At 39.5% G+C, this 72,089-nt stretch overlaps 4 protein-coding genes across 4 annotated transcripts in view; 1 reads left to right on the top strand and 3 right to left on the bottom strand.

The window, feature by feature from the left end:
* LOC121381808 overlaps window positions 1-5,644 on the bottom strand; it is a 20,125-nt gene extending 14,481 nt beyond the window's left edge. The window contains exons 1-2 of the mRNA XM_041511165.1: window positions 5,613-5,644; window positions 4,800-4,878 (exon numbers count right to left, since the gene is read on the bottom strand). Of these exons, the coding sequence (XP_041367099.1) occupies window positions 4,800-4,878; window positions 5,613-5,644 (111 nt within the window). The remainder of the gene's footprint in view (window positions 1-4,799; window positions 4,879-5,612) is intronic.
* Window positions 5,645-12,210: 6,566 nt separating this feature from the next.
* LOC121381807 lies at window positions 12,211-17,352 on the bottom strand. Its single transcript, XM_041511164.1, has 4 exons — window positions 17,329-17,352; window positions 16,530-16,709; window positions 15,146-15,290; window positions 12,211-13,487 (listed from the first exon to the last, which is right to left on the bottom strand). The coding sequence occupies exons 1-4, from the start codon at window positions 17,350-17,352 to the stop codon at window positions 13,450-13,452; spliced, it is 387 nt and encodes a 128-aa protein (XP_041367098.1). The 3' UTR covers window positions 12,211-13,449.
* Window positions 17,353-17,566: 214 nt separating this feature from the next.
* LOC121381806 (serine-rich adhesin for platelets-like) lies at window positions 17,567-24,768 on the top strand. Its single transcript, XM_041511163.1, has 8 exons — window positions 17,567-17,587; window positions 19,011-19,364; window positions 20,550-20,720; window positions 21,421-21,585; window positions 22,009-22,525; window positions 23,160-23,309; window positions 23,764-24,007; window positions 24,696-24,768. Exons 1-8 carry the CDS (start codon window positions 17,567-17,569, stop codon window positions 24,766-24,768), a joined length of 1,695 nt encoding a protein of 564 aa, XP_041367097.1.
* A 74-nt stretch (window positions 24,769-24,842) lies between these two features.
* On the bottom strand, window positions 24,843-44,795 carry LOC121381805. Its single transcript, XM_041511161.1, has 4 exons — window positions 44,718-44,795; window positions 38,065-38,426; window positions 25,872-26,039; window positions 24,843-25,144 (listed from the first exon to the last, which is right to left on the bottom strand). The coding sequence occupies exons 2-4, from the start codon at window positions 38,417-38,419 to the stop codon at window positions 24,843-24,845; spliced, it is 825 nt and encodes a 274-aa protein (XP_041367095.1). The 5' UTR covers window positions 38,420-38,426; window positions 44,718-44,795.
* Between the last annotated feature and the right edge of the window lie 27,294 nt (window positions 44,796-72,089).

Raw genomic sequence — 72,089 nt, 5'->3', positions numbered from 1 at the left:
CAAATGTACAGCCGTAGTAGTTAATTAATAACAACAATAATAACAACCCAGAACTGATCACTTAATTAGTTAATCTCTAGGTGTCTAGTTACACAATATGCGAATCACTTCACCGTGACACAACACCCACACGTGTGATAATTGAGAAACGCTTCCAGGGGAACTTAATTAATAAAGGAATTACAGCTCTATTCCTAACGGGTTAATTTTTAATTAACCCTAACTACTCATTCAGTAACCTTGTAACACAGAATTAATACTGGTACCTATCACAATAAAGACAATAACCTACAGTTTACCTAGGTCTTCTAGGATGACTGGCTAAGCTTTATATTACCAAATACTCGTATAATGTTAGAACAAAAAGTCTACGATTTACTTCGTCAGATGACCGAAGACACTGTCTAAAGAATATTGGTATAATACAGTATTAAAATATTTAAAGTCACATCAATCACATCAAGGTTATACACAGAGCAGAAAATATATAATTACCAAAGTCCCGTCTGAACTAATATAGATCGTTCAGTGGACGACGTCCGTGATCCCCTGGAGCCTTCCTAGTTCGTTCTCGCCCATATCTCTAAAAACTAGCTATTTATTATAAAATCAGAAATCGCCTGGGGGTAAATCGCGGCACCGAATCTCATCATCTGATATTCCACCTCTACTAGAGTAGGTATATTTCTCTCTGATCGTCAGTCTGGCTGTCGCCAACCGCGAGCAATCTCCTGGCCATAAACAGCACTACCGGAGATATTACGTAACTACTAGCCACATGGCCTCCGCACCTCGCTAAGTGTGTACGTTCGCGCGGAGGTATTACGTAACAAGTTGCCCATCTGGGCTTAAAGGAAACATGACACGTGACCATATTATAGCTCATTTTAAAAGAAAAATGATATAAAAATAATATACAAATAACTTTATAACAATAAAATACGTGTAGTTAACTTAAAATGAAGAAATTACGCTAATCAGTATCAAAGTACGATTTATACATATTTCTTCGTGAGCGTTCGGAAAAAAAGGGAAGTGACGTCAGAGCCGCTGTACTCTTCCATTGTTGTTAACTGTTTATATATGGAGTAAGGGGCTTCCGATCTTTTCAGTCCAATAGTGCCGTACTGTGCGGCCTTTGGGTGTAAAAATAAACAGTTTAAACGATCGGGATTGTCTTTTTATGGTTTTCCAAAGGATTGTATCCGAAGAAAGACGCGTGTATTTTATCGCAAAAGAAATGATTGGACACCAACACCGCATAGTACTTTGGTGTCAGCCTATTTACAGCCCGGAGCCCGAACGTTACCCGGAGACAAAAAAACAGTACTCTGTTGCGAATGCCGAGGTGTACATTGTACATATTTGGCACAAAGATACACCTCAGCATGATGTATTTATATATGTTAAAAACAAAAATGTAGAATTTTTTATTTATTTATTTTTTTGGAAAAAAAAAAGATTTTTCATGTATGGGCTGTAGGCCTACATAACAAAATCTGTATTCGCCGTCCGAAGAAGGAAACGTCAATAAGTAATTAAATATGGCATATACAAACATGGGATTTGGCATGAGGATACATCTCAGTACGATGTATTTAAATATGTTTTTAAAAAATGTGTAGAAAACAATAATAATTTTAAATAATGTTTTTAATCTTCGGGCGGAATACGTCACAAAAACGTTCCTCATCGCCCGAAGCCCCAAAGCAACACGAAGTTCAATACAAAATAAACCACTACTGTCGGTGTCGAAATAACTATTATGTTTCATCCACGGGCTGACTTGAGAATCGGAGTGTTGTTTTAGTTAATTGGTCCTTTCTTTCCGTGGCCTGCACATGTGATTCCTGATTGGCAGGTGTAAATTGCAGGGTATCGACCAGGTAAGTGATTACCACGGTCTAGACATACGCACAAAATACGTGCCAGTTTTTTTTAAAGATCACAGGGTATTGTGGCGTAACCTGTCGCGACTACAGTACAATGTTAATGGACATTATCAGCCGCCCTGCTTCATTACTGTAAATAATGCTGTAAAACCCTTGATTAAGTAGACTTTCCCATCTAAAATTACAAAACTGACCAATTACGTAGTACCAAAGAAAAGAAAATTATCACTTGGGTATCGTGAGTGGTCGTTTTTACTCTAACGCACCCTACCAATAGGCCTAATAATATGCTACTTTTTTTTTATGAGAGAAAAATACTATAACCCCATTTCGTTCTATTGATGCAAATAGAAATATATTTAGTTTAAAAGTTGATTATACTCTCAAGTCATTTATGTTGTTTTACAAGCCAGGTTAATGAAAGTGAAGCGCCTTGTCGTAAATTAGAGCGTTTGTTTACACTGTGCATACAGATTTCATTATGTACAGCCCGAACATAAAAAAAATGCGATATTTTCTAAAAAAAAACAAACAATTTTTTTTTGTCCTACATTTATATTTTTTTTACATATTTAAATACATCATATCGAGGTGTATCTTTATGCTAAATATGAACAGTATACACCTCGGCATTAGCATCCGAGTTTTGGTTTTGTCTCCGGGTTACTTTCGGGCTCCGGGCTGTAAATTGGTCGACCGGTCTGGTCTGGCACCATCAGTTTCTCCACCCTCCGACTCGCTATCCGTTTTTTTCTTCAGTATCACTGTTGTAAGTAAATGTGTGTCTTTCTTCATTTACTAACAGCTCATATTGATACGGCAAAACGTTTTTGCGAACGAACACTCATTGTTTTGGTAAGCTGTGCAAGTCTTAGATTCTTTATGAGTGGTACGGACTAATGCTTTTAAGTGTAAGGCGTCAGATCAAGCGACGCGTCTCTGACGTCACGGACCTCGTGATTGCCCTGCTCATTAAAGATCGGCAATTTCCGCTAAGAGCTCGTATCTGGGGTTCTTTTATGGAGATATTTTAAGTAATTAATTTTTTATAATTTTTTTTTTTAGGTGGTTCAATTTATAATTAATTGTACATGGTTGGTGCCAAATATGGTTTACGTGACATGTTTCCTTTAAGTGCTTATTGGACTGCACACGGCCCTCTAACACAATTAATAACGCCACAGGCGAAAAGAAATTAAGAGCATGTACCGTCACAGTCGTGTGCTGCAATTTGTAAAAAAGTAACATTTGTTGCCAACAATCGTTAGAGAGATCGAACATGTTCAATTTTGTTGGCGACAAAATCACCATCTACAACAAAAATCGTCCGTGTGCGGCAAACTCCGATAATGTTGGCAACAAAACTGCTGCACTGACCAATCAGTGTGAAGCCTGTTGTCATGTGATAGGCCTAATATAATGGCGGAATGTATGAAAGAGTGCCATATAAACTGAATGGCGTATATCGCCCACCCACAATTGCACTGCACCCAGGGGAAGCTGGACAAAAGAATACCAGCCTACCCTATCCCACCCCCAAATACTGGCTGCTGGTGGTCTACTTGGTACTTGGTGACACCCAAGAGGAGGACGTCGTTAACTGCAACAACAACAAGATTTGGAAAACCCCCGGAACGACAGCGCCTTGCCTACCGGTGTTTACACAATTGGACGAGTCTCCCCTGGCTTGTTATGCAACGACCAGAAGCGGGCAAGCCCTTTTTAAGGGCCCTATGGGCAACCTAGGGAGACACCACAGCACCATAGAGGTCTAATTAACGAGCTACTCTCGATTCACTAATGTCAAAACCTATATTAGCTCCGGAACTTTCTTTTTGACCGACCGTTCAAAATTGCGCCCAAATTCCTCAATCAAACTTGCGCACCTTTTGTCTTTTGGCATAATTCTTGCTCCATTCAAAATTCCATAGCACCATTACCCCTCCGCCTGCTACCGACCACGGTCGGGCTGCTGGTGCTCACAGTTCCCCCCCCCCCCCCCCCGCCCCAACACCTTTCCTGTCCCGGACGGAGGAGCCGGCCGAGGCCGGCTCTTGTGCCCAAGACAGGCGTGCGCTACAACAGCTTACTCTGAATGTGCACGTAAAGCCCTATGACCTGACCTATCGCCCACCTTGTTAACAAGATGATCGAAGCCAACAGTATTTTTAAAAGCGAAACACCTGGGGCTTAGGCGTACGGGCTCCCATTTTTGTAGCGGGGCAGACGAGCTTTTTTCCCCGAAACGAAATTGCCCGAATCTGGATAACAACATTCATTCATATTAACATTACTGCCAAACATCCATATTGGGTTGCAAACGATTCACTACGCACTTTTAGGCCTACGTGGATTGCAACTAATTTTGAATGTAGAATGATGGAAAACCATTGTAAAAAGGTATCACATTTTGCCCAAATATCTCTGTCAGTTTTGCCCGAATTTGAGGTTTTACTCCCTCCGTCTCGTACGCTTATGATCGAGGTGTGTGTTTGTGTGTGTGTGTGGGGGGGGGGGGGGGGGGGGGGGGGGTCTTGGTGTGTTGTCAGGGGGTCTGAACATGCAAGGCATGAAGTATCTTACGCATAGGCGCGAATCACCCGAGCTCCTTAGGGGGATCCGTGTGTATGTTCTCCGGGAAATGTTGAATATAGATTAATACAATGGTACTTTTTGAGTGGTGATTTTTAAATCTAGATGGCTTGAAACGCAATTTCCTCACAGCTGAATAACAAAATTACCATTTTTAATTTAGTTTTGGACTACTTTAAGGTGGATATTTTTCTTGGTATCACTTTATAAACAAATCTTTACAATATTTAAAATTTCATATACTTTTTAAGCTCCACTGTGACGTTCGTGAGCGGAGATTTTCTAATGCCGGTCTCTGCGGCGTCCGTCCGTCACCTTTTCCTTTGAAGTGTAACCTTCGTACAGTTTTGATTTAATATTTCTGTAACTTGGTACAGTTGTCAGTTCAAACAAACTGTTCAGTAAAAACACTTTTCACGTTTAGCAATCTAATTAAAATTAGCTCCACTATTACATGTGGATCTAACAGCAGCCCGTTGGAGCTCATGTCCAGTTGACCTTTCATTCGACCAATCAAAACCTTACTTGCAAAATCATGCCAGTAATTTGAAAAGAATTTGAAAACATTCGGGATTATGCCGAGGGTATACGAAATGATTCGGGTGAATTATGAAGTATGCCGGAAACTAATTTCAATATAACATTTTATATAAAATTCGTTTCAAGACGGAAAAAAACCCCGTGATGGTATAGCCATAAAATCTGTTTATACTAGTATACAATCTAGAGTTTATTACTGCACTTTTCCCCGTGTTTTCAATGTTGAAATAGACCAACAAGTTCGCCTATTGCATAAATAGTCTCGACCGATATTTTTTGAATTTGTATGCTCCCGAATAACGTTATAAAAGGCGAAGTGTAATTGGTCGATATTTAAATTGTTATTTATAGATGAAATGTCACCTGGACATGGGAGTCCACACAATGCTGTTAAATCTACTGGCGAGACCAGTAGAGCTAATTTTAATCAGACTGCACGTTTAGTTTTGATTTCTACAAAAAACTTTGATCATGTTTGTTTTGGCCGTCAAAATAACGAGGATAGAGTATTCATTCTAGAGCCGTATCGCAATATTATTTTAATCAGAAAGGTATTTAGCATGCAGCTGTAAGACAAAAAGTACTCACCGTCGTGTGTCGAAGCGAGCTTTATCCGCCATTTTGGTAGAGGTATACGAAGTTCAAGCACGTGTCATACGGTTTAGGTTGGACCCCTTGTATACACTCAAAATTATTAACACTTGTTTTGAATAGACTAGGTCTATTATTCAATACAGTAGGGACACACAAATGCAGGATACCTTTTGAAAATAGTTTATAATAATTAAAAACAAATTCTAACAACAGGGGGACATGGGAATCATACCTTTTAAAAAGAGTTAGTCTTTTTGATGCGACATGCTTGAAGTCATGTGACAGGCACTGAATGTTCATCCATCTTCCTCCATTTTAACTCAGTTGCTACGAGTCAAGAAGACCCGATATTGGCAATTTTAAGGAATTAACAAAAACGACGATATGTTAACTGTTTTGTCAGATTTAAGTTTTGACATAAATATTGAAATATCAGTATTATTTTTATTGGTAAACAGAGACTTTTAATTATTTGATATATTCCGAAATATCCATTATATTTTATATGCTTGCGATATTTGTTAGTACTTTCAGGATAACAATGTGACCTCGGATACTAAAATGCAAGAAAAGGGGTACGTATGTGTAATTCTTTCACTTCCATTTTGATAGATTAGTAGTTGTCATATGACACCATGTTTTGTCCCAATGGTTAACACTTGATACAATGAATGGGATTTGAATAGTATTAACAGTAAGACATGTATTGTGTTTACTTGGCTAGTTATTCCTTGTTTGGTGTCTTACAGCCTTTACCCTCGTCAAACTTGGTAGGGGCGGGACGTAGCCCAGTGGTAAAGTGCTCGCTTGATGCGCTGCTGGTTTGGGATCGATTCCCGTCGGTGGGCCCATTGGGCTATTAGTCGTTCCAGCCAGTGCACTGCGACTGGTGTATCAAAGGCCGTGGTATGTGCTAAACTGTCTGTGGTATAGTGCATATAAAAGATGCCTTGCTACTATTGGAAAAATGTAGCGGGTTTCCTCTCTAAGACTGTAAAAAATTACTGAATGTTTGACATCCAATAACCGATGATTAATAAATCAATGTGCTCTAGTGGTGTCGTTAAACAAAACAAACTTTAGAACGTTTACTCTTCAAACTTGATGTCGTCTTGTCTTGAATTTCTAAAAGCTTAGGGTTATCTATATATCTGTATGTTTATTAAAAAAAATGGTTTCTCTAAAAATAACATTTTCGTCTTTTGGTGACTTTTGACTGAACCCAGTTTTTAGAAGCCTAATAACTGAGAATTTTACTCTTTTTTTGGGTGTAAAATTCCAGTTAGTTCGACAAAGAGGTTTCATGGGAAGGAAGGAAATGATTTATTTAACAACGCACTCAACACATTTTATTTACGATTATATGGCGTCGGACATATGGTTAAGGACCACACAGATATATACAGAGGAAACCCACTGTCGCCACTTCATGTGCTACTCTTTTCGATTTGCAGCAAGGTATTTTTTATATGCACCATCCCTCAGACAGGATAGTACATGCCACGGCTTTGTTACCAACTGTGCATCAAGCGAGCGTTTTACCACTGGGCTACGTCCCGCCCCGGGTTTCGTGGCAACTTGTTGACTACATCGGAATTTCAGGAGATTTTTTAACACAAGGAATTAAACAGATTTTTAAAACGTTTACATTTTCAGAAAGACCATCGGACTGCCTTTTTTACCCGCTTGACGACACAAATGTTGCTGAAAGGCTAGGGTCAGCCAGGAAAGGTTCCTAAGTTTATTGCTACATCCTTTCAGCCAAAACTTCCCCGATCAATTGTTCTACTCATCCATTAATTAGAAAGGAATCTATGCCAAGCCTTTAAAAACTACACAAAATACAAAACGTCTAAAGGTGATTCCATTGCAGAACACTACCAAATGGTTTTTAGTTAAAAGTAATAAGTGTTCATTTTGAACAAGTGAGCCTAAAACAGTTTTACATTTATTTACATATAATCTACAAGGAAGGAAATGTTTTATTTTACGTCGCACTCAACACATTTTATTTACGGGTATATGGCGTCGGACACATGGTTAAGGACCACACATATATTGAGAGAGGAAACCCGCTGTCGCCGCTTCATGGGTTACTCTTTTCGATTAACAGCAAGGGATCTTTTATATGCACCATCCCACAGACAGGATAGTACATACCACGGCCTTTGTTACAACAGTTGTGGAGCATTGGCTGGAACGAGAAAGAGCCCAATGGGCCCTCCGACGGGAATCGATCCTAGACCTACTGTGCATCGAGCCAGCGCTTTACCACTGGGATACGTCTCGCCCCTGTATTTTGGTGAAGACAATTGTTCATTGGCAAATGTTTTCACGTCCATAATTTGTGCTTGGATCGAAAATTAATTAATTTTGGTCAAAAAATAATAATATAAGAACAGATGATGTTTTTGAATCGTTTTTATTTCTAGCAATATTCTTTACTTACAAATATAAGATATTAAATTCAAAACATTGCAGTTTAAAATGTTTATTAAATTAAATGTAATAGCGTATATTTGTAAATAAAGAATATAGGTTGATCGTCAATTAGTACATCAATGAGAAGTTGACATTTTAATCAACAAAATTCTGTAACGATTTAAATTATAGACACCACATCCTGAACCAAAACGTAGCGAGCAAAACAAATTCCGTGTTGTATTAAGTCGTACTAAGTCGTTACTGCGAATCACAGCGTCATACTCTCACACCCCTCACAGCGTCATACTCTCACACCCCTCACGGCGTCATACTCTCACACCCCTCACGGCGTCATACTCTCACACCCCTCACAGCGTCATACTCTCACACCCCTCACAGCGTCATACTCTCACACCCCTCACAACGTCATACTCTCACACCCCTCACAACGTCATACTCTCACACCCCTCACAGCGTCATACTCTCACACCCCTCACAACCCCTCACAACGTCATACTCTCACACCCCTCACAGCGTCATACTCTCACACACCCCACGGCGTCATACTCTCACACCCCTCACAACCCCTCACAGCGTCATACTCTCACACCCCTCACAGCGTCATACTCTCACACCCCTCACAGCGTCATACTCGTCATACCTCACAACCCCTCACAGCGTCATACTCTCACACCCCTCACAACCCCTCACAGCGTCATACTCTCACACCCCTCACAACGTCATACTCTCACACCCCTCACAGCGTCATACTCTCACACCCCTCACAACCCCTCACAGCGTCATACTCTCACACCCCTCACAGCGTCATACTCTCACACCCCTCACAGCGTCATACTCTCACACCCCTCACAACCCCTCACAGCGTCATACTCTCACACCCCTCACAACGTCATACTCTCACACCCCTCACAACGTCATACTCTCACACCCCTCACAGCGTCATACTCTCACACACCCCACGGCGTCATACTCTCACACCCCTCACAACCCCTCACAGCGTCATACTCTCACACCCCTCACAGCGTCATACTCTCACACCCCTCACAGCGTCATACTCTCACACCCCTCACAACCCCTCACAGCGTCATACTCTCACACCCCTCACAACCCCTCACAGCGTCATACTCTCACACCCCTCACAGCGTCATACTCTCACACCCCTCACAGCGTCATACTCTCACACACCCCACGGCGTCATACTCTCACACCCCTCACAGCGTCATACTCTCCACACCCTCACAACCCCTCACAGCGTCATACTCTCACACCCCTCACAACCCCTCACAGCGTCATACTCTCACACCCCTCACAGCGTCATACTCTCACACCCCTCACAGCGTCATACTCTCACACACCCCACGGCGTCATACTCTCACACCCCTCACAACCCCTCACAGCGTCATACTCTCACACCCCTCACAGCGTCATACTCTCACACCCCTCACAGCGTCATACTCTCACACCCCTCACAACCCCTCACAGCGTCATACTCTCACACCCCTCACAAACGTCATACTCTCACACCCCTCACAGCGTCATACTCTCACACCCCTCACAACCCCTCACAGCGTCATACTCTCACACCCCTCACAACGTCATACTCTCACACCCCTCACAGCGTCATACTCTCACACCCCTCACAGCGTCATACTCTCACACACCCCACGGCGTCATACTCTCACACCCCTCACAACCCCTCACAGCGTCATACTCTCACACCCCTCACAGCGTCATACTCTCACACCCCTCACAACCCCTCACAGCGTCATACTCTCACACACCCCACGGCGTCATACTCTCACACCCCTCACAGCGTCATACTCTCACACCCCTCACAGCGTCATACTCTCACACCCCTCACAACCCCTCACAGCGTCATACTCTCACACCCCTCACAACCCCTCACAGCGTCATACTCTCACACCCCTCACAACCCCTCACAGCGTCATACTCTCACACCCCTCACAACCCCTCACAGCGTCATACTCTCACACACCCCACGGCGTCATACTCTCACACCCCTTACAACCCCTCACAGCGTCATACTCTCACACCCCTCACAACCCCTCACAGCGTCATACTCTCACACACCCCACGGCGTCATACTCTCACACCCCTCACAGCGTCATACTCTCACACCCCTCACAGCGTCATACTCTCACACCCCTCACAACCCCTCACAGCGTCATACTCTCACAACCCCTCACGGCGTCATACTCTCACACCCCTCACAGCGTCATACTCTCACACCCCCTCACAGCGTCATACTCTCACACCCCTCACAACGTCATACTCTCACACCCCCTCACAGCGTCATACTCTCACACCCCTCACAGCGTCATACTCTCACACCCCTCACAACGTCATACTCTCACACCCCTCACAGCGTCATACTCTCACACCCCTCACAGCGTCATACTCTCACACCCCTCACAGCGTCATACTCTCACACCCCTCACAACGTCATACTCTCACACACCCTCACAGCGTCATACTCTCACACCCCTCACAGCGTCATACTCTCACACCCCTCACAGCGTCATACTCTCACCCCCTCACAGCGTCATACTCTCACACCCCTCACGGCGTCATACTCTCACACCCCTCACAGCGTCATACTCTCACACCCCTCACAGCGTCATACTCTCACACCCCTCACGGCGTCATACTCTCACACCCCTCACAACCCCTCACAGCGTCATACTCTCACACCCCTCACAGCGTCATACTCTCACACCCCTCACAGCGTCATACTCTCACACCCCTCACAGCGTCATACTCTCACACACCCCACCGCGTCATACTCTCACACCCCTCACAGCGTCATACTCTCACACCCCTCACAGCGTCATACTCTCACACCCCTCACAGCGTCATACTCTCACAACCCCTCACAGCGTCATACTCTCACACCCCTCACAGCGTCATACTCTCACACCCCTCACAGCGTCATACTCTCACACCCCTCACAGCGTCATACTCTCACACCCCTCACGGCGTCATACTCTCACACCCCTCACAACCCCTCACAGCGTCATACTCTCACACCCCTAACAGCGTCATACTCTCACACCCCTCACAGCGTCATATTCTCACACCCCTCACAAGAATTAGCATCGATGTCACAAACAATAACAAACTCCAATTCTGTTAACAGTCGGCATCGACCGTCATCTAACTTATAACACACGCTAGGTTAGATTGTGGCTGGATGCAGTCATGTCGGTGTCACTGGTTGAGACGAATTTAAGCAATAACGGCCATTTTGTCGTAAGACTGGGCCATTTTGGCGTAAGACTGGGGCATTTTCAGTGAATAAATATCTGTATTTAACAGAGATACCGTATTAGTATGTTAACAGTTTTGTTTAACGACACCATGAGAGCACATTGGTTTATGAACCATCAACAACTCTGACATGACGTCATCAGAGGATAGAACCACATCAGTAGAGCCATTCTCTGGTTGTATGTTTATACCCTAACCAGTGACCGTGGTATACATGACAAACTCAGAGGAAACTCACTGCATTTCTCCATTTGCTGGAAAGGACTCTTTATATGCCCTTTCTCACAGAGAGCACAGCACACACCATGACCTTTGGTAAACCAGTCGTGGATCATTGGTTGAGAAGGGAATAATCCCAGTGGCCCGTACGACCCAGATACTCCAGGGAGTACTCTATCCACTGAGCTAGATGCCGACCCCTTACCAGTATGAGACTGGATTGGCCCTGCGGATCGCCGGGTCCACAGACGACGACACAGGATCCGGAGTGACAAGGAGACCAATCTAATTAAAATTAGCTCCACTATTACATGTGGATCTAACAACAGCCCGTTGGAGCTCATGTTCAGTTGACCTTTCATTCGACCAATCAAAACCTTACTTGCAAAATCATGCCAGTGACTTGAAAAGAATTTGAAAACCTTCGGGATTATGCCGAAGGTATACGAAATGATTCGGGTGAATTACGAAGTATGCCGGAAACTAATTGCAATATAAAAGTTTACATAAAATTCATTTCAAGACGAAAAAACCCCCCCAAAACGCGATGGTATAGCCATAAAATCTATTTATACTAGTATACAATCCAGAGTTTATTTCTGCACTTTTCCCCCTGTTTTTTCAATATTCAATAGACCAACAAGTTCGCGTATTACATAAATAGTCTCGCCCGATATTTTCAGAATTTGTATGCTCCCGAATAACGCTATAAAAGGCGAAGTGTAATTGGTTGATATCCGATAAACCAACTACCCAGACAACCAGACAAGACCCCAAGTAAGCTTACTTAATAAGATATTAATAAGATATTATTGTCTGATACCAATAAGAAATCACGTAGTAATAATAATTCTTTTTTTCTAGTTCAGGTACCACTCCCTCCTACTAACAATTGAAAAATTGGTGTGCAAGTGTACGATTGTTGATGAATGCTATTTGTAACTACTAACAGTTGACTCCTGAGAGTAATCATTGTTTCATTCATTGGTAATAAAATTAAGTATGCCAAGCAATAGGCTTTTTAACCAATACCTACACTATAAGGGTAAAGCCCTTCAAATTAGATAGCTAGGCTAGTATAACTCCCCTTCTGTCATTGTATTCAATGCTATACAAAAACAGAGGGGGAGGGGGTGGTCCTGATTGGCCGTTGAGATTCACTAGAATAGGGACTTAGGACAATAGGTACAACCTTAACACGAAACTAGGATTCACAAACACACCGCATCAGTACACAGGGTGCATTGACTAATGATAACAATGCACCCGCCCCCATTTAATGGCCCAGCATCTACTCTAATAAGGAACCGGACAAAGGAATACCGGCCATGACAGGCGTGCGCTACAACAGCTTGTTCTGAATGTGCACGTAAAACCCTATGACCTGACCTGACCTGGTTGATATTAAAATTGTTATTTATAGATGTAATGTCACCTGACATGGGGTCCACGCAATGTTGTTAGATCTACTGGTAGACCCAGTGGAGCTAATTTTAATTAGATTGCAAGGAGACGAGAAGATCTGCTCGGTAATACGCAGGCTGTAATATCAGCGTCAAATAGTCCCCTCATAGTAACGTTAACTTTACATCCCTGTCAAATAAACACTCAAACACTACAGTGGACTGCGTTTTGTGTGGCTATATGTCGACAAGCGCATGTGTGTACATAGGTGTATCATATAACGTATCTTACGTTACACGCGTCAGAACAAATAATTTCCATACCAGCAGTGAAATGTCTTTCTGTACAACGCACGTGCAAGAGGCGTGAGTATGCGTTTACAAGTGTGTGTAGTTCAGCTACAACCAGCCAATGATCGAGATGACGATCTCTATGAATACTATTACAACCAATCCGATATAAACATGCTTAGACGTCAGCACTTGGCATACGATGCGCTCTCCTCTGGTAAATCTGCAAAGAGAGGAAAACAAAGCGTGAATGAGTCACGTGATGCTGTATAATAGATCTCCATGGTTACAAGTATACATGACGATGCTATATAGCAGTTTATTGTTGTCACTGTTATAAATTCACTTGATGATACTGTATGTTTTCATTGTTATAAATACACGTGACAGTCCAACTACGATTGAAGACCATTATCTCGAAGTAATACCTACGTAGTCGACCTAGTGACATAGTGACCTTCGTAGTCGACCTAGTGACCAGGGAGGCAAGGTGAGAGGAGGCTAAAACAATCAGCCATCGGCCAGCCACAAACACAGACATCCTAGAATGCAGATAGTCATCGACCAGCCACAAACACAGACATCCTAACATGCAGACAGCCATCGGCCAGCCACAAACACAGACATCCTAACAGGCAGACAGCCATCGGCCAGCCACAAACACAGACATCCTAACAGGCAGACAACCATCGACCAGCCACAAACACAGACATCCTAACATGCAGACAGCCATCGGCCAGCCACAAACACAGACATCCTAACAGGCAGACAGCCATCGGCCAGCCACAAACACAGACATCCTAACAGGCAGACAACCATCGACCAGCCACAAACACAGATATCCTAACATGCTGCCAGCAATTGGCCAACCACAAACACAGACATCCTAACATGCAGACAGCCATCGAGCAGCCACAAACACAGACATCCTAACATACATCCTAACAGACAGACAGCCATCGGCCAGCCACAAACACAGAGATCCTAACATGCAGACAGCCATCGGCCAGCCACAAACACAGACATCCTAACAAGCAGACAGCCATCGGCCAGCCACAAACACAGACATCCTAACAGGCAGACAACCATCGACCAGCCACAAACACAGATATCCTAACATGCTGCCAGCAATTGGCCAACCACAAACACAGACATCCTAACATGCAGACAGCCATCGAGCAGCCACAAACACAGACATCCTAACATACATCCTAACAGACAGACAGCCATCGGCCAGCCACAAACACAGAGATCCTAACATGCAGACAGCCATCGGCCAGCCACAAACACAGACATCCTAACATGCAGTCATCGGCCAGCCACAAACACAGACATCCTAACATGCAGACAGCCATCGGCCAGCCACAAACACAGACGTCCTAACATGCAGACAGCCATCGACCACCCACACACAAAGAAATCCTAATATGCAGACAGCTATCGGCCAGTCACAAACACAGACATCCTAACATGCAGACAGCCATCGGCCAGCCACAAACACAGACATCCTAACATGCAGACAGCCATCGGCCAGCCACAAACACAGACATTCTAACATGCAGCCAGCCATCGACCAGCCACAAACACAGACGTCCTAACATGCAGACAGCCATCGACCACCCAGAAACAAAGAAATCCTAACATGCAGACAGCTATCGACCAGTCACAAACACAGAGATCCTAACATGCAGACAGCCATCGACCAGCCACAAACACAGACATCCTAACATGCTGCCAGCCATCGACCAGCCACAAACACAGACATCCTAACATGCAGGCAACCATCGGCCAGCCACAGACACTGACATCCTAATATTCAAACAACCATCAGCCAGCCACAAACACAGATATCCTAACAAACACGCAGACAAGCGGACAAACCTTCGTTTGGGTTGAGTTCTAGCAGTAGAGGTCCGCCTGGCGCACAGCCTCCAGGCCAGCCTCCACAGTTCAGGTTGATGACCGAATCACCAGGCATGCGATCAATGATCTGATAGGATTTCCAACCAAATATTTTCCAGGTCACCTGATGAAAGAAAACCAAACAATACTGTGGTACGCTAATTTCACCCGATGTTTGTGTGTCCCAAGGAAATAATAAAAACCCAACAATACTGTGGTTCGTTTGTTTCAACTGATGTTTATGTCTCCCAGGGAAATGGATAGGCTCTGTAGAGCAGGGCAGCCAGATATACACATTTAACGTACGAGAAAATAACAAAATCCAGTTCACTCATTTCTTGCTGAATAATCCTTGACACAAAATAATGGAGAAGAAGAAGACTGAAATATTAAATAGCTGAAATATCAAATAGCTGAAATATAAAACAGCTGAAATACCTTTATTGTCACTAGGACGCAATTGTTGAATCGGGATGGGACGGAGCCCAGTCGAAAAGTATTCGTAGAATCGGGATCGGACGGAGCCCAGTCGAAAAGTATTCGTAGAATCGGGATGGGACGGAGCCCAGTCGAAAAGTATTCACTTGATGCGCGGTCTGTCTCGGACTGATTCCTGTCCGTGGGTCAATTGCGTTTAAAATTCGTTTTGTTTAACGACACCACTAGAGCACATTGATTTATAAATCATCGGCTATCGGATGTCTATTGAGATATTTCTCGTTCTAGCCAATGCACCATGACAAGTGTATCAAAGATTGCGGTATATTGTATCCTGTCTGTGGGATGGTGTATATAACAGATCTCTAGCTACTAATGGACAAACATGTGGCGGGTTTCCTATTTCTAACACTATATGTCAGAATTACCAAATTTTTGACATCCGATAGCCGAAATCGCTACTGGTTTTGTTAAACATAACGTTTTAATCTTAGCATCCGATTAAATCTATCATGTTCACGTTTTAATCTTAGAATCCGATTAAATCTATCGTGTTCACGTTTTAGTTTTAGAATCCGATTAAATCTATCGTGTTCACATTTTCTCTTTGAAGAGTCATTGAAACCTGACCAACATGTTTTCTCTGTCACATTTGTTGGGGGTGGGGTGGGTGTGGGTGTGTGGGTGTGGGAAGAGAGACGTGAACATGGTTATACATTCACTTCCATTAATGAATTAGTGTGTGTGTGATGGACATAATTCAAAATGGCCCCAGTACGCTTCTTTATATCGAATTTCGTTTTGATTAGATACAGAAGTCGACGGATTAAAAACAACAAACGCAAAGAAAAGCACTCGACCCACAAGAACAACGTACCGTCGACCCACAAGAACAACGTACCGTCGACCCACAAGAACAACGTACCGTCGACTTGACAACAAGACCTGTGTTTGTTGTATTGACCGTGAACGTTCCCCTAGGCCCGCCACAGTAGGGGTTTCCGTTATAGTGAATTGCATAGCAATCCCTGGCTATTGCATACGGCCAGTCATCCGTACTCGTGATGTTTGCGAACGTGGCGTCGTCAATATCCACTTCCATCGTCTGGAAATAAAACAAAAATCAAGCACAACTTTAACTGAAAATTAGTGTTCGGTATTCGATCTGAAAATAGTGTTCGATTATTCGATGGAAATGACGAGAGAATATTCGACTACAACTTAACGAGTTTGACTCGACAAACTAACGGTTGTTTGTTAATAGTTTGAACTGTGTAATGAGTTTTGAATAACCTCCAAAACGAAGATACGACAGAAACCAAACAAAAATCATAATACAGTAGTGACTGGTAGCTAACCTAGCTATATATTTTGACTTTTCGCGTAGTATTACTGAATTATCAATATCAAATTATGAAAAAAACTCAGTTCAGGTTTTTTTTAATTATTATAATTTTTTAAGCCATAAAATGTAGCAATCTGACACTGACAGTGTTCAGCTTTAAGGGTGTAAACCACCAAATAAAATCCCATAGACGACAATAGTAACAGATGTGGCTACAACTCCTACCTGCAGCGTATCAATCGACATATACACTACGGATATAAATACTACCACCCCCTCACCCTTAAAGTAAATAAGAAAAAATGGGGATCAAGCTGCTTATTTCAGAGATAACAGGTACAGTCTATGACTACCTTAGCTCCGCACAAAATATGAGTACCATTTTTACAGGTACTCCATACATGTTTCAAGCACAAGGTTACCTGACACAGTGGTACTAGATGAAATACAATTGCATACTACCTTAAATGAGTTTTTGACGTGCTTTGAACTGCCGACGCAACGTATTCGGGTGGTTTTATTTAACAACACTTGGGCACATTACAACAGGACAATTGAAATACATAGTTAACAAACCTAACAAGAACACGCATCAACATGGAATATCTATAGTTGTAATGAAGTTGAACAAACACCTGGTACTTAACGAAAATACCCGGTCTCTAAAAAGCGCAAAAAAAAAAAAACAATTCACAATTTCATTAATCAAGGTTTTCAAATAATGGTGCATTACACATAGACAGAATACCTTTCATTTTCAAAACGTTAGTATTAGTTTTAGAGTATTTTGGTGTATATTTTCTTCTCATGCTTTCATTATTTTGATTTTTTACAATTGAATAAATAATGGTATTCACTTCAAATATCAGTATTGCATGTTTTCTTTATCAATGTTATACCATATGCATCTACCTGTTTCGAGCGGTAATCTTAAATTTGACGTATCCTGTTTAATTATCCAGTCTGTATGCAACGGCACCGGACAATTTGTTTTTCTTTCTTATTTGTTTTTTCTTGTTTTGAATTGCATGTGGGGTTTTATTCTTGTTTTCATTTACACACATACGCGCGCACGCTCACACACACACACACACACACACACACACACACACACACACACACACACACACAGATATATATATATATATACCATACACACACGCATATATATAAATTATAATAATTTCGAAAACACAAACTCCCTGAACTCGAAATATTTCCTCGTCCCCTTCAGGATCAAGTTACTGAAGTTTGACTGTATATATAGTCTGTAATTTGGAGGCGATTCGGTGCCACAGGTTCTAGTCCCAGCAACTTCATGGGACAATTTGTGAGGCCAGAAAGGATTTAATTATCCCCTGCGCCAGTGCGTTAATATCTTTGTATGTAACAGTGAACTTCGACATAATACAATATATAGATTTTCATACATCAGTACATACATACATAGTGTGGGTTGGTCCCCCAATATGGGTTGCCCCCCCCCCCCCCCCCATTAAATCCTGGCTACGCCAATGCTACTTCGGTAGGATAATCTGGTCAAATAGGTTTCAAAGTAAACTTTCGTTTTTTAATAATGTATAAAATGGCCTTTAGAAGAGTTTGTAATATTCGAAAAACCACTGTTGTATGAATCGATAGCAGAGTTTTTGTTTTAATTCTTGTTTATACGATTTGAAATCGACATTGGTTTGTGTAGATGAACCGTATTATTGAAAATACATTTTTAAAACTCAGTGTCAGCCAGCCACATCAAACAACACTGTTAATACTCTATTAGGAAGTTGGAGACGTTGTATGTTCCCGACTGAATGCACGAGGCAATGTACGACCGATCTAACAATTCAAAGGAGCCGCATTATTCATCTCATTTAGAGCCATTTTCTCATGCCACCTAAAAACTCCAGATATTCCAATACTGGAACATACTATTCGAATTTCGAATAGCACGTTACCGCGGTAATATTCGAATATGCGGACAGAACACTACTAGAAATTATATAGCGTTTCGTGTTAGGCTACATAAAAACAATCGTTCGGGGAGTGTCCTCATTCTTTCAGGCGGGGAGAGCGGGGAGAGAGCGGGGGGAGAGAGCGGGGGGAGAGAGCGGGGGGAGAGAGCGGAGGAAAGAGAGCGGGGAGAGCGGGGAGAGCGGGGGTAGAGAGCGGGGAGAGAGCGGGGAGAGCGGGGGGAGAGAGCGGGGGAGAGCGGGGAGAGCGGGGGGAGAGAGCGGGGAGAGAGCGGGGGGAGAGCGGGGGGAGAGAGCGGGGGAGAGCGGGGAGAGCGGGGGGAGAGAGCGGGGAGAGCGGGGGGAGAGAGCGGGGGAGAGCGGGGAGAGCGGGGAGAGAGCGGGGAGAGAGCGGGGAGAGCGGGAAATGTTGAACATACTCTACAAGGCAAGTGTTTATCTTCAGGTAATGTTGAGATGTGATATTTTCAAGAGTGAAAATGCAATTTTCGGGAATTGTCTACATTATCTTTAGTTTCTGAAGAGTAACATTGGTTATGTTCAGTGGCGTTGGAGATGGGGGGGGGGGGGGGGGGGCACGAGGGTCATGCCCCACAATCAAATTTGTTTTTGTTTTTAACTATTAAATTATATAAAATCATACATACATACATACGTACATAGTGTGGGTTAGCCCCCCAATATGGGTTGCCCCCTCCCCAATATATAAAATCCTGGTTAGTCCAGTGGTCAAAAACAAAAACAAAGAAGGAATGCTCATTAACGGTTTTTAAGTGACTATGTGACGCCCACTCAACACACGGTCTTTGATACATCAGTCGTACAGCATTACATTCGTTCAGGAAAAACCCCACGCAAACAGCGGAGAAGGTAAAGAGTAAGGATTGGGGAATCAAAGAGTTGGGGTGGGGAAAATCAAAGATTGGGAGTAGGTGAGGGAAAGAGTGAAGATGGGTGAGGCAAAGTGAAGGTAGGTGAGGGAAAGAGTGAAGGTGGGTGAGGGAAAGAGTGAAGGTGGGTGAGGCAAAGAGTGAAGGTGGGTGAGGCAAAGAGTGAAGGTGGGTGAGGCAAAGAGTGAAGGTGGGTGAGGCAAAGAGTGAAGGTGGGTGAGGCAAAGAGTGAAGGTGGGTGAGGCAAAGAGTGAAGGTGGGTGAGGCAAAAAGTGGAGGTGGGGATTGCCGACCCTACAACCTACCTCACTCCAGACACCACAAACAAACACTAGGGCCTGGAATAACTATGGAGCGGGACAATGAAACGAAACATATGTCGGATCGTCTCACACCTAAAAACACAAACAATGTCACAAATGGTACCGTGAGATTAATTCTGATCTTGGTATATAACGATTCTTCAACCACATCGGGTACTATAGAATATTACCGTGAGATTGATTCTACTCTTAGTGTAGACGATTCTCCAACCACATCGGGTCCTATAGAATATTACCGTGAGATTGATTCTGATCTTAGTGTATGACGATTCTCCAACCACATCGGGTACTATAGAAACTTACCGTGAGATTGATTCTGATCTTGGTGTAGACGATTCCTCAACCACATCGGGTACTATAGAATATTACCGTGAGATTGATTCTGATCTTGGTGTAGACGATTCTTCAACCACATAGAAGCTTACCGCGAGATTGATTCTGATCTTAGTGTATGACGATTCTTCAACCACACCGGGTACTATAGACGCTTACCGTGAGATTGATTCTGATCTTAGTGTAGACGATTCTCCAACCACATCGAGTACTATAGACCGGAGTACTAGTAGACGATTCTTCAACCACATTACCGTGAGATTGATTCTGATCTTAGTGTAGACGATTCTTCAACCACATCGGGTACTATAGACGCTTACCGTGAGATTGATTCTGATCTTAGTGTAGACGATTCTTCAACCACATCGGGTACTATAGACGCTTACCGTGAGATTGATTCTGATCTTAGTGTATGACGATTCTTCAACCACACACAGAAGCTTACCGTGAGATTGATTCTGATCTTAGTGTAAGACGATTCTTCAACCACATCGGGTACTATAGACGCTTACCGTGAGATTGATTCTGATCTTGGTGTAGACGATTCTTCAACCACATCGGGTACTATAGACGCTTACCGTGAGATTGATTCTGATCTTAGTGTATGACGATTCTTCAACCACATCGGGTACTATAGATGCTTACCGTGAGATTGATTCTGATCTTAGTGTAGACGATTCTTCAACCACATCGGGTACTATAGATGCTTACCGTGAGATTGATTCTGATCTTAGTGTATGACGATTCTTCAACCACATCGGGTAGTACAGATGCTTAGTGAGATTGATTCTGATCTTAGTGTAGACGATTCTTCAACCAGATTGGGTACTATAGAAGCTTACGTGAGATTGATTCTGATCTTAGTGTAGACGATTCTTCAACCAGATTGGGTACTATAGAAACCTACCATGAGATTGATTCTGATCTTGGTGTAGACGATTCTTCAACCACATAGAAGCTTACCGTGAGATTGATTCTGATCTTTGTGTATGACGATTCTTCAACCATATCGGGTACTATAGACGCTTACCGTGAGATTGATTCTGATCTTAGTGTAGACGATTCTCCAACCACATCGGGTACTATAGATGCTTACCGTGAGATTGATTCTGATCTTAGTGTATGACGATTCTTCAACCACATCGGGTAGTACAGATGCTTAGCGTGAGATTGATTCTGATCTTAGTGTAGACGATTCTTCAACCAGATTGGGTACTATAGAAACCTACCATGAGATTGATTCTGATCTTGGTGTAGACGATTCTTCAACCACATAGAAGCTTACCGTGAGATTGATTCTGATCTTTGTGTATGACGATTCTTCAACCACATCGAGTACTACAGATGCTTAACGTGAGATTGATTCTGATCTTAGTGTAGACGATTCTTCAACCAGATTGGGTACTATAGAAACCTACCGTGAGATTGATTCTGATCTTGGTGTAAGACGATTCTTCAACCACATCGGGTACTACAGATGCTTAGCGTGAGATTGATTCTGATCTTTGTGTAGACGATTCTTCAACCACATCGGGTACTATAGACGCTTACCGTGAGATTGATTCTGATCTTTGTGTATGACGATTCTTCAACCACATCGGGTACTACAGACGCTTACCGTGAGATTGATTCTGATCTTAGTGTAGACGATTCTTCAACCACATCGGGTACTATAGACGCTTACCGTGAGATTGATTCTGATCTTAGTGTAGACGATTCTTCAACCACATCGGGTACTATAGACGCTTACCGTGAGATAGATTCTGATCTTAGTGTAGACGATTCTTCAACCACATCGGGTACTATAGACGCTTACCGTGAGATTGATTCTGATCTTAGTGTAGACGATTCTTCAACCACATCGAGTACTATAGACGCTTACCGTGAGATTGATTCTGATCTTAGTGTAGACGATTCTCCAACCACATATGGTACTATAGAAACCTACCGTGAGATTGATTCTGATCTTGGTGTAGACGATTCTTCAACCAGATTGGGTACTATAGAAACCTACCGTGAGATTGATTCTGATCTTGGTGACGATTCTTCAACCACATCGGGTAGATTGATTCTTCAACCACATCTTGGTGTATAGACGATTACTTCTACTATGAGATTGAGATCTTAGTGTATGACGATTCTTCAACCACATATGGTACTATAGACGCTTACCGTGAGACTGATCTTACCGTGAGATTGATTCTGATCTTGGTGTAGACGATTCTTCAACCACATCGGGTACTATAGAAACCTACCGTGAGATTGATTCTGATCTTGGTGTAGACGATTCTTCAACCACATAGACTATAGACTTACCGTGAGATTGATTCTGATCTTGGTGTATGACGATTCTTCAACCACATCGGGTACTATAGATGCTTACCGTGAGATTGATTCTGATCTTAGTGTAGACGATTCTTCAACCATCGGGTATATGGGTACTATAGAAACCTACCGTGAGATTGATTCTGATCTTGGTGTAGACGATTCTTCAACCACATACGGGTACTATAGACGCTTACCGTGAGATTGATTCTGATCTTGGTGTAGACGATTCTTCAACCACATCGGGTACTATAGAACCTTACCGTGAGATTGATTCTGATCTTTGTGTACGATTCTTCAACCACATCGGGTACTATAGACGCCTACCGTGAGATTGATTCTGATCTTCAACCACATCGTGTACTACAGAGATTGATTCTTCAACCACATCGGGTACTATAGACGCTTACCGTGAGATTGATTCTGATCTTAGTGTAGACGATTCTTCAACCACATCTATAGAAACCTACCGTGAGATTGATTCTGATCTTGGTGTAGACGATTCTTCAACCACATCGGGTACTATAGACGCTTACCGTGGGATTGATTCGCTTACCGAACCACATCGATTGATTCTGATCTTAGTGTAGACGATTCTTCAACCATCGAGTACTGAGATTGATTCTGATCTTGGTGTAGACGATTCTTCAACCACATCGGGTACTATAGACGCTTACCGTGAGATTGATTCTGATCTTAGTGTAGACGATTCTTCAACCACATCGGGTACTATACCGTGAGATTGATTCTGATCTTACTGAGTACTATAGATTAGTGTAGACGATTCTTCAACCACATCGGGTACTATAGACGCTTACCGTGAGATTGATTCTGATCTTAGTGTAGACGATTCTTCAACCACATCGAGTACTATAGACGCTTACCGTGATATATATTCTGATGTTAGTGTAGACGATTCTTCAACCACATCGGGTACTATAGACGCTTACCGTGAGATTGATTCTGATCTTAGTGTATGACGATTCTTCAACCACATCGGGTACTATAGACGCTTACCGTGAGATTGATTCTGATCTTAGTGTAGACGATTCTTCAACCACATCTGGTACTATAGAAACCTACCGTGAGATTGATTCTGATCTTGGTGTAGACGATTCTTCAACCACATATGGTACTATAGAAACCTACCGTGAGATTGATTCTGATCTTGGTGTAAGACGATTCTTCAACCACATCGGGTACTATAGACGCTTACCGTGAGATTGATTCTGATCTTAGTGTAGACGATTCTTCAACCACATCGGGTACTATAGATGCTTACCGTGAGATTGATTCTTATTTTAGTGTATGCCGATTCTTCAACCACATGGGGTACTATAGACGTTTACCGTGAGATTGATTCTGTTCGTGGTGTAGACGATTCTTCAACTACATCGGGTACTATAGAAGCTTACCGTGAGATTGATTCTGATCTTTGTGTATGACGATTCTTCAACTACATCGGGTACTATAGACGCTTACCGTGAGATTGATTATGATCTTAGTGTAGACGATTCTCCAACCACATCGGGTACTATAGATGCTTACCGTGAGATTGATTCTGATCTTAGTGTATGACGATTCTTCAACCACATCGGGCACTATAGATGCTTACCGTGAGATTGATTCTGATCTTAGTGTATGACGATTCTTCAACCACATCGGGTACTATAGTCGCTTACCGTGAGATTGATTCTGATCTTAGTGTATGACGATTCTTCAACCACATGGGGTACTATAGACGTTTACCGTGAGATTGATTCTGTTCGTGGTGTAGACGATTCTTCAACTACATCGGGTACTATAGAAGCTTACCGTGAGATTGATTCTGATCTTTGTGTATGACGATTCTTCAACTACATCGGGTACTATAGACGCTTACCGTGAGATTGATTATGATCTTAGTGTAGACGATTCTCCAACCACATCGGGTACTATAGATGCTTACCGTGAGATTGATTCTGATCTTAGTGTATGACGATTCTTCAACCACATCGGGCACTATAGATGCTTACCGTGAGATTGATTCTGATCTTAGTGTATGACGATTCTTCAACCACATCGGGTACTATAGTCGCTTACCGTGAGATTGATTCTGATCTTGGTGTATGACGATTCTCCAACCAAGTTAGGTACTTTAGATTGGGTTTCTCCTTCGCAGTTCTTATTGCTGATGTTTGGCGATTGGCCATAGTTATCTCCCTCTAGAGTGATATACTCTTTTGGCGTCGCTGACGTCATATCGCTGCAGTAGACCTTGACCTTCTGACCTTGCAAGATTGCGGGGAAAAGCCAGTATTCTTCGTCCACAGCGTTGACGTCACAAGCCTTTAAAGCAGCACACGATGGAATCTCTAGCAGAAAGAAAAATAAACGTGTAGCCAAGAAATCATCCACCCATGTCTGTCTGTCTTTATGTGTCCACCCAGTTGCCGATTATTATTTTGTGCTGGGTTATCGTTAAACATTCAGTCAATCTGTCATTCTCTCTCTCATTCTATCACATAATAATGTGATATATTCAGGACATATATAATGACGAATAAACGCTATGGTATATAAGTGCCGGGTTATAAAGTCATTCTAGTGCGACGTAATCCTTCCTTCGACCGGCCTCGGTGGCGTCGTGGTTAGGCCATCGGTCTACAGGTTGGTAGGTACTGGGTTCGGATCCCAGTCGAGGCATGGGATTTTTAATCTAGATACAGACTCCAAACCCTGAGTGAGTGCTCCGCAAGGCTCAATGGGTAGGTGTAAACCACTTGCACCGACCAGTGATCCATAACTGGTTCAACAAAGGCCATGGTCTATGCTATCCTGCCTGTGGGAAGCGCAAATAAAAGATCCCTTGCTGCTAATCGGAAAGAGTAGCCCATGTAGTGGCGACAGCGGGTTTCCTCTCAAACTCTGTGTGGTCCTTAACCATATGTCTGACTCCATATAACCGTAAATAAAATGTGTTGAGTGCGTCGTTAAATAAAACATTTCTTTTTTTTTCCTTCCTTCGTTCCAAAACCTGTAGTTAACTCAGTATTACAATGAACTCAATGTTTAAGTGATGTTTGTTGGTTTAATTGTTACCACATGCCGGGATATTCCACTTATTCCCTCCTTCACACCGTAACTGGCCATACAGCACGCGCGCCGCGTCACAGGTCACGGATATGACGTCACCAACCGTCCACACCGAGTTGCTGGAGTTCGGTTGAGGATGCCCGTTGGGTATAATTGTAGGGAGGACGGTGCATTCTGAAACAAACATTTATAAGTCTACAGTGTTTCCTTTCGGTTGTAAATAGCGCAAACAAGTATGCACGATTGAACATTGAAAAAATGCATTTTAAAAATGATATTGTGTAGTGATGGAAGGATACGTTTACGTTTAACAAAATCTAATTAAAATTAGCTCCACTGGTTAATTACTATTACCTGTGGATCTAACAGCACCCCGTCATGTCCAGATGACCTTTCCTTTGACCAATCAAAACCTTACTTGCAAAATCATGCCAGTGATTTGATAAATAGATATACCACTAGGGTTTCGAACACGCCCATCCCGAGTCCTGCCTCCGATACGATCGGATAGAGTTCAAAATGGGCAGAATTTTGAAAATAGCAATTAGTAAAAAATAGAATAGAATAGAATTTAATTTTTTTTTTAAATAAAACGTTACAAGCCAAAAATAAAAAGAATTGACTGCTCAGCCGAATAGTTATATAATTTGGAGCATTTTAGAAGAACAGTCCAAAAATAAATAAGAGAAAGAAGAGGGGATCGGACTATTTAATAATATTAAAAAAGAAAGTAATTTTGACATAAAAGTCCGATCTATATGTCCACGTGAGTGGCCTCGTTAAGGCCGTTTGGGTGAACAGCTTATAGGGACGAGATGGGTTGCATCCCGCCAAGAAACCCCCTAGATTGACAGTCATTAGACGTTGAAGGTGTAGTGCTGTGCTGAAATACAGATCTTGAGAAGCCGGATCCGTCTGAACGAGAGAGAGAGTATCAGACGGGTATAGTCCAGTCGTCATGGGTTGGTATAGTGGTGCGGACGGGCCCGACTCCGAAGGATACGAGATGGTATCACAATATAACAAAGTAAAGTCTAGAAAAGAGTAGTAGGGGCCGACCCCGCTTCCTATTTCAACTTTAAAGTGGGACAGTCAATCATCCAGTGCTGCTAGGACAGGCTCGGACATGTAGATACTAAACACGAACAACCGTGGCGTTCTGCAGAATGGCCGTCATACGAGTCACGAAAAAACGAGTTGACATAGTCAGCCGAAGAAATGACGTGGAGGCAAGGAATCTCGCTAAAAAAGAATCCAACCTGGTGGTGCAGGCTGTCGAAACGAGAAGCGTTCCAGCGTTCAATCAGTTCCAATGGCCGCATACATCCCAGTAGAAAACTTCATTTCGCTGACAAAAACAACGAAATGAAGGATCCCCGAGTCGAGTACACGAAAGCACGTCCAGTGTGCACAAGCGAAACAAACACGTCTTACCGCGTGGAGCTCCAGACTGGGAATCCAGTGATTTGAAAATAATTTGAAAACATTCGGGATTATACCGAGGGTATACGAAATGATTCGGGTGAATTACGAAGTATGCCGGAAACTAATTTCAATTTAAAATTTTATATAAAATTCGTTTCAAGACAAAACCCCCCAAAACCGTGATGATATAGCCATTAAATCTGTTCATACTAGTATACAATCCAGAGTTTATTACTGCTTTTTAATGTTGAAATATACTAACAAATTCGCCTATTGCATAAATAGTCTCGCCCAATATTTTTAGAATTCGTATGCTCCCAAATAACGCTATAATAGACGAAGTGTAATTGATCGATATTTAAATTGTTATTTATAGATGAAAGGTCACCTGGACATGGGAGTCCACGCAATGCTGATAGATCTACGGGTAGACCAGTAGAGCTAATGTTAATCAGATTGCGTTTAACACTGTAAATATATAAAGATGCTGTATTATTAATTAACAAGATACTCAATGTCTGTCTGTATTAATCTGAACGACAAAATCGTAATACATGGCCAGGGTCGTATCTCTGCACAATGCAGAGTCGAATGGGCATTTGACAAAATAGTGGATGATTCCATGGATCTCTATTTAGTGCCTCCTCTATAGGAAGGCTGCCACTCCCGATGAAAATATTTACTACAGATTAAAATAATAATAATAATAATAATAATAATAATAATAATAATAATAAATACAACTAGCACCGAACAGAGCTCACTGGAATAAGTACAGTTGGAAATACAATGGAAAAAACAAACAACGAAACTGTAAACATGCTGAGAGAGAAATGTGGAAGTGTATTTCATACTTAAAGGTTTGTTTTGTTTAACGACACCACTAGAGCACATTGATTTATTAATCATCGGCTATTGGATGTCAAACATATGGTCATTTTGACACAGTCATAGAGAGGATATTTTATACGCACCATCCCACAGACAAGATAACACATACCACAGCCTTTGATATACCAGTCGTGGTGCACTGACTGGAACGAGAAATAGCCCAATGGGCCAACCGACGGGAATCGATGCCAAACCGACCGCGTATCAAGCGAGCGCTTTACCACTGGGCTACGTCCCGCCCCACACATAAAGAGGAACAAGACTTGGTGCGGCTGATTCAGTTTAAAAGTTAAATGTTTACAAGCCGAATAGCAGTAGTAGGGTAGTAACGGAAAAACCCATCTAGAACATAAAGAGGAACAAGACTTAGTGCGGCTGATTCAGTTTAAAAGTTAAATGTTTACAAGCCGAATAGCAGTAGTAGGGTAGTAACGGAAAAACCCATCTAGAACATAAAGAGGAACAAGACTTAGTGCGGCTGATTCAGTTTAAAAGTTAAATGTTTACAAGCCGAATAGCAGTAGTAGGGTAGTAACGGGAAACCCCATCTAGAACATAAACTATAAAAACATGACAACTACATGTATTTAGATATGACCGACCTCGTCGTGAAAACCAGTCGAGGGGTTGATTAATTGCTTCCCTAACGTAGATTACGGGAAGCCTTTAAGGTATTACCATACTGATACTATATTGATTCTCCTGATAAGGAGAGCTAACAATTACTCTCCTTGAACTAGTCCCACGGGAGTGATGGCGAGCGAGACCGATAGCTCCCCCTACACGGCGAGGTTTCCATACTAACAAGTCTTGAGAAGTCTTGGAAGACTGTACTCATTCCAAATAACTAGACTCAGTAAACACAAGTAGGGTACAGTCATACAAGGTCTTCCCAAGATGAAAAAAAACCCACTTCCAAACTAGGAAGAGGACCGTTTCGTTGTTTTCTTGAGGGGTATTCCCATCATCCTCCTGGGCTCTGTTAAATAGTAACACAAGTCTTGTCTCGTGTTAGACACTTGTATCGTGTTAGACACTTATCTCGTGTTGGATACTTGTCTCGTGTTAGACACTAGTATCGTGTTAGACACTTATCTCGTGTTAGACACTAGTATCGTGTTAGACACTTATCTCGTGTTAGACACTAGTCTCGTGTTGGAAACTTATCTAGTGTTAGACACTAGTATCGTGTTAGACACTTATCTCGCGTTAGACACTAGTCTCGTGTTGGACACTTATCTCGTGTTAGACACTAGTATCGTGTTAGACACTTATCTCGTGTTAGACACTAGTATCGTGTTGGACACTTATCTCTTGTTAGACACTAGTATCGTGTTAGACACTTATCTCGTGTTAAACACTAGTATCGTGTTAGACACTTATCTCGTGTTAGACACTAGTATCGTGTTAGACACGTATTTGGTGTTAGACACTAGTCTCGTGTTGGACACTAGAATCGTGTTAGACACTTATCTCGTGTTAGACACTAGTATCGTGTTAGACACTTATCTCGTGTTAGACACTAGTATTGTGTTGGACACTTATCTCGTGTTAGACACTAGTATCGTGTTGGACACTTATCTCGTGTTAGACACTAGAATCGTGTTAGACACTTATCTCGTGTTAGACACTAGTATCGTGTTAGACACTTGTCTCGTATTGGACACTTATCTCGTGTTAGACACTAGTATCGTGTTAGACACTTATCTCGTGTTAGACACTAGTATCGTGTTGGACACTTATTTCTTGTTAGACACTAGTATCGTGTTAGACACTTATCTCGTGTTAAACACTAGTATCGTGTTAGACACTTATCTCGTGTTAGACACTAGTATCGTGTTAGACACGTATTTGGTGTTAGACACTAGTCTCGTGTTGGACACTTATCTCGTGTTAGACACTAGAATCGTGTTAGACACTTATCTCGTGTTAGACACTAGTATCGTGTTAGACACTTGTCTCGTATTGGACACTTATCTCGTGTTAGACACTAGTATCGTGTTAGACACTTATCCCGTGTTGGATACTTGTCTCGCGTTAGACACTAGTATCGTGTTAGACACTTATCTTGTGTTAGACACTTATCTCTTGTTAGACACTAGTATCGTGTTGGACACTTATCTCGTGTTAAACACTAGTATCGTGTTAGACACTTATCTCGTGTTAGACACTAGTATCGTGTTAGACACGTATTTGGTGTAGACACTAGTCTCGTGTTGGACACTTATCTCGTGTTAGACACTAGAATCGTGTTAGACACTTATCTCGTGTTAGACACTAGTATCGTGTTAGACACTTGTCTCGTATTGGACACTTATCTCGTGTTAGACACTAGTATCGTGTTAGACACTTATCTCGTGTTAGACAATACTATCGTGTCAGACACTTATATCGTGTTGGATACTTGTCTCGCGTTAGACACTAGTATCGTGTTAAACACTAGTATCGTGTTAGACACTTATCTCGTGTTAGACACTAGTATCGTGTTAGACACGTATTTGGTGTTAGACACTAGTCTCGTGTTGGACACTTAACTCGTGTTAGACACTAGAATCGTGTTAGACACTTATCTCGTGTTAGACACTAGTATCGTGTTAGACACTTGTCTCGTATTGGACACTTATCTCGTGTTAGACACTAGTATCGTGTTAGACACTTATCTCGTGTCAGACACTAGTATCGTGTTGGACACTTATCTCTTGTTAGACACTAGTATCGTGTTAGACACTTATCTCGTGTTAAACACTAGTATCGTGTTAGACACTTATCTCGCGTTAGACACTAGTCTCGTGTTGGACACTTATCTCGTGTTAGACACTAGTATCGTGTTAGACACTTATCTTAGACACTAGTCTCGTGTTGGACACTTATCTCGTGTTAGACACTAGCATCGTGTTAGACATTTATCTCGCGTTAGACATCAGTCTAGTGTTGGACACTTATCTCGTGTTAGACACTAGTATCTTGTTAGACACTTATCTCGTGTTAGAAACTAGTCTCGTGTTGGACACTTATCTCGTGTTAGACACTAGTATCGTGTTAGACACTTATCTCGCGTTAGACACTAGTCTCGTGTTGGACACTTATCTCGTGTTAGACACTAGTATCGTGTTAGACACTTATCTTAGACACTAGTCTCGTGTTGGACACTTATCTCGTGTTAGACACTAGCATCGTGTTAGACATTTATCTCGCGTTAGAGATCAGTCTAGTGTTGGACACTTATCTCGTGTTAGACACTAGTATCGTGTTAGACACTTATCTCGTGTTAGACACTTATCTCTTGTCAGACACTAGTATCGTGTTACACACTTATCTCTTGTCAGACACTAGTATCGTGTTACACACTTATCTCGTGTTGGATACTTGTCTCGTGTTAGACACTAGTATCGTGTTAGACACTTATCTTGTGTTAGACACTAGTCTCGTGTTGGAAACTTATCTAGTGTTAGACACTAGTATCGTGTTAGACACTTATCTCGCGTTAGACACTAGTCTCGTGTTGGACACTTATCTCGTGTTAGACACTAGTATCGTGTTAGACACTTATCTCGTGTTAGACACTAGTATCGTGTTGGACACTTGTCTCTTGTTAGACACTAGTATCGTGTTAGACACTTATCTTGTGTTAAACACTAGTATCGTGTTAGACACTTATCTCGTGTTAGACACTATTATTGTGTTAGACACATATTTGGTGTTAGACACTAGTCTCGTGTTGGACACTTATCTCGTGTTAGACACTAGAATCGTGTTAGACACTTATCTCGTGTTAGACACTAGTATTGTGTTAGACACTTGTCTGGTATTGGACACTTATCTCGTGTTAGACACTAGTATCATGTTAGACACTTATCTCGTGTTAGACACTACTATCGTGTTAGACACTTATCCCTTGTTGGATACTTGTCTCGCGTTAGACACTAGTATCGTGTTAGACACTTGTCTCGTGTTATAAACTAGTATCGTGTTGGACACTTATCTCGTGTTAGACACTAGTATCGTGTTAGACACTTATCTCGTGTTAGACACTAGTATCGTGTTAGACACTTATTTCGTGTTAGACACTAGTATCGTGTTGGACACTTATCTCGTGTTAGACACTAGAATCGTGTTAGACACTTATCTCGTGTTAGACACTAGTATTGTGTTAGACACTTGTCACTAGTATCGTGTTGGACACTTATCTCGTGTTAGACACTAGTATCGTGTTAGACACTTATCTCGTGTTAGACACTACTATCGTGTTAGACACTTATCCCGTGTTGGATACTTGTCTCGCGTTAGACACTAGTATCGTGTTAGACACTTGTCTCGTGTTAGACACTAGTATCGTGTTGGACACTTATCTCGTGTTAGACACTAGTATCGTGTTAGACACTTCTCTCGTGTTAGACACTAGTATCGTGTTGGACACTTATTCTCACTAGTTAGACACTAGTATCGTGTTAGACACTTATCTCGTGTTAAACACTAGTATCGTGTTAGACACTTATCTCGTGTTAGACACTAGTATCGTGTTAGACACGTATTTGGTGTTAGACACTAGTCTCGTGTTGGACACTTATCTCGTGTTAGACACTAGAATCGTGTTAGACACTTATCTCGTGTTAGACACTAGTATCGTGTTAGACACTTGTCTCGTATTGGACACTTATCTCGTGTTAGACACTAGTATCGTGTTAGACACTTATCTGTTGGATACGTGTTAGACACTAGTATCGTGTTAGACACTTATCTCGTGTTAGACACTTATCTCTTGTTAGACACTAGTATCGTGTTGGACACTTATCTCGTGTTAAACACTAGTATCGTGTTAGACACTTATCTCGTGTTAGACACTAGTATCGTGTTAGACACGTATTTGGTGTAGACACTAGTCTCGTGTTGGACACTTATCTCGTGTTAGACACTAGAATCGTGTTAGACACTTATCTCGTGTTAGACACTAGTATCGTGTTAGACACTTGTCTCGTATTGGACACTTATCTCGTGTTAGACACTAGTATCGTGTTAGACACTTATCTCGTGTTAGACAATACTATCGTGTCAGACACTTATATCGTGTTGGATACTTGTCTCGCGTTAGACACTAGTATCGTGTTAAACACTAGTATCGTGTTAGACACTTATCTCGTGTTAGACACTAGTATCGTGTTAGACACGTATTTGGTGTTAGACACTAGTCTCGTGTTGGACACTTATCTCGTGTTAGACACTAGAATCGTGTTAGACACTTATCTCGTGTTAGACACTAGTATCGTGTTAGACACTTGTCTCGTATTGGACACTTATCTCGTGTTAGACACTAGTATCGTGTTAGACACTTATCTCGTGTCAGACACTAGTATCGTGTTGGACACTTATCTCTTGTTAGACACTAGTATCGTGTTAGACACTTATCTCGTGTTAAACACTAGTATCGTGTTAGACACTTATCTCGTGTTAGACACTAGTATCGTGTTAGACACGTATTTGGTGTTAGACACTAGTCTCGCGTTGGACACTTGTCTCGTGTTAGACACTAGAATCGTGTTAGACACTTATCTCGTGTTAGACACTAGTATCGTGTTAGACACTTGTCTCGTATTGGACACTTATCTCGTGTTAGACACTTGTATCATGTTAGACACTTATCCCGTGTTGGATACTTGTCTCGCGTTAGACACTAGTATCGTGTTAGACACTTATCTCATGTTAGACACTTATCTCGTGTTAGATACTAGTATTGTGTTGGACACTTATCTCTTGTTAGACACTAGTATCGTGTTGGACACTTATCTCGTGTTAAACACTAGTATCGTGTTAGACACTTGTGTCGTATTGGACACTTATCTCGTGTTAGACACTAGTATCGTGTTAGACACTTATCTCGTGTTTGACACTACTATCGTGTTAGACACTTATCCCGTGTTGGATACTTGTCTCGCGTTAGACACTAGTATCGTGTTAGACACTTATCTCGTGTTAGACACTTATATCGTGTTAGACACTAGTATTGTGTTGGACACTTATCTCTTGTTAGACACTAGTATCGTGTTGGACACTTATCTCGTGTTAAACACTAGTATCGTGTTAGACACTTATCTCGTGTTAGACACTAGTCTCGTGTTGGACACTTATCTCGTGTTAGACACTAGAATCGTGTTAGACACTTATCCCGTGTTGGATACTTGTCTCGCGTTAGACACTAGTATCGTGTTAGACACTAGTCTCGTGTTGGACACTTATCTCGTGTTAGACACTAGCATCGTGTTAGACATTTATCTCGCGTTAGACATCAGTCTAGTGTTGGACACTTATCTCGTGTTAGACACTAGTATCTTGTTAGACACTTATCTCGTGTTACAAACTAGTCTCGTTTTGGACACTTATCTCGTGTTAGACACTAGTATCGTGTTAGACACTTATCTCGCGTTAGACACTAGTCTCGTGTTGGACACTTATCTCGTGTTAGACACTAGTATCGTGTTAGACACTTATCTTAGACACTAGTCTCGTGTTGGACACTTATCTCGTGTTAGACACTAGCATCGTGTTAGACATTTATCTCGCGTTAGAGATCAGTCTAGTGTTGGACACTTATCTCGTGTTAGACACTTATCTCGTGTTAGACACTTATCTCTTGTCAGACACTAGTATCGTGTTACACACTTATCTCTTGTCAGACACTAGTATCGTGTTACACACTTATCTCGTGTTGGATACTTGTCTCGTGTTAGACACTAGTATCGTGTTAGACACTTATCTTGTGTTAGACACTAGTCTCGTGTTGGAAACTTATCTAGTGTTAGACACTTATCTCGCGTTAGACACTAGTCTCGTGTTGGACACTTATCTCGTGTTAGACACTAGTATCGTGTTAGACACTTATCTCGTGTTAGACACTAGTATCGTGTTGGACACTTGTCTCTTGTTAGACACTAGTATCGTGTTAGACACTTATCTTGTGTTAAACACTAGTATCGTGTTAGACACTTATCTCGTGTTAGACACTATTATTGTGTTAGACACATATTTGGTGTTAGACACTAGTCTCGTGTTGGACACTTATCTCGTGTTAGACACTAGAATCGTGTTAGACACTTATCTCGTGTTAGACACTAGTATTGTGTTAGACACTTGTCTCGTATTGGACACTTATCTCGTGTTAGACACTAGTATCATGTTAGACACTTATCTCGTGTTAGACACTACTATCGTGTTAGACACTTATCCCTTGTTGGATACTTGTCTCGCGTTAGACACTAGTATCGTGTTAGACACTTGTCTCGTGTTAGACACTAGTATCGTGTTGGACACTTATCTCGTGTTAGACACTAGTATCGTGTTAGACACTTATCTCGTGTTAGAGACTAGTCCCGTGTTGGACACTTATCTCGTGTTAGACACTAATATCGTGTTAGACACTTATCTCGCGTTAGACACTAGTATCGTGTTGGACACTTGTGTCTTGTTAGACACTAGTATCGTGTTAGACACTTATCTCGTGTTAAACACTAGTATCCTGTTAGACACTTATCTCGTGTTAGACACTAGTATTGTGTTAGACACGTATTTGGTGTTAGACACTAGTCTCGTGTTGGACACTTATCTCGTGTTAGACACTAGAATCGTGTTAGACACTTATCTCGTGTTAGACACTAGTATTGTGTTAGACACTTGTCTCGTATTGGACACTTATCTCGTGTTAGACACTAGTATAATGTTAGACACTTATCTCGTGTTAGACACTACTATCGTGTTAGACACTTATCCCTTGTTGGATACTTGTCTCGCGGTAGACACTAGTATCGTGTTAGACACTTGTCTCGTGTTAGACACTAGTATCGTGTTGGACACTTATCTCGTGTTAGACACTAGTATCGTGTTAGACACTTATCTCGTGTTAGACACTTATCTCTTGTTAGACACTAGTATCGTGTTAGACACTAGTATCGTGTTAGACACTTATCTCGTGTTAGACACTAGTATCGTGTTAGACACTTATCTTGCGTTAGACACTAGTATCGTGTTAAACACTTATCTCGTGTTAGACACTTATCTCTTGTTAGACACTAGTATCGTGTTAGACACTTACCTCGTGTTAGACACTAGTATCGTGTTAGACACTTATCTCGTTTTAGACACTACTATCGTGTTAGACACTTATCTGGTGTAAGACACTAGTCTCGTGTTGGACACTTATCTCGTGTTAGACACTTATCTCTTGTTAGACACTAGAATCGTGTTAGACACTTATCTCGTGTTAGACACTAGTATCGTGTTAGACACTTATCTCGTGTTAGACACTAGTATCGTGTTAGACACTTATCTGGTGTGAGACACTAGTCATGTGTTAGACACTAGTCACGTGTTTGATACTTATCTCGTGTTAGACACTAGTCACGTGTTAGACACTAGTGACGTTTTAGGCAATTGTCTGGTGTTAGACACTAGTCACGTGTTAGACACTAGTCACGTGTTAGACACTAGTCACGTGTTAGACACTAGTCACGTGTTAGACATTTGTCTTGTCAAGAAATAAAATTTTATTCCTCTATTTGTCCATTTTATAGTACACTGAGAGGCAGATATATTGAACCATATTATTATTATACACGACCATCTTCCTTTAAACTAATACAATTACTGTCCATAAATAGCGTAAAGCAGCTGACAAAACCATGTAAATATCTATTAGGAGCAATTTCTGAGAGAAAAGATAATTTATGATAGATCTAATTGTTATATAACATTTAGTGAAATATCTTAAAATATCAGTGAATCAAAAGTGTTATCAGTCACTCAGTGACGATAACACATTTTTAGAGTGAAAATTTCACTATTTCACTCTAAAATGTGTTATCGTCACTGTAAAAAGTGTTATCTTCACTGTAAGAAAGTCGAAACTATTTTGCTGCTGGCATTTTAAAAATAAAGGTAAATTGAAAGCGCAACTCGTAAGATATGATTGCAAACTTCACTTGATGAGATATAAATCATATTTGACAAAAAAACATGAAATATCCTCTATATGTTATGAATAATGTATATGTGTGTGCCTATAAACTGTATGCTTACAGCGAATAAAATATCATTATGGGTTGTATGTCATGGTTAAAAGGGGCATTACCATTTACAAAATCTCTGACGACAAAACCGTCGTTCATACGAAATGGAAGCTCGTTTATAATTATAGGCTATTAAACGAGCTTCCATTTCGTATCATGTTTATGTCCCCAGTGAAATAATTTTCACTTGTCACGAGCTTTAATCAGTGACAATGAAAATTATTTTACGAAGGACATAAACATGATACGAAATGGTAGCGAGTTTAATATCCTATTTATTACCCATACTTTATATCACCCAACTCGTATAATTGACATTCCTCTAAGGTTGTAGTGCGCCAATCGATGACGTCATCGTGTGACGTCAAAGTGATATGTCTTACTTGGCGTTCTAGTGGGACGTATCACATTGATATGTACCAAGATATTTCTAACCATATGGGTAATAATACAATTAACGTTTAACTCGTTAACTGCCATTTAAGTCAAACGAAATGTGAAGTGTATATTATCTAGGATGCATTATAAAATAAGATGAATATAGCAAGAAAACATATATAATAACATATTGAAAATACACGTCGTATGCTAGAAATAGGCCAGTTATTATATTATATTAATTAATTAATTAATGCATGTATGTTGGCAATTTTATCACAAGGAGAACTCTAGCCATGGTGATACTAATGTTACAACAATATAATGTCCTGTTCTAGTCTGACAATTAAGACGACGAAGAAAAGAGGTGAATAAAAGAACACGAACGATAACTACAGTTTGGACAGAAAGCGAAGGAAAAAGATGAATTCAGCAATTGGAGTATCACTTACTTGTATTTAGTGCAAAGTATCTGGAGCCTGGGTTCGACGCCGCTGTCACGCCTAGTGGGAGGATGTCGTGCCGCAGGTCGCAGGAGGCTGTCAGTTTGTTATAGAAGAACGACAGACATTCGGTGTCCATGGAACACCACAGCGCACAGTACTGAGCGCTTCCAACGCCGGGGTACACGGCTACTGATGGCCCGGGGGCGACAAAGTCGTTTAATTCGTTTCTCTGTGAAAACAGCGAGCCTGCGCCAGGAGGGGCGGTAACCGTTGTTGACACGTCGATGATTAGTGTGTCCAGAATTGCTAAGGTAATCAATACAAACTGGTTTGTCCAACAGCTAAGGAAAGACGCCATCATGACCACCCTAGAGTAAAAAAAAACAATAATTTGAAAATAATTTTATAAAAATAATATTTAATAAAATAGAATACATTAATTAATATTATTACTTTTAATTTAAACACTTTTCAAATTCAATTTATTTCAGTAATAATACTGAACCAGTAAAATTCCCATCGATTATAACTATATTTTAAAAGTATTGTGATAATTGTGAATGTGTTGATCTCTCTGAATCGTATTATTCAAGGTTTGTCGATTATAGTTATCAAACAAAATAATGTTTAATAAAATAGAATACATTAATTAATATTATTGCTTTTAGTTTAAACAGTGTTTTTCGTTTCGTTTAAGACGAAGTTTAGGTCAAGGTGAGTTATTTGCTCTTTCTCTTGAAGGCTGTGATCAGAGTCAGTTATATCTGCAACATCCCGTACAGATCTGTGCTGATAGACGTCATGTTACAATAGTGCAACCACGACAATAGTGTAACCATCACAATTCTAATATAATTATTCGTACACTAATCTAACTACCATAGTTCTGATAAACTTCTTGTTACAATAGTGTTACCATCACAATTATATATAATAGACGTTTAGATACAGTAGATTAACCATCATACATTGTTACACTAGTGTTACCACCATGGTTCTGATACACTTCTTGTTACAATAGTGTTACCACCATGGTTCTGATACACTTCTTGTTACAATAGTGTAAACACCATAGTTCTGATACACTTCTTGTTACAATAGTGTTACCATCACAATTATATATAATAGACGTTTAGATACAGTAGTGTAACCATCATACATTGTTACACTAGTGTAACCACCATGGTTCTGATACACTTCTTGTTTCAATAGTGTAACCACCATAGTTCTGATACACTTCTTAATACAATAGTGTTACCATCACAATTATATATAATAGACATTTAGATACAGTAGTGTAACCATCATACATTGTTACACTAGTGTTACCACCATGGTTCTGATACACTTCTTGTTACAATAGTGTAACCACCATGGTTCTGATACACTTCTTGTTACAATAATGTTACCATCACAATTATATATACTAGACGTTTAGATACAGTAGTGTAACCACCACACCTTGTTACAATAATGTAATCACCATACCTTTTTACAATAGTGTAACCAACACAGTTCTAATATAATTATTGTTACAATAGTGTAACCACCATTGTTCTGATAGAATTGGTGTTTCAATATTGTAACCATCATAATTCTGATAGTATTCGTGTTAAAACAGTGTACCCATCATAAAATTTATTGACTTCTTGTTACAATTGTGTAACCACCATTGTTCTGATTGGCGTCTTATTACAGTAATGTAACCACAATTACGAATGCAATTTTATCTCTTTTCTCAGACAATATAATATAATAATAACGACAAGTACGTAGTTGGTTAGATGCAGATATTTTAACTCCAACATGGACAGTTATTAAACATACATGTTACACATTGTCAAAGGAAATACAATATTCTCTTAGGTGTGTGTGTGTTTGTGTGTGTGTGTGTGTGTGTGTGTGTGTGTGTGTATATATATATACTGAACAAAATAAGAACTGAACAAAAAAAGAAATTTCCGATTTGTACATATAGTATTTGTTGTGTTAAAGAATTCATTGTGTAATGAAATTATATAGGTAGTATTAGCCGTGAGCTGTATTATCAGGATTCATGAATTTTATCAATTATTTTTGCACTGTTAATCGTAGACAACGTGAAACTCAATTTGCACGTGCATGCATGGTTCGACATGTCCCGTATAGTATTCGGTCAATTTGTTTTACTTGTCTTACTGACATTGTTGTCAAGTGAACGAAAACGCTTCAAAATTTGTAAAAAAATTAACGTTTTTTAAATTATATCATTTTTAGTATGCCAAGAATACCCAATAATTTACGCGAACGGGCGATTGGCATGCTTGATGCTGGCATGTCGACAGAAGACGTTGCAAGGCATGTTGGGAGTTCTAGTCGAACGATACGAAATCTTCGCGTAAGATTTCGAACGACAGGAAGCACCAACGACTTGCCACGTCGTGGACGTCCGCGTGTTACAACACGTGGTCAAGACCGCTATATCATGAACACGTATTTGCGCAATCGATTCCAAACTGCGACTGCTACTGCTGCTAACACACCTGGGCTTCATAATAACCGAATCAGTGGGCAAACTGTTCGTAATCGTCTGCGGGAGAACGGTTTACATGCACGACGTCCTTACGTCGGATGCGTTTTAACGCAACGTCATCGTCTAAATCGTCTTAATTGGGCACGTGTACACACTCGTTGGATACGGCGACGCTGGAATACCGTTCTTTTTTCGGATGAATCCAGATTTTCTTTAAAACGTGGTGATGGCAGGGTGCGCGTCTACCGTAGGAGAAATTAACGCTATGCTGACTGTTGTGTTCTTGAACGAGATCGTTTCGGGGGTGGGGGTTGTGTCATAGTCTGAGCAGCCATCGCCCATGGTTATCGTTCACCACTAGTCGTCATTGATGGCAATTTAAATGCTCAACGTTACCGCGATGACATTCTCGCTCATCACGTCATTCCTCTGTTCCATAACAACGCCAACATCTCGATTTTTCAGCATGATAATGCCACCTCTCATACAGCTAGAGACACTTTAAATTTTCTTAGGACAAATAACATTGAGTTCATTGATGACTGGCCCGCTAAAAGTCCTGATCTCAACCCCATCGAGCATGTCTGGGATAGTCTGGACAGACGATTGAGGCGTCGTCCCAACCCACCCGCTAACGTCAACGAACTTCGTCAAGCGCTCATTCAGGAATGGAACAATATTCCACAGGCAGAAATCAACACTTTAGTCAATTCTATGCGCCTGCAATGCACTGCAGTGGTCATTTCAAGAGGTGGTCATACCCGTTATTAAGTGGGTGGGTTTTTTTTTAACCCCTACCACACTTGGTCAAAATTTCTCCCAGTTTCTGTTAACCTATGGCCATGATTTTGCACCAAACGATGCATCATGGAACACTCTTTAAACGCATATATAACAATTATTCCCCCGGTTTGTTTTCATCAAGTTATGTTCAAGCAAAGTTAGGGGAAGTTTCTTATTTTGTTCAGTGTATATGTACAAATCGGAAGTTTCTTTTTTTGTTCAGTATATATATCCTATAACTTACCCATGATATCCATGTCATAAACCCATGTGATAATTTTAGTGTATTAACCCGGTTAATAATGGTATGCAAATTTGCAAGGTCTCTAGGTAATGTGTTGCTGTGGATGAGTCATTTGCTTACAAGCCAACACGACCTGTGTACCTGAGCTTTGATACATAAGCTGTAGTGACAGGATAGTGTTTACAGGAGACAGTAGTATAATAGTATTTATCATATAATATCTTACATTTTCAGTGCAATCAAAGTACATGTATGTGTTATTTCTCAGATCACATACTTTAAGAATTTGATAACTTTGCAAATTAGATGTAAATTAATCGAGGTCACGGCACTAGGTTTATTGACATTTAAGCAAACGTACTTGGGTGACACTCCATAATTGACGTATGCATTCATAGTCATCGAATAAAAACATTTCAATGGCAATTTGACACTGAAAGCTGTCCAGCGTTTAGAAAACAAAAAATGTTATCTCGCCTTCATGTAAAATTCTTTAATCCCATTGGTTGTTTGCCGTTGGACAAATCCCTTATCCCCCTGTGGGCGGAGCCAAATTCTCTTATACCCCGTCTGTAATTTCCAACAGTTTCCAGCCGCCCCAGTTAATGCTAAAACAATAATTAGATTATAAATAACATTGATAATCAACCAAGTATACATAATTAATTTAATTTTACTATAAAATACACTATTTCAATACTTTTAAAAGCTGCAATGTTGAACTCGGCCACCTAATTACGGTCGTGGTGTTATTGTATTAATGCGCGATTAGCAACAGTTGTTGTTTTGTTTTGTTTTTAATATTTTTTTTTTTTTACTACATACATTTCTAATAAAAAAAAAAGTGTTTTTTATTTTTGTTATTAATATCTGTTTCAGACAATTTCGTATTACAAACATTTGAAGTTAAAAACTCGTTTATCGACGGAACTATTTTTCGTCACTGGCAAGTGGTTTCGTTCGCGTCCGCGTGGTACGGCTCCGTTAATAAATTGTTAACAATTATTTTCTGGCGTTATTTTGATTATTTGGCTATATGGTTTAACATGTCGGCAAGATAAATTCGTTGTAGAAGCATCTCTCGGGGTATATGGCTTTTTATGTACCCTCTGTGTGCTCTTTTACCCCCTCGCCTTCGGCTCGGGGTAAAAGAACACACAGAGGGTACATAAAAAGCCATATACCCCTCGTGATGCTTCTACAACTTATATTAAGCCCTAGTTTGTTTTGAAAGGACATCCAAAATGACGTCATTTGAGTTTGACGTCATTTCCATTCAAAAATACACCGCGCCACATATTCTTACGTCATTTGAAAATCTAGTAATGGCGGACTGGAATTAAAGTTGCGTGTACAGTTTACAAAAATATGTTGTATTAAGCTTGAGATTATATGATAAAGAAATTATTACCCTCGTGTATTTCGGTATCGTCAATATCATATATTAGGAATAAAAAATAATGTATTATGCTCGCCAGAGGCTCGCATAATACAATTTTTATTCCTAATATATGATATTGACGATACCGAAAAACATTCTGGTAATAACCTCTATTTATCCTATAACTTACTCATGATATCCATGTCATAAACCCATGTGATAATTTACTTTATTAACCCGCTTAATAATGGTATGCAAACCTGATTAATGCAAAAATAATAAATAGAATGTTATTTTAGAAGTGTTCTAGGATAAACAGAATTCGCTACTCGTGTTTTTTAATATGTAAAATATCAACCTCGTCTAGTTAATAGGTATTTGTCTCGGCAGATCCTAAAAAAATACCGATTAACATAGACTCGGTTGATATTTTCCACACAAAAAAATACTCGTGACGAATCCGCTATTAATACAAATACAATAAAATAATAAAGACGATTATATAATATACTGTTAAAAATAAGTTGGGGATATTCTATTTCAAACATCAATAATTATAGAATGAAGAACGAGTTAAATATAGACAAGACAACTGAATTATGCTGTAATTAAATCATCAAAATATATTGTAATAGTTTGTCTCTATCTATCGTTTGGTGTGCTAACAAAGACACTGGTGAAATGTAATTACTGATTTTCACTTAATGTGGAAAGTGATAAATACACAATGAAATGTTCATATCGGCGAGGGCCTTGTTGGTGATAAACAGTATCGTACTTATATGATCATTTGTAAAGAAACCTTTTTATTTACACTGATTTTTTTATTTTTTATTATTTGAGTTGGTATGGGTTTTAAACTTAATAACATATTTTAATATGAATTTTAACATCATTCATTATAGAGTTATATGCCAATTCATATATAAATGGTTATATCTCATTCAGCATTTTACAAATTACACTGACATACAACGAACATATAATCGCAACCATTTCCCCTCCACACACTGTTTAATTAATTTATTTCACAGGTTTTGCCTATTTACGAAATTAAACGCTTCCCTGTAATCTATAAACATAGCAATGCAGTCGTTGAATTTCCTTTACTCTTCTATTAACCAGAGTTTGTAAAATGAAAACGTCGTCAATAGCTGACATATTTTTAAACCAAATTGCGCGCCCGTCACATCATTGTCCTCAGACAAATGGAAATATTAAATAATATGAAAAACATACAAGTTACTGAAACAATGTCTACACGCCGACAAAACCTTACGCCCTACAATGTAAAGACATTTATATAAAATCACATGACCGTAACAATTCTGATTTCATCCGCTTTAAAACAAACAACAAACAAACCCGCACCCTCAACACCGTGTAACGACCACCGTTCTTGTAGACCTACCTCTGTTAACGTACGCTATGTACCACCAATTCCAATGTACGTTTTCACTCATCAACGTTGTAGTAGTTACGATTAATTTTCGAAGACTTTTAAATTTAAAAAAGTGGTCCCGTGAATATGAAAGACAATTGCACTGCTTGAAATAAACACTTATTGTGATGTAAGTTTTCAAGTGTCTCCATGGTAACCGATAATGCCTGTTGTTGATCCGAAGCGCCGCATGCTATAATCGTTGCCGGTTTTATTTGGCATATTCTTTACAAATGGTCACTAGAATGGATAATACCTCTTTTGGAAGCTTTACAGTAATCTCAGTCCAATCACTTACCATATGACAGTTATATGTGATTCAGTAGGTTAACAGATAACCAAAGTGCAAAACCCCATTCCAAACTTCAAAGGCGTTCGCCTCTAAATAAACGGCGTGTTTTATTCATTGGTTATTGTGGTATCCAATCGATTGAAATAATAAACGTTATGGATCCACCGCGGCCGGTCTAAACAATAGAATGAATTCCGTCGGAACAGCCAATGAAATAGAATAGCACAGGTTTACCTATTTGTGCGTATCCAGTGAGAGTGACGTGATACAGTCAGACTCCATCTATCGGCCACACTCGACACAGGCTTGTGGGAAGGCACTTCTAATATACTTGGTGGGGAATTGTTCTCAAATGTTTCTAAACAGCCCTCCCCGTGTTTTGCAAAAAGCGAGATACAGCATAAAATAAAAATATAAACAAGTAAAGAAACCAGTTACATATATAGTAAAACACATTCAACACCCCCCAAGCAATACCCCCTCCTCCAAAACAATGCAATGTATCAGATCTTACTTATGAAATTTGTTTCATTAAATTCTATATTCATCAATGGACGTGTACGTGTTTCAACTTAAACTTGCCTCTCCCAGCCCCTCCCCCCAGACATACACAATCTAGTTTCTAACAGCAAGATAGCTAATTTGTTATCGTCTGTTCACGAGCAATTGTTCAAGTAAGCCGTTTACTTATAGCAAGACCAATCATAGTTCTGTAGTTTGATAGTCCGGTACAAACAAGCATCTTATTATATGTCTAACAATATACATAGAATGTATATGGTAGTAATACAGTTTTCAAATATACGTCAATTATACTGAAATACAATCTTGAATGTCACTGTATATGCGGGGAGCATTGCTGCACTGCAAACTCCCTGATTAAACTCCATTTACAACGGATCTATATATTTTTTACCGACACATTACAGCCCACTTTATAGATCGGACGCTAAAAGTAAAACTACTCACATGGGAATTAATTGAATTTTAATGTCCACGATGTAGAGTGCTGACATGACTGCACAGTTAGCAATAATTGGTATATGCGGGGGAGAACACCAAATAAAGAACATATGAGAAAAAGAGGTTCTGAAATTTATTATTTGAACTGTTAATCTGGGTGAAAACGGAAAGATAGTGAATCTGACTATTTGAACTGTTAAACTGGGTAAAAAAAGAGATAGTTGATTTGACTATTTGAACTGTTGAACTGGGTAAAAACAGACAGTTGATTTGATTGTTTGAACTGTTAAAATGGGTAAAAAAGAGATAGTGGATTTGATTGTTTGAACTGTTAAACTGGGTAAAAACGAGATAGTGGACCTGACTATCTGAACTGTTAAACTGGGTAAAAAGGAAATAGTGGACCTGACTATTTGAACTGTTAAACTGGGTAAAAAGGAGATAGTGGACCTGACTATTTGAACTGTTAAACTGGGTATAAAGGAGATAGTGGACCTGGCTATTTGAACTGTTAAACTGGGTAAAAAGGAGATAGTGGACCTGACTATTTGAACTGTTAAACTGGGTTAAAAGGAGTTAGTGGACCTGACTATCTGAACTGTTAAACTGGGTAAAAAGGAGATAGTGGACCTGACTATTTGAACTGTTAAACTGGGTATAAAGGAGATAGTGGACCTGGCTATTTGAACTGTTAAACTGGGTAAAAAGGAGATAGTGGACCTGACTATTTGAACTGTTAAACTGGGTAAAAAGGAGATAGTGGACCTGACTATCTGAACAGTTAAACTGGGTAAAAAGGAGATAGTGGAACTGACAATTTGAACTGTTAAACTGGGTAAAAAGGAGATAGTGGACCTGACTATCTGAACTGTTAAACTGGGTAAAAAGGAGATAGTGGACCTGACAATTTGAACTGTTAAACTGGGTAAAAAGGAGATAGTGGACCTGACTATCTGAACTGTTAAACTGGGTAAAAAGGAGATAGTGGACCTGACTATTTGAACTGTTAAACTGGGTAAAAAGGAGATAGTGGACCTGACTATCTGAACTGTTAAACTGGGTAAAAAGGAGATAGTGGACCTGACTATCTGAACTGTTACACTCGATAAAAAGGAGATAGTGGACCTGACTATCTGAACTGTTACACTGGGTAAAAAGGAGATAGTGGACCTGAATATCTGAACTGTTACACTGGGTAAAAAGGAGATAGTGGACCTGACTATCTGAACTGTTAAACTGGGTAAAAAGGAGATAGTGAACCTGACTATTTGAACTGTTACACTGGGTAAAAAGGAGATAGTGGACCTGACTATTTGAACTGTTAAACTGGGTAAAGGGACTGAACACTTGCGGTTCTCTTCTTGAGACATTACTCTAGTGTGGGGAATCGACTGGAATGTCATCCTCGATGATCGGTTATAATTCGTGTGTAACAACAAATCTCCAAACTCCAACCCCACCATATCCACGTTAATTACATCAACTGCATCGATCTCCAAACTCCAACCCCGCCATATTCACGTCAATTGCATCATCTGCACCGATCTCCAAACTCCAACCCCGCCATATTCACGTTAATTGCATCATCTGCACCGATCTCCAAACTCCAACCCGGCCATATTCACGTTAATTACATCAACTGCACCGATCTCCAAACTCCAACCCCGCCATATTCACGTTAATTACATCATCTGCACCGATCTCCAAACTCCAACCCCGCCATATTCACGTTAATTACATCATCTGAACCGATCTCCAATCTCCAACCCCGCCATATTTACGTTAATTGCATCATCTACACCGATCTCCAAACTCCAACCCGGACATATTCACGTTAATTACATCATCTGCACCGATCTCCAAACTCCAACCCCGCCATATTAACGTCAATTACATCATCTGCACCGATCTCCAAACTCCAACCCCGCCATATTCACTTTAATTACATCACCTGCACCGATCTCCAAACTCCAACCCCGCCATATTCACGTTACTTACATCACCTGCACCGATCTCTAAACTCCAACCCCGCCATATTCACGTTAATTACATCATCTACACCGATCTCCAAACTCCAACCCCACCATATGTACGTTAATTACATCATCTACATTGGATGAACAATTATATTGAATATTTGCCCACACAGTCGATAATGTTTGTGTGATAAGATCTTCACAGCGGTAGGGCCCAACGGATCAAGTGTCCGGGATTATAACCAACCATTAGCACAGCGCTATGGTACTCTATACACGTCCGGGATTATAGCCAACCTTTAGAACAGCGCTGTGGTACTCTATACACGTCCGGGATTATAACCAACCATTAGCACAGCGCTATCGTACTCTATGCACGTCCGGGATTATAACCAACGATTAGAACTGCGCTATAGTACTCTATGCACGTCCGGGATTATAACAACCATTAGAACAGCGCTATAGTACTCTATACACGTCCGGGATTATAACCAACCATTAGAACAGCGCTATAGTACTCTATACACGTCCGCGATTATAACCAACCATTAGCACAGCGCTATAGTACTCTATACACGTCCGGGATTATAACCAACCATTAGAACAGCGCTATAGTACTCTATGCACGTCCGGGATTATAACCAACCATTAGAACAGCGCTATAGTACTCTATGCACGTCCGGGATTATAACCAACCATTAGCACAGCGCTATAGTACTCTATGCACGTCCGGGATTATAACCAACCATTAGAACAGCGCTATGGTACTCTATGCACGTCCGGGATTATAACCAACCATTAGCACAGCGCTATGGTACTCTATGCACGCCCGGGATTATAACCAACCATTAGCACAGCGCTATGGTACTCTATGCACGCCCGGGATTATAACCAACCATTAGAACAGCGCTATGGTACTCTATACACGTCCGGGATTATAACCAACCATTAGAACAGCGCTATAGTACTCTATGCACGTCCGGGTGCTTAGTCGGACGTGCCATTGTTTACTGAGCCTGGAGACAGTTTTATAGCGTCTAGCAGTCCTCCTACCAATACAGTAGGAACAATATCTCGCGTCTAGCCCAGCGAGAACTATACAGTGGCAGTCCTCCTACCAGTACAGTGGAAACAATATCTCGCGTCTACCTCGGCGAGCACTATACAGTGGCAGTCCTCCTACCAGTACATTGGGAAAAATATCTCGCGTCTAGCCCGGCGAGCACTGTACAGTGGCAGTCCTCCTACCAGTACAGTGGGAACAATATCTTGCGTCTATCCCGGCGAGCACTATACAGTGGCAGTCCTCCTACCAGTACAGTGGGAAAAATATCTCGCGTCTACCTCGGCGAGCACTATACAGTGGCAGTCCTCCTACCAGTACAGCGGAAACAATATCTCGCGTCTAGCCCGGTGAGCAATATACAGTGGCAGTCCTCCTACCAGTACAGTGGGAACAATATCTCGCGTCTAGCCCGGCGAGCAATATACAGTGGCAGTCCTCCTACCAGTACAGTGGAAACAATATCTCGCGTCTACCTCAGCGAGCATTATACAGTGGAAGTCCTCCTATCAGTACAGTGGGAACAATATTTCGCGGTCAGCATCGTTTTCGTTCTATGATTTTTTTGTTATCTCCTTAAAAGTAAATACTGTCAAGGTGTTTCAGTGTTTTTGAAAGAAAGATGTTAATGTTGAAGGTGAAGTTTCTATCAGATGTAAGGAGCGAGACACAACCCAGTGGTAAGCGCTGGCCTGACACGTGAATGGACCCCGTCAGTGGACCCATTGGGCTATTTCTCCTTCCAGCCGGTGCACTACAACTGGCATATCAAAGACCGTGGTGTGTGCTATCCTGTCTGTGGGATGGTGCATGCCCACCTCGCTACTAATGAAAACATGTAGCGGGTTTCCTATGTAAAACTATATGTCAGAATTTTAACTTGACTAAAAGATAAGATACACGTAGCGAGGTAATAAATAGATTATTATACATATGGTTCAAAATATCGTGGTTGCCAAGTTTGATCATTAAAGCAAGAAGTTGTCAGTACAAACAAGTTAATGGTAGTAAAACTGCTGTAATATGTAACGGGAGTAAATATTTGTGCAATTAGTTTATTTTAATATTTACTGTATGTATTTTATTTCCGTATTCTAGGTTACGATATTCTGTTTAGAATACCGGTATCGTATTTCGTGTGGACAATGCCCTAGTTTATTATCGGCACGACAGCCAATGATGTTGTTTTATTTTATCATGTGATGTTTCATGTGATGCAACATTATTTTATCATGTGATGTTTCATGTGATGCAACATTCACATACACGGACAATACCGCACTATTTCAATAAAGAAAGGTCTGTCTTTTCCTGCTGCATCGCCTTTATTGATCACCATTGAACACACAGCACAGATTTCCATCTGACACACAGTCGTGTTTATCTCTTTGTGACACTATAATGCTGTCGGAAATAGAATAAAAATGATTTTCGTCGATTATTTCTTACATATTAAACAGACAAGTAAACATTTTGTAAATATATATTTAATTATAGTCTACCTAACTTAGCATTTACTTGTTTTGGCTCTCATTGATGTACAAGGTGGTGTTTACTCTTGGAATTAAAAAAATATGTCCGTAAACAGGTGATTTGTGCACTTTATTGGAACAGACTATAACAAAGTTTGGTCAACATATGTCAATTATTTCATTGCTGTTACAATATGTGAGGGACCGTTTTGATTATGGTTTACCCCTATTCCTCTCCAAAACAAAACATTTGTAAACATTTATAAGTAACTTTTGAGCAAAACTGTCAAGAACCATTTTGAGTTTGTGATCTATTTTCCGGTATTAAAGGTGCTATCTCAAAGTTGCATAATGACAGCTATTGCAAATCATGTTTTTATTAAATTTTGCTTTAATATTTAAAGACTACACCTTTAACTATATGCCCATAAATAATTATAGGAAATGATTTTATCTACTAGTAGAAAATACATTTTTATTGGAGAATCTTTATCACAAACAGATGCTCACACATAACTTCTGATATAGCACCTTTAAGTGGTTGCAAGTTTGTGTAAATTTCTACTGTATTTATATTGAATTTACATTCACTAAATATGCTGGTCAAAATTAATAATGTATGCAGCTATTCAAAATAATCAGTTAACTTGCAGTTTTAAATTAAGTTTGTTTAAGGGTAAATGAAATTGACACATATCAATCAAAATCTGTTCCAATAAAGGTCACAAATCTCCTGTTTACTGACATCTTTATTTTAATTTCAAGAGTAAACACCACCTTGTACATCAGTGAGAGCCCAAACAAGTAACTGCTACATTAGGTAGAGTATCATTAAATAGGTATTTACAAAATATTTACTTGTCAGTTTAATATGAAAGAAATAATTAACGAAAATAATTTTAATTCTCTTTCCGACACTACTTTAGTCAACCACAACGAAGAGTTGTTTTTATGATAAAATGTAGCGGATTTCCTCTCTAACACTATGATAAAATTACCAAATATTTGACATCCAATAGCCGATGATTAATGAATCAATGTGCTCTAGTGGTGTCGTTACACAAAACAAACTTTTTTTGTGATTGTCGGGCACTTGTCGTTTTGAGACGGCCCCTGGAAAACGGAATGGCTGAGTGGGCGATCATGTGACGCAACGTCACGATATAGGTCGGCGAACTTAGAATTCTGCTGTCCGGAGTTTGCCGAAGCTTAGCTGAATGTGGGTGCTGTCGGGTTTCTTTCTGTAGTGTGTGTATTAGTGATTAATATCTGAATTTTTTAAATCAAGTAACTCGAAAATGGTCGATGTAAGTGTATTTGACGTCAAACATAGGATTGTTGTGGTATTAGAGTGGAAATCTTTTCCAACTTTTTGGTTGTCAGCAATTGCCAAAAAAATACATAGCTTGGTCTCTGATTGTAATGAGAGCGTGTTTATGTCCAAATGTCCGTCTAGCTCTCTTACAGTCAGAGTACTCGGGCTAGGGTTAAAAGAGAAGTGGGCGGGATTATGCGTAGATCAGAACGAAAGCGAGGCAATACGTCATCGATGAGAGTTATCAAAGACTTCCAGCAGTACCGGTACACGTGTTGATTCTTTGGTTGTGCCTTTCAGTCGTCTTTGTTTGTCTCCAGGTTTATCGGAAATTTAATTTACAAGATAATTATTATTAATATTATTATTATTATTATTATTATTATTATATACAGTCGGCGTAATTATATGATGGTTAACTGCGTAGTGTTTTAAATGCAACAGTAACAGAAATGCATCCCAAGAAACGGGAAATAGGCCAAAATTGTGAATTTGATTTCCCCAAAACAAGTATGTACTTAAGATATACATTAAATAAAGGTATTCCAATTTGTTCACATATGAATATTTAAACTTCACATTTATTTACCTATAATTACCAAATTAATTTTCACCGACAGCCCATAGCGATTTCATACTAACATCTCTTGATCTAGATGGTTTTGTTAACTCCATAACAAAACAGCTTCAAAACGTGAATTGATACATTAGTTAACAATGTTTATCGTCAGTTCAGTATGTTGCCATTAAAATTCAAATGCTAACACTTTGGTAGGAACAAGTGTCAACATATGTACTGTGGCCAGAAGGAATGATGGTTAATTAGTTTTAAAGCTAATGTCCACTATTGAAACATAATAAAATTGCACTTTGCAATGCTTTCTGTATGTCATATTAAAAATACTCTGCACCAAATAACTGTTTACCTACCCTGGGTTTCTGCCAGATTGTACGGAGGGTAAAATTACATGTATGTACTAAAACATCTCGGAAATTAATGGATATATTTTGTTTTAATTTTTAGATAGATTATAGTAAGAGAATTGCTGTTTAAAATTTGTAAATATGCATGGAATAAAATATCCAATAAAAAAAAATTCAAACCCATATATATATATATTACCCCAGAAACCATTTGGTAATGTCAGGGTTAGGGGCCCTGAAATCATTACTTACAGTATGAGTCTATAATACAACTACTTATAGGCCTATATGTCAGGGATCTATCCAGACATTCTCTGGTACCCAAAAAGGTCCCCCTCCCAAAAGAAACAGGCATTGAAAATTCCCAATTTATCTTCATTGTTTATTTTGTTTTCTCAATTTCATCTGCTATGGGACCCTAGTGAAAAATCCTGGACAAATCCCTGCATGTACATATATAAATATGCATGTATAGAGGTTATTCTCAACAAGGGAAGCAAAATGCTGTGACGTGAATAACCTCTATTAAAAATAACCAATATACAATACCTTTACATTACAGGTTTCATATGGGTAGATAAAAAATAAGAGAGAATGTTCAAGTCAAGAAAGAGAGAGAGAGAGAGAGAGAGAGAGAGAGAGAGAGAGAGAGAGAGAGAGAGAGAGAGAGAGAGAGAGAGAGAGAGAGAGAGAGAGAGAGAGAGAGAGAGAGAGAGATAATAATAAATAAAGAGTAAAGAAGACAGATTTCCAAACTATAACCATCAACCATTAGTTTCGAAGAAAATTTGCCATGGTCTACAAACTTCTTCAAATTCACTGAACTGACATTTTTTATACAATATATATTTTTCAATTTGCAATTTATCTTTTATTATATTTTGAAGTGCCTCAACATTTAGTCCGGACTTCTGAATTTTCATTCCATAAATGTAATATTTTACATTAATAATTAGCCAATTAATAAATCTGTATTTTTGATTTGTAAGTCCAAACAAAACTATATTTTTGTCCAATGAGATGTGTTCATCTTTGGCTTGTAACCAATATTCAACAGCTTTCCAGACTTCAGCAACTTTTGTACAATTATAAAACAAATGTTCCAATGTTTCTGGTTGGAGATTACAAAAATGACAAATATCAGAATCTATATATTTTATTTTATGCAAAAAAGTATTTGTTGCTATAGTTCTGTGTAAGATTTTATACTGGAACCCCATTAAAGATGGGTCTTTTAAAACTGAAAATGTTAAACTGTAATAATATCTCCATATTTGTGGAGAAAACGTACAACCCAATTTACAATATTTTATTTGTGATGTAGGTATTACTTTATTCCTGTTCAATAATTGGTATATTGTTTTACATCCCTTTGCATCTTTTAGAAAAATTCTTAGATTGAAAGGGAAAATTGGATTGTTCAAAGGTACAAATATTTGGTTATCAGTTTTAATATTGCCAATAAATGTTCTGATTGCTCTTATTAAAGTGGCATATTCTTAAAAAACTGATTTTATATTGTATCTTGCTTCACAAACTTCATAATCCATAAACTGTCCTTGCTCATTCAATAAATCTTGTATAAAAATTATGCCTTTTTCAATATAGTGTTTATACAATATAGGTTTATCATCTTTAATGATATGTCTATTATACCAAATATTTGCACTCATTATTTCATCATTATTTTCCCCAAGTCTATTTTTGTTGTATCTTTAACCAACTTTGTAATACATTTTTCCAAAACAGATTTTTAATTAGTTTTTGTTTTTTCTGAAGGAAATAATCTCAGTAATTTAAAAAAATGTCTGTCTTTAGTCCTGTTATTGCCTGGAATAGAGGTTTCCATTTTGAATTTGAGGTAAAAAGTCATATATATATTTTTTTTATTTTTGTTTTTGTTTTTATTACGTACCCTCAAATTATTTTCTGGCAGAAAGCCTGCTACCTTTGACAGAGGTTGAAACAATTGGTCGTCTAATTTTCGACTGTTAACATAAAATAATATAATTAATCACTTTTGGCATCTAGCAATTTAAAGCAAAATTAACAATAGTTACCACTTGGAATAAACATCATATATTCTTCTTCATGAATGATTAAATAAAATACCACTGGATATATTGTAATTGTTTTGTTTATTCCAATATATAAAAAAAAATGTGTTTTATGTCAGTATGTGGAGCAAACTACATGAAACAGTTGGTTTTAAATCATGATTACAAAATCTTAAAGATAAAAGGAACTGGCTCCTAACCTCAGCCTCTACATATTATTTACATTTGTACAGGCCTGCAAGAACGATATTTGAAGTGTGTGTGTGTGTGTGTGTGTGTGTGTGTGTGTGTGAATACAGTATCTAGTGAGGGATACGAACTAGATTTTCATCTTTATATCATCTTTATTTATGTAGAGTAGTGAACATTTAAAACATACATTTTCATCCTCAAGTGTGGGATGGAGATCTGAACAAGCCCCTAGGCCCGCCCCTCCCCAGTTCCTACGGTCCTGATGTATTTTATATTAAAGGGACATTCCTGAGTTTGCTGCATAAAATAGTTCTACGATTAAACTTACATATTAAATATATTTTCTTGTTTAGAATATCAGTGTCTGTGTATTTAATGTGTTTCTGGTCGTCTTAATATTTGTAAGAAGCTCAAACTGGATTTTGTCTTAAATAATTGGGTACGTACGAAAAACAAATATTTTAGGAAATAAAATAAAATTTAACCTAGTACAAATATTAGAACAATCAGAAACACGTTTAATATACAGCCACTAATATTTTATGCAGAAAAATATATTTGATATGTAATTACAGTCGTTAAAAAGTCTCTGTTAGTCGATAACATCTTTAAAATGGCAGCAAACTCAGGAATGTCCCTCTAATAAATGCAAAGACTACATAAAGATATTGTCGATAGGACCTATTACTTTTAAAGTGATTGTCAGTATGTGGCAAAATTGTAACATTTTCCAACATTTCCGTGTTTCTGTGCCAGGCTGTGGACAATTTTGGCAGACGGGTAACACATTTTCTTAATAATAAAAAATACACAGTTTAACCAAACACATTAAAACTTGCAGGATAACTAGTTAAGATAACAAAGAAAATTGTGCTAATTTTAGTTTTTTGTTAAAAGTATTATATCAGGGCCGTCTTTGCATTTTCCTCTAACCGTTTAAGGACTTTTAGACTATTAACTACTCAGTTGCTCCCCCCCCCCCCCCCCCCCCCCCCCCCCCACACCCCAACAAAAAATCCTAGCTACGGCCCTGTATATCTTGCTTTTGTGATGAGGGGACGCTTTTTTGCAAATTTGCGAAATTGGCCTCTGGAATATCCACTGACGTGTCATGTTTACATCTATGCTGAACAAGATTTATGATGAAATATTATTACATTTTGTGTGTTTTTCTTCTAATTAGGTCCATTTGCTTCAGTTTACCTTAAAAAAGTCATACAAAATTGTTTAACAAAATGCTTGTTGTATGCTAGTCTATGGCCGTGTGGCTTACTCGTCTTCGTCGGCAGTTGGGGGCGGGACGTAGCCCAGTGGTAAAGCGGTCTGGGATCGATCCCCGTTGGTGGGCCCATTGGGCTATTTCTCGTTCCAGCCAGTGCACTACAACTGGTATATCAAAGGCCGTGGGATGTACTACCCTGTCTATGGGATGGTGCATATAAAAGATCCCTTGCTTCTAATCGAAAAGAGTAGCCCATGAAATGGCGACAGCGGGTTTCCTCTCTCAATTTGTGTGGTCCTTAACCATATGTCTGACGCCATATAACCGTAAATAAAATGTGTTGAGTGCGTCGTTAAATAAAACATTTCTTTCTTTCGTCGGCAGTTGATTCGTCCGAATTTTCTTCTAAGACAACATTTCCAGGATCAGGAACAAAGTCTCTGATAAGTTTTTCAAACTGATACGGTTTGATGCCATTAGCACCTGCAGGGTTAAAAATTAACATGAAAACCATGGTCGCCAGCAGGGCCAGTTGAAGACAAATCTTACTGGCCCTTCTCAAATTATCACGTTGTAATTTAAATGCACAGCCAAAATCAAAACTAGAATATTCTTTGTTGAATAATAATCATGTGCTCCCTGTATGTAGTCTGTTTCCTTCAAAAGGAAACCAGTGAATTGGCATGTAACTTCATAATGAATACAGTTAAAATTCATATAAAACATGTTATCAAGTTTTAAACCCATACCAACTCAAATAACATTTTTGAAAAAAAAAAAGAAACCCAGTATAAATAAAAATAATTATTTACAAATTACCATTAAATTATGATAAATCTCATTTTTAATACAGGGGTGAAAACAAAATGCTAGAACAGCCGAGGTATGGAGCTTGACTTGTATTGCAATACAAAGAGAATAAAGGTAGAACTGCGCGTGCTTTAGTATATAAACCTAGTCTCAGGGTGGCAGTCCTCTTTGTGGCGATGTAAGAAGGGGTACAATCTCCAGTATCCAGTAAATGCTACAGTAGTAGGCTACTAATAAAATAAATATCAAAAGAAAAAAAAAATCTGTCAAAAACCCCCAACATTATACCAAAATATAAGATGTACTTAGTTATTATATTACATAGCATAACGGTGTACTTATTGTTTACTACAGTAATATTTGGACTGACGTTTGGAATAAGCCCTGGGCTGTAGTAATGAAAAAGATCATTGCTATTTATATGTTTATGTGCATGCGCTCACGTTAGTGTGAGTTAAAACTACAAGATAAGAGTTTGATTTTGTCCCAGAATAATGTAAGCTAATTAAATATGATTCCTTTTTACCATAACAATGAATAACAATTGTCAAATAGTAGCTCTACTAGATAATTATGGTGTATCCAGTCCATTCTAAGCAGACGACTTCTAGATTTAAAAACATACATGCAATGTCTTCAATACGTTTTGAGCTCTATTTTCAGAAGACCCGGTGTAAAAGGAACGCAGGTCCGTAGGAACCGACGTCCGTTGGACCTCGCTTCCCAAGGAGCAGTAGTCCTATCGGACCTCCATAGCTTAAGAACCATAGTCCTACCCGGACTTTCATACCTGATTTATTTTAAAGTTGTTTTTATCCTAGGACTTGTATTCCTACCGGACTTAAATTCCTTCTACAGCAGTGACAGAAATACTCGTCCGGCAAATTAGATGTCCGTTTGTTATACTCTGCAATTTGCACGAACTGCCAGAAAGTCACGAGAAAAAAAGTGAGGTATTGGCAGCCGTCCCTAGTAGTGTGATGGATAAGTGTACGAATCTCTTAAGATTATTGTGGGTTCAAATCTCTATGTCAAAATATTATTTTTAAGTTTGAGTATTAACTTAATTATTTTTTTACGTCATAGACTTGTGGATCAGATACGTGAGTGAATTTTTGTAATCGTCTTTACATTTTTGTCAGCATATTGAAGTAGGACGAATATCTTGCTTTTTTCAAAAGTATATAATGCAACTACAGATATAAAGTAGGCTATGTGTTCATTTTTGGGTATGGCGCTATGGAATTGAATGCAACCACAGTCGACATGGGGTATGGGGGGGGGGGGGGGGGGCTCCCCCAGACAGAAAATGGGTGAAGTTTAGGGTTAGGGTTAAGAAAATCATACAGTAATGATAAGAGTAATTCATTTTGTCAAAAAGTCAACTTAAAAAAAAAAAATCTGCAAAAAAGTTAGGTATGGCGCCATACCCATTTTACCCTCTGGCAGAAACCCTGATATATATATATATATATATACTCTTCAAAAGAAGAAACGCAAAACCACATTGTCGTAACATTTGGAGAATTGATTTAATTATTGAATGGTGAGTCCGATAATTACCAAATGTTGCAGGATTGTTCACAATTCACTCTAGTCCATTGTGAATAAGTGATAGGACACACCACCAAGGTCAAGGTCATCTGGAGTCAATACCGGGTGTGGCCTCCGCGTGTGTTGACAACTGCCTGGCACCGCCTGCCCATTGAAGCAACCAGAGTACGGATGACGTCCCGGGGGATGGTGGCCCACTCGGCCTGCAAGGCTGCTGCCAGCTCGGGCAGGGTCTGGGGCTGTGGTTGTCGCTGTCGGTCCAACTCGTCCCATAGATGCTCAATTGGGTTCAAATCCGGTGATATCGATGGCCAAGGAAGGACATTAATGTTGTTGTTCTGTAGGAAAGCCGTTGTGAGACGTGCTGTGTGAGGCCTGACGTTGTCTTGTTGGAACACTGCGTTGGCGTTGGCCATAACTGGAACGATGTGTGGCCGGAGGATCTGGTCAGTGTAGCCCTGTGCATTCAGGTTGCCCTGCACGTGGACCAGGTCAGTTCTGCCAGTGTGTGAGATGGCTGCCCATACCATGACACTACCCCCGCCGAATCTGTCCACTTCCTGCACGCAGTTTGCCGCATAACGTTCACCACGACGCCTATACACGCGACATTTTCCATCATGACGTCGGAGTAGAAATCGGGACTCGTCACTGAACCACACCTGTCTCCATCGCAGTTGAGGCCATTGTCGATGAATCTGGCACCACTGCAGTCGGAGTCGACGGTGTTGTGGTGTTAAGATGACACCTCGAACTGGACGTCTGGCACGAATTCCTACCTCACGTAGGCGGTTCCGTACGGTCTGGTCGGATATCCTGCGCAAACCTGGTATTGCTGCGGCTGTGGAGGTGGCAGTAGTCAATCGTTCCCGAAGGTGGCGTACCCGGATGTAGCGGTCCTGCCCGGGGGTAGTGACCCGTGGTCGACCGGATCTAGGGAGGTCACGTGTTGATCCATGTTGCTGGTAACGGTCCCACAGTCTGGAGATGGTGCTTGGGGACACATGGAATGCCCTGGCAACGGCCGTTCTGGATTCGCCTGCGTCTAGTCGGCCGATGACATTGTTTCTCTGCGGTTCACTGAGACGTGGCATGTCCTGGATTGTCAACTGTCGGCCAGATACAGAGACCAGGCAAGCGAACACCCTGCACTTTTATACTGTCGGTGTTCATGTTGCACGTGCAGACAACGCACGTGCAGTGGTGACATGGTTTGCACGTGGCTGCGTTTTTGCGAATATTCACATTTTGGAACTTTATTGTACAGTAGCTGCGTTTTATCGAATGTAACCGTGGGAATGTGTTTGGGACATGCAATGACCTTATATTCACAAAGCATGAACCGGTAGGAAACATAAAATCGGAGTTATAACCCATTTGTACCCTTTTGCGTTTCTTTTTTTGAAGAGTATATATATATATATATATATATATATATATATATATATATATATATATATATATATATATATATATATATATATATATATATATATATATATATGAAAACTGGTAACTCCAAAAGGCCCCTGCCCCGCCACCCCAGATCCGCCTCTGCATTTAAACTGAAAAGAAATGAATGAAGAAGGACACTACGTACGATTAGCGGATATTAACGGAGATGACCGAGATTGCTTGTTGGCATGTCATCCAATCTTTGTTTTGTTTCACGAGAATGAATGAATGAATGAATGAATGTTTAACGACACCCCAGCATGAAAAATACATCGGCTATTGGGTGTCAAACTATTGTAATGGGAAAAACTAAAGTGATGATCAACATCAATATAAAAATTCAAAATTAAAATTAAAAATACAAATATCACAGATAGATATAATTAAAATTTAGAATAAAATTCAGTATCACGTAAAAATTGTAAAATAAGTTCTGAATGGAATATGTTTCACGAGAATGCGAGTGATTGATTTCAACTTATTTTCGTGCTTATATCCAATTAAGGTTCAAGCACGCTGTCCTGGACACACCTCAGCTATCTGGGCTGCCTGTCCAGGACAGTGGGTTAGTTGTTAGTTTGTTAGTGGTTAGTGAGAGAGAAGAGGGTGTAGTGGCCTTACACCTACCCATTGAGCCCTTAAGAACTCGCTCTGTGTTGGAGCCGGTACCGGGCTGCGAACCCTGTACCTACCAGCCTGTAGTCCGATGGCTTAGCCACTGCGCCACCGAGGCCTGTAATGCGAGTGATGTGACTCGATGAAAGCCAAGTATCGGCTTCTAGCTTAGCGAACCGTGGACGAGTTCTGCACCACTACTCAATTATTCATCCACTATCCGCGATAACGGGTGTGTTTATTTCCTATCAGTCGCGCTTCCGATTCCTTTGTGTGGACGTAGAAACATACTCGGCTGTCAGGTAACGTAGCAAATGAATATTCATATGTTGTTGATTTTGCAGTTTCCCCTAAACACTTTCACCGATGAACAAAACTTGAGTCAGCTGCCATTGTTAAAATGAGAAAGGGGAAACCAAAAATAACCGGCCTCAGTCGAGTCAGTGGAGTAGTGGTTAAGCCATCGGACATAAGGCTGGTAGGTACTAGGTTCGCACCCCGTTACCGGCTTGCACACATTGCCAGTTTAACGACTCAATGGGTAGGTGTAAGGCCACAACACCAAATTCTCTATCACTAACCACTAACAACTAACCCTTTCACGTGGACAGACAGGCCAGAGAGCTGATGTGTGTTCCCAAGACTGCTTGCTTGAAACTTAATTAGATTGAAGGACGAAAATAAATATCAATCAATCAATCTATCAGTCAGTCAAACAACCCAAATGTACCGAAGGGGGTCGATCCTGCGTACCTATCACACATCAGGCGATCTATCTATCGCTGAACCACATCCTACTCTGCATGTATGGTGTTGATATAATCACACCATCGCGTCCCCTTAAATATATTTTATCAATATTCTTGAAAATGGAAATTTAAAATAAACTGTAGCAAAACGAAAATATTAATTTTTAAGGGAACCACTAGAGATTATAAACATACTTTCAAGATCGGAAACACTGTTCTAGAGAATGTAAAAGAATATAAATATCTTGGAATTATCTTTACTAAATTAAATAACTTCCGTATTACTAAAACTAAGCTCAGCCAACAGGCTACTAAGGCCATGTATTTTGTATTATCAAAAGGTAAAAAAAATCATTTATCAACCGAATGTAAATTAAAAATGTTTGATTCAATAGTCCTTCCAATCTTGTTATACGGATGTGAAGTCTGGGGACATGAGAAAATTGATATATTTAATTCCGTACAAATACATTTTTTAAGACATATTTTACCTATTAGGAAAGCAACACCATTTTTTATGCTCTTTGGAGAGCTAGGGAGACTTCCTATTGAATTAATAATTTATAGAAGAATGGTATGTTACTGGGCAAGGCTTTTATCAGGAAAGCAGTCAAAATGTTCGACGTTATTGTATAAAGTAATGCTAAATGACTATATTGTTAACGGAACAGAATATAAATGAGTCATTACTATTAAAAAAAATTAGGAAAACTTGGGAATGGGTAATGTCTGGGTAGCTCAAACTTTCAGATCAGTTAATTGTCTCTCGCAACAAATTAAACAAAGACAAACTGATCAATATTCACAAACATGGAGAAGTAACATATCATTATCTTCGAGAGGCAAAACCTACCAATTATATAAGGAACAACTAATTTTAGAAAAATACATTAATATACTTCCAGAAAAACTGTGGAAACCACTCTTAAAATTCAGAACATCAAACCACTATTTACCGGTAGAAACAGGACGCTGGAATAATATTTCATTAGAAGATAGAATGTGTACCCTGTGCAATGAAAGTGAAATTGGTGATGAGTTTCACTATCTTTTCATTTGCACTTTTTTAGTAATTCTAGGACTCAATTTTTACATCCGTATTACTATACTCGACCAAGTACTTATAAATTCAAAGAACTAATGCAAAACAAACGAATCAGTACACTAAAGAATTTAACAAAGTTTATAAAAGTAATTATGAATGCATTTAAACATCCTTGATATTTCACATCCCCAACCCCCAGAAGTACATTTTACATATATATTGATCATTAATTTACAAATAACAATTTTAACTAGTTCTACCGGCTAAACAGTTTATATATTTGTATTTTTATGAATATTCACAGCTTTATGTTGTATGCAAATGTTCATAGGAATTAATTCACAATCATTGTAATTTAACTTTTGTATTTCTCTTTCATCTTGTCACGTGTTTATAGAAATATTATGTATATATTCCTCCTACGCCGTTGTGCAACGGCCAGAGAGTAAATAAAGTGTTGTTTTGTCTTGTTAGTCTTAATGACTGCAGACGGACAGCGCACAACCTTAATCTCTTGTCTGTTAGCTTGACTAGGCAGCCAATCCACACACAGCAATAAGCTACGTTTTAAACAATATTTACTTATAATAATGGTTTGAAATGCAACATTAGCCCGAAATGAAAATATTTAATCATGGAGAGCTCCAATGTTTCCAAGTCAAATTATAGTTCTACTATTATAATAGAAAACAATGGGAAGTCAGCTCTATTGTCTACACTGATTTCTCAGTGCTGTACCCAAATACTAGCACTGTTACTTGAGTTGTTACCAAGCATATCAAAGCGGTTTGGTTAATAAGCATGTTTTCATAAGCTTATATATACATGCCCGTTATATTCAATTTACTTATTCATTTCCTTCTTCATGTCCTTTGAAGTTTTATAGCTTATCAGGTGTACATAACATATGGTACATAATATAACCATTTACAGACATAATGGAAGGTGTTGGTATAAAACAGTTTTAGGAGAATATGATAATATGTGTACAGAACTCTATTAAGACTAAGTAACCATAGATTCACGCCTTCTTATTATTTTGTATAAATATTTTCCTAACTTACATACTTTGTTTACATTGCTAGTAGGTAATAACTTTATTACTTTAAAGATACATGTATATTGAAGGATGCTATAATAATGATTGATATATAATGATAAAAAAAGTGCAAGTTCATACAGTTTGAAACTTTAATCCTAGTGTTGTAATCACGGAAGTAATCATAAATTACGATTACATTAGCAATGTAATCGATTACGATTACGTTTACATGGTATTCTCAAACAGAGTAATCGATTACGATTACGATTACATGAAAATATGTAATCAATTGTAATCGATTACGATTACTGATTACGATTACCCCATGTCTGATATGAAGGAAGGAAATGTTTTATTTAACGACGCACTCAACACATTTTATTCGACACTCCTGCCAGAAACTTCGGAGAGCGAGGTCGTGCTTTTGAGCTGCTCTGTTTGCACGTGCGTTTGTGGCGTGTCAACCTTGACTCGCGTGTGTTGTGTTGCTGTCTTGTGGTTTGTCTTGTGGTTTGTCTATTGTTAATTTGTTGTTGCGTATTTAATTTGTTACATGTAATTTGTTTTTAGTAATTCATTTTCTCCAATTATCTGTCATTGTTGTATCCAACTCTTTCTCCTGTCTTTCGGACAGTGATAGTTCACCGCGAACTTTAATACAGAACGCGAATAACGCGGAAAACTCCAGCCTTTCCTATGGTATCGATCGCATTTTGGACACCGGTGCGATACCGAGTTCCTCGGGACCATCACCACCGCCCATCACGGTTGTACCAACCGATGGTGTTATTGAATATAGTAACGACGTTCGCGAACTCGTTACGGAATGGGATTCCGATAGTCCCTCTGATATAGAGGATAGTGAGACATGTTATTTGGGTGAACAAGAAAAACAAAACAAAAAGAAACAGAAACTAAAGGTAGGGCCCCACTCTAACTTCTTCCTTAAATCTGCTCTGAAAACTACTTCCCCTTCAGATGTCAAGCCGGGAAAAATGAGGAAAATGCAAACGCAAATCTGGCAGGGGTCTAAATTTTAGGCCCTCTGCTGAAAATATTGCTAGTAGCCCCAGTTCGCTAGGTCCTACTGCCCAGAATCCCAAGAAAAGACCTGCCACAGATTATGAATTCGTAGACCTGGAAGAGCCATTTATTTCTGACACTGGAATTACCCCCGGCAGAGTCTACACGTTGGTAACTAATAACTATAGTGTGGGTAAAAAAACAAAAACTAGACGTAGACGAAGGTAGCCCTGTGGATTCTGCGATGGATGAGAGGGATATGGATTTCCTTAAAGGATTACGGAGAAAATGGTTAGATGGGAAGGACCCAAATATGTTTGATTATTGTTATTTCCAACATTACTTTGGGGAAACCAAAAATAACCGTGTACTACACTAGGCTTGATAATGGGCAGTGTTTCATTAAGACCAACGAGGAAATCTTTCAGGAAATTGGAGACAGGTTTGGTATTTTTTCAAAGAAGGGGGCTGCCATTCCATGTGTTGTCTCGGTGACAAGACTAACCAAAGAGTCCACAAACAGTACTCCAGATAAACATATTTTTGTTGACGATGGGGTCATACCTGATATGTTACCGGGACTAGGGAATGTGGAACAAAGCACATTTAGCGCTACTAGACACAAACACCTCTCTGCCAGCCAGGTTAAAACCCTTGGAAGTGTGGACCCGTCGGTTCTTCCGGCTGGCCCTCTTCTAGACTTGGAAGAAGAGTTGGCTGACCTTGATGTTCACCAACATATCTTTAAGGTGGTTAAACCTAAGAGAAAGGTCAGGGATTGTGGGTTAGTCCCTCAGCCCATAGGGGAAGAACCGGTAAAAATCCCCCAGGGACCCGATGAAATTCTGGACCATCTCAGAATGATAGTTAAAACTACACTTACTGGCGCAGACAGTGAGAAAGTCCACCAAAAACTGGTATTGGAAAACCCTGCATTCAGAATTAAAAATGTAAGAATTTGGGGTAACGGGTATCTTGATATCCTATTAGTTGAACAGACAGACAGAAGATGTATCTATTTAGATGACCACAGATATGACATTTTACCCTTTGTCATTAGACCATCTAAATGTTTTCAGTGTCAAGGCTGGGCACATACAATCAAACATTGCAGACACAAAAAGGGTCTACCAGTTTTCTTTCGATGTGGTCAAAAACATCCCAAATGTCCCAGAAACATCCCCTGCACTTGTGCCCGTTTCTGCGTTAACTGCGGAAGGAACCACTGTACTCATGACACTAGATGTCCAGACCGTCTAAAAGCGTTCAAAATGTTGGCCTAAAGAACTCCCAAATCGCCTTACGGTAAGAATACGAATCCCAAACTCCCGTCTAAGGTTTGGGATGTCCAGGGGGAGATTTCTTATGCCGATAAGGTTAGAGTTCCTGTGACAGCGGGTCACAGTTCTGCGGCACCTCCCAATTATGGGATCACGGGTCTTCAGCTAGTCAAGACACTCACAGGACTGTTTCTAAATGGCGGAATCCATCCCAAATCACTCTCAAACTTTTCTAATCACGATGTCTCCCGAGCCCTTAAGGGAGCATGTGATTTACTTAAATATGACGCTGGAATTGATATTTCTGCCTCGAGTGTTGAAACCAGAACTCACAACTGGTATCAGAACACACTTCCTGTAAATCCAAACCAAGAAGATGAGGTTGGAGTGGATGGAGATAAGCCTAGGTACATTAAAACTGATCAGGAAATATTCCTGATCACCCAAAGAGGTAAACTGGATAACAAAATTAATATTTAATATTTGATTTTTTATTCGTAGTTTGATACATCCTGCCATCATTATGGGGGACACTTCTGCTCATACTAGTAATAGTCCACGTCCAAATGGACAAACTAATACTACAAGTTGTGGACATCATTCTTCAGTGGAATGCAAAGGGCCTTCATTCGTCAGGTCATGGTCAGGAATTGGTAAGCTTTATGAAACAAAACAGCCCAGCTCCTGACATTATTTGTGTCCAGGAAACATGGATTGACCCATCAAAAAAAGGCAAAAAACCATCCACTAGCAATTTTAAAATTCCTGGTTATACAGGTGAATTTTATAATAATAATTTTACTGCTAGAGGAGGCCTGGCCACCTATATTAAAAATAACCTGTCATATAAAGTTCTCCCTCACACGAATCACTCTCCATGTATACAAGCTCTGGGGCTTAGAATTCTTGGAAAAGATAATAATATTGACATTGTTAATATATATGTAAGCCCTGGAACAGCACAGACATCCCTGGTCGTAAACGACTATATGGAACTTATTAAACATCTGGGTAATGATATGATTTTAGTTGGTGATTTCAACTCCTACAACACCCTCTGGGGATCCATATGTACCTCCACTCAGGGTTCCATAGTGGAGGAATTCCTGGATCTAAAATATCTAGTATGTCTCAACGATGAATCACCAACATTTCTGTCAGATAATCATGGCACATTTTCTTGTATTGATCTATCATTGGTCAGTTCAAAGATGGCTAGTAAATGTGAATGGTATGTTACAAATAATTTAAATAGTGATCATTACCCAATATTTATTAAATATAACACAATTTCAGAGTGGTCAGATATGCCTAGACATATCTCCAAATGGAAATTGGATAAAGCCAATTGGAAGGGCTTATATGATAGCTGTTTCAACTTGGACCACGGCTCCCTTTTCTCAAATAATATTGATCTTTTTAATAAAAATATTACCGAAGCCATAGATAGGTGTATACCCGTGACAAAAGGATTTTGTTCATCCAAAAATGTCCCATGGTGGAACAATGATCTGTCTGAATCTATCAAATTGAGAAATAATTTGAGACGTAAATTTCAAAAAGATAAATCAAATGAAGAATTGTTTAGATGTTTTAAAAAAGCTAAATATGCAGTTGCAGCTAAAATCCTCGAAGCCAAGAAGTCGTCTTGGGAAGCCTTTTGTTCTACTATCACAACTTCCACATCTTCTAGTGAGGTTTGGTCAAAAGTAAAAAGAATACAGGGGGAAAAGTCTTCTACTATCAAAGTGTTAAGTAAAATAAAACAAATATGAGCAGCTAAGGAAAAGCTGATCTCTTGGCAGATACGTTTTGATTCAACAGTAGTAATGATAACTTTCCCCCTCTCTTCAAAACAATAAGGAGGAATTGGAACAGGTAAATAGCCTTCCACGAAATGCAAACTATTCTGATGACAGTTTAAATGTCAATGCACCCTTCACTATGGACGAATTTTTTAGTCTTCCAATATAAAAAGGGTACAGCAAGAGGACCCGATAAATTTTCTTATGTTTTAAAAAAAAAAAATGCCCATTAAAACATTGGACAGCTTTTTAATACTATTCAATCAAATTTGGAAACAAGGCTATATCCCGGCCGAATGGAAAAAGGCCGATGTATTTAGTCTTCCCAAATATGGGAAGGACCTTTCCGATCCCACAAATTATCGACCTATTTCTTTGACCTCGAACCTGTGTAAAACTATGGAGGCCATGGTAAATAACAGGTTAACCCATTACCTTGAATCGAATAATTTAATTACTAATCTTCAAAGTGGCTTTCGTAAAAACCACAGCACCGTTGACCACCTTGTTCGTCTCCAAACCCATTTAAATCAGACTTTTGCCAAAGGGAACAAGGTGGTTGGTGTCTTCGTTGATACAGAAAAGGCGTATGACATGACATGTTGACATGGCATATTGATTAACTCTATAAATTAGAAATTCGAGGACAAATGTTTAATTTTATTGAACAATTTATTCACAATAGGTCGTTTAGAATTAATGTTAATGGATATTTTCCCCAAGAACTATCCTTGGATAACGGCATTCCACAAGGCTCAGCTATTGCCCCCCACCCTTTTAAGTATTTTCATTAATGATCTGAGTTCTTATATGCTTGATGATGTCGAAACAAACAAAACTAAAAGTCCCCTTAACCTAGGCCTTTTTGCCGATGATAAGGCCTTTTGGAGAGCCGGTCGCATGGTTAGCACACTTAAACGTTTTATCCAAAAGGATATTAATAATTTACAGTCTTGGGCAGATCAATGGGGGGTCAAAATCTCCTTAAAAAAACCTGTCTGTATACTCTTTCATAATAAACTAGTTCCGTCCCAGGAAAAATTAAACTTAAATCTAAATGGGACGGTTATTGCCCAAGTCAATAAAATAAAATTCCTCGGTATTACATTTGACTATAATCTTAGATTTAAGTCCCAAATCTAAATCTAATCTTTTATTAATATTTTAAAAGTGCTTTCTGGGACCGATTGGGGTTCCGACCGCAAAACCTTGCTTAAAATGTATAATGCCCACATCTTATCTAGACTGCAATATGAGGCACAAGCCAGACCTCTATTACAAAGGTTCGATAGGATCCAAAACCAAGCACTTAGAATTATTGCCAAAGTTCCTAAATGCACCCCTATAGACAGTTTATATACCGAATTAGGAGTACCTCCCCTTGGAATTAGAAGACAATGCCTATGTCTTAAATATTGGTTAAACAAAACAAGTCTTACACCTGACAGTCCTGTCTCACAACTTACTCCAGACAATTTAAACCCTATAGGTCTAAAATCAAAATCAACACAAAATCTGGGCGACACTTTTGTGTCTAAAATAGCCGATGAGGCTGGTATATTGGAGACCCCCATAGTCAATGTTAAATGCCAAAGTACCAATCCCTGGGAACTAATTCAACCAAATATAACCTATTTTATCAAAAAAGAAGTAGACAAAACTGATATACCACTTTTAAAAAAAGTAATTTTCCAGGCATCCCGCTATGATAATTATAATAATTACACTCATATATATACAGATGGATCGAAAGATCCCACGTCGGGCAATACCGGAATGGCCTTTGTGGTTAATGGTGATGGTAATTCTCAAATAGGCTCGCACATCAGATTACCTGACAATTTATCTGTATTTACAACAGAATTAGCTGCCATCCAGCAAGCCCTAGTTTGGATCAAATCAAATACACCTGGTAATTATGTAATATTTACAGATAGTCTTAGTAGTCTTCAGGCTTTAAAAAGTGGTAAAAACGCAAGACAAGATCTTACTAACGCTATACTTATACTTATTACCGATTTGACCAAACTGGGATTCAATGTTGTATTAGAATGGGTACCAGCTCATGTTGGAATCCCGGAAAACGAAGCTGCGGACCGTTTGGCCAAAAAATCCCTACTAGAAACTAAAATATCCCCTTTGGAAAAGTTAGGGGTTACTGAACTCTTTTCCATAGCTAAACCTTCTATTTTTCAGCTATGACAAAATGAATGGGATCATGAAACAAGGCCCTGGCATTATGCCCTTAAACCTGAAGTTCATACAATTGGTCCTACCTTAAATAATGTTAAAAATACTGGTACTTTAACTAGACTTAAGAGTTATGCAATCGGTCGGTCTAAAGGACACTATGCATATGTTGGGATTAGCTAAATCTGATAAATGTGATAAATGCCATGTTGAAAATGTTGGTAACTATTTATTCAAATGCGACCTTTATCGAGAACACCGTGAGGCTTTAGAGAAAACGTTTTCCGCTATAAATATATCTTTTAATCCTATTAATCTTTTAAATCCTGATAAAGTTAACAGCCATATTATTTTTAAAGCCTTATTAAAATATGTTTCAGATACAGGGATTAAAATCTAAACTATGTATATTGAAAATTAACTGTTCGCATTGGTCCCCTTACCTCGCCTGTTGAGGCCCCTCTTCTATCACCACCATACCACCACCACCACCCACCACACCCATGTGTGTGTGTGTGTGTGTGTGTGGGGGGGGGGGGTTGTTTTCACCTCTCTTCTCATCTTATACAGTGTTAATCACTGGACTGTTTTGATAGGGGCCCATGACCATTTTTCTTTTGAGGACTTCCGGGGTCCATATCCATGACCCCCCCCCCCCCCCGCGGATTTACTCTCAGCGGGCTTGGGATTGCCTCTTTTGGAGTATCGCGACTCCCTCCCTCCACCTTTACCAAATCCAGGATCAGCTCCTGGCTTGTTGTAGCCTAAAATAGAAACTTCCATATGAACAAAAGTTGCTAGCCTACCCTCCCCTTTTTGCCGCCACTGGCGATTGTACTTGTTAGGCAGTGTGTCTAAATGTCTTTCTCGATGATAGATTGTTACCCAGAACTAGGAATAAACCGCTTCTGGAAAATCCACAACAGTATTCATAATTCATATAGCCCTACTGGGGTGTCGTTAAACATTCCTTCCTTCATTCATATACCCCTACACATTACATGCACTGTAAATATACCTCTCAAATATAGAACTTAATATCTGGCGCCCTTGTATATATCAACCTAAATTCTAGTCTTTTGTCTTGGCTCCACTTTTTTTCTTCTTTTTTTCCCTTTTTTTTTTAATGTGGATTTTTTTGTTCGTTTGTCCGTTTTTATTTGTTTTTTTGTTGTTGTTTTTTGTGTTTTTTTTGTATGTGTTTGTTTTGTGTTCCCCCCTTCTTTATAATAATTGTATATGTATATATGCTGTATGTATATATATATATATATATATATATATATATATATATATATATATATATATATATATATATATACAGTGTGTGTGTGTGTGTGTGTGTGTGTGTGTGTGTGTGTGTGTGTTATGTTCTATGTTTTATGCTGTGTTTTATGCGTTTAATTTGTCAAGGGTTACACTGCGTCTAATCTCTCTGGCAGGAGTACTACGCTGTATATTAGTAATCCTTATACGTTTTAACTTTTTGACTTTTGTTTTTAATCATATGTGATTAATAAAAACAAAATTATTTTAGGTATTTTAATAATTATGTGACCCCTATTGGAACTACATCTCGTATGGATTGGTATCCTTATTGGGATTCCAGAGGGGGTTTAACATTAATATTGCCCACCATTTTACTTTACTTATATACGACTGGACACTAAAATATAATCCACCTTTTCCCTTTCTACTTACATTAACACCTTTTAATCTACTACTATGACATGTTTATATCAATTTTATTATTTTATTTATTTCTTCTTATTTTCTTTTATTCTTATTATTGTTTTATTGTTATTTTATTATTTACCTTCTCTTTTTTTTTTTTTTTTTTTTTTTTTATCCTTCTCATTGTTTTAAATGGATGCTAGTTGGAGCGGTTATGTTAAAAGTTAGGTGATAGCTCTTTTGACTTAAGTTAAGTCACAGCACCAATCACATAATTTTATGCGGGTTCATGTTATGGTTAATATGGAGATGATATTATTCATCAATCTCCACTTTCCAATTCTTAACATTTCCATTATGGTGGAGGTGGTGGATGGGACGGCCTAGGGAAATGGGGCAGACCTTCCCGTCTACTCTCCTACGACATAAATATCAGATTATCCAGACATATTTTATTGTCAATATTCTACTTTTTACGTAATCATTTGTAGAAACCCTTTTTAACCCTTTGTATAAACACTTTTTAACTTCCTTGTAAATAAAGTTTATTTAACCATTAATTATTATTTTTTATCTAATCATTTGTATAAACGTTTTTAACTTTTTTTTTTTTATTATTATTTTTTTATTATTATTTTTTTTTTACTAACACTCTCCCCACCCCTCTCGTTGTGAGCACAGTTTCTGGCCCTAGTCAGAAATCGTGCTCGCAACGAGCGTGCTTGAACATTAAATTGATATAAGCACGTTAATTCCCGACATCTGACTATTTGTGGGCATACATACATACATACATACATATACTCTTCAAAAAAAGAAACGCAAAAGGGTACAAATGGGTTATAACTCCGATTTTATGTTTCCTACCGGTTCATGCTTTGTGAATATAAGGTCAATGCATGTCCCAAACACATTCCCACGGTTACATTCGATAAAACGAAGCTACTGTACA

Source organism: Gigantopelta aegis, chromosome 9 (assembly GCF_016097555.1).
Source record: "Gigantopelta aegis isolate Gae_Host chromosome 9, Gae_host_genome, whole genome shotgun sequence".
Taxonomy (NCBI): Eukaryota; Metazoa; Mollusca; class Gastropoda; order Neomphalida; family Peltospiridae; genus Gigantopelta; species Gigantopelta aegis.
Note: the sequence above shows the minus strand (reverse complement) of the source record. Positions and strands in the feature narration are given on the sequence as shown.

Excerpts from the sequence above, each read along its gene's own strand:
- LOC121381807 (XM_041511164.1), bottom strand. The coding sequence starts at position 17,352 with ATGTATGGAGTACCTGTAAAAATG. Across the intron at positions 16,710-17,328 it reads ATGGAGTACCTGTAAAAATG|ACGATGGAAGTGGATATTGA; the intron begins GTACTCATATTT and ends TTTTATTTCCAG. Across the intron at positions 13,488-15,145 it reads AGAACTCAACCCAAACGAAG|ATTTACCAGAGGAGAGCGCA; the intron begins GTTTGTCCGCTT and ends CTCTCTTTGCAG.
- LOC121381806 (XM_041511163.1), top strand. The coding sequence starts at position 17,567 with ATGAAGTTGAACAAACACCTG. Across the intron at positions 17,588-19,010 it reads TGAAGTTGAACAAACACCTG|GCGGGGAGAGCGGGGAGAGA; the intron begins GTACTTAACGAA and ends TCATTCTTTCAG. Across the intron at positions 20,721-21,420 it reads GATTCTTCAACCACATTACC|AAGCTTACCGTGAGATTGAT; the intron begins GTGAGATTGATT and ends TCAACCACATAG.
- LOC121381805 (XM_041511161.1), bottom strand. The coding sequence starts at position 38,419 with ATGATGGCGTCTTTCCTTAGCTGTTGGACAAACCAGTTTGTATTGATT. Across the intron at positions 26,040-38,064 it reads ATACTTTGCACTAAATACAA|AATGCACCGTCCTCCCTACA; the intron begins GTAAGTGATACT and ends TGTTTGTTTCAG. Across the intron at positions 25,145-25,871 it reads GTGGAATATCCCGGCATGTG|AGATTCCATCGTGTGCTGCT; the intron begins GTAACAATTAAA and ends TCTTTCTGCTAG.